At 49.7% G+C, this 70,324-nt stretch overlaps 1 protein-coding gene across 2 annotated transcripts; it reads left to right on the forward strand.

Moving 5' to 3' along the window:
* The first annotated feature begins 4,938 nt into the window (after positions 1-4,938).
* Positions 4,939-50,518, forward strand: Sec14l1 (SEC14 like lipid binding 1). 2 transcript variants are annotated; one of them, XM_036195556.1, is made up of 17 exons: positions 4,939-5,151; positions 7,179-7,271; positions 29,925-30,074; positions 30,189-30,320; positions 32,111-32,239; positions 32,608-32,842; positions 33,954-34,063; positions 36,899-37,088; positions 39,323-39,411; positions 40,130-40,200; positions 41,431-41,602; positions 41,877-42,011; positions 44,575-44,709; positions 46,473-46,724; positions 47,605-47,783; positions 48,053-48,154; positions 49,998-50,518. In XM_036195556.1, the coding sequence occupies exons 2-17, from the start codon at positions 7,209-7,211 to the stop codon at positions 50,011-50,013; spliced, it is 2,160 nt and encodes a 719-aa protein (XP_036051449.1). In that variant the 5' UTR covers positions 4,939-5,151; positions 7,179-7,208; the 3' UTR covers positions 50,014-50,518. The 2 variants fall into 2 exon arrangements, with proteins under 2 accessions (XP_036051449.1, XP_036051450.1); XM_036195557.1 differs by lacking the exon at positions 4,939-5,151 and adding an exon at positions 5,351-5,539.
* Positions 50,519-70,324: the final 19,806 nt, after the last annotated feature.

The raw sequence follows: 70,324 nt of genomic DNA on the forward strand, positions 1-70,324 counted from the left end.
GGTGGGGCTGGCAGGCAGAGAGTATAAATAGGAGGAGAAATCTGGAAAGAAGAGATCAAGAAGCAAGAGAAGGAGAGGAGGATGTCAGTGGCCAGCCACCCAGCTACACAGCAAGCCATGGAGTAAGAAGTAAAGAAAGGTATAGAGAATAAAGAAAGATAAAAATCCAGAAGCAAAAGGTAGATGGACAATTAGTTAAGAAAAGTAGGCTACAAATAAGCCAAGCTAAGGCCGGGCATTCATAAGGAAGAATAAGCCTCCGTGTGATTTATTTGGGAGCTGGGTGGCAGGCCCCCAAAGAACAAAGAGTAAAACACTAAACTACACTCATGTGTGCGCGTATATGCTCTTAGGGATTAAATAATCCTATCACTGACTTCATCTTGTCCTTGGATAATCCTGCTTCATCATGTCCCCTCTGTGAGACCTCTCTCAGCTCCCAAGCATGTTTCCACCGTCTAGTTCTCCTATGACATATTTCTCTCTCTTCCTCTCTTTCTTTCTCTTTCTGAAAATGTCTTAGGTAGACCAAGTTGGCCCCGAACTTGGTATGTAGCTAAGGATATCCTTGAACTTCCGATCTTCCTGTCTCCACCTCCCACACAGACATGTGCCACCACATCCAGCTTATGCAATGCTAGGGATGGAACCTAAGGCTGGGCAGGTGCTCTACACCTGAGCTACAGCCTAGCCCTTCCTTCCTTTTGTAGCAAACATTTTCAAGCACACATTCAAACTCAACCAGACTAGTTGCTTTCATCGTTAACCAGAGACTACTGGTTGCCTTCAGCATCCATCCTCTGCTCTTTCTAGATAACAGAACTATTAAGTTTTATCCTGATATATAGCAAAATGGAATGTAGGTTATGTATCCTTCCTTCCAGTTAAGTGTGTTCATGTGAATAAACTCTGGCCGTGGATATAAGGGAAGCCTCCCACCAAGAAAGTACATTTCAAGACAGGATGTTTGATTTTAGCTCTTCCTCCTGTTGGCTACTTGGACATGGAAGATTCCTTGTCATGATGGCATGCAGCAAGACAGTGGGGACTGATGTCCCTAATCCATTTCCAACGAGACACTTGCATTCACATGGCATAATCCTCAGGACTGAGACCTAAGTCTTCTTGTGCCAACATGACTTACCATTTTTTATTGTGGGAATTCTTGTTGCTTAATGTTATGAGAGTCAGTGTTGACCTCACAAGATTCATGTAGAATTCATTCTAGCATGGGATTCTTATTTTGGCAAAAATGGTGTGCTATGGGATGGTCTTTCTGTATGCTGTGAATATGCATTGCTATGATTGGTTAATAAAGAAGCTGCTCTGGCCTATAGCAAGTCAGGTTATAGCCAGGCAGGAAATCCAAGAGAGAGACAGGAAGAAGAAAGGCAGAGGCGGGAAGAGACACCAGCTTACCACCCAAGGAGCAACATGCCAATAGACTGGTAACCCCACAGCCATGTGGCAAAACACAGATTAATAGAAATGAGTTAATTAGATGATAGAGCTAGCTAGCAAGAAACTTAAGCCACTGGCCATACAGTTTATGAAACCTTAGACTCACAAATATAGGATAGAGAGAATATCTTCATTAATTTTGCCAAATACAAATAGACTAGATATTATAACAATAATTCTTGCTTGATAATTGTTTTGTTATATGTAATTTTACTATGTTAAAGTTAAAACCTTCCTTTAAAAAAAGGGGTTGGAGAAGTGCTGTGGATATCTCTCTGTATAAATAGAATGCTGATTGGCCAGTAGCAAGGCAGGACAAACAGAGAAGAGAATTGTGGGAACAGTAAGGCGGAGGAAGAGATGCCAGGCTGCTGTCCAGGGAGCAGCATGTAATGGCAACAGGTAAAGCCACGGAAAACGTGGCGACATAGAGATTAACAGAAATGGGCTGAGTTTAAGTATAAGAACTAGTCAGTGGTAGGCCTGAGCTAATGGCCAAGCAGTTTAATTAATATAAGTCTCTGTGTGTTTACTTGGGTCTGAGTGGCTGCGGGACTGGCTGGTGAGGCAGGCTTAGGCACAGGAAAACTTCAGCTACAATGGGTTAATCTAAGGTGATAGAGCTAGCTAGCAAGAAACTTAAGCCATTGGCCATACAGTTGGCAATTAATATAAGCCTCTGAGTGATTATTTTATAAGCGGCTGTGGGACCCCAGGGCTCAGTAGGACTGGAGAAACTTCTGGCTACAATGGTGGGTTGTCCCCCACCCCCACCCCCAGGACATCAGTCTGCTGTCCTGGGCAGTTAACTCGCTAAACAACTGTTTTCACTGTCATTCAGCAAGACTCAAGATCTGATTGTGTCCGTGGCTTAAGCACTGTATCACAAACTCAGCCCAGTCCATTCAATCCCAGCCATGAGCTATGCCTTGAGTGAGTTGAGAGCCTCAAACCTGAAACCCTCCCTCCCACCCAGGCACCTGGATGGTGTGACTGGCTACAGGTGCTCAGGAGGTTTAACTGCCTTTGCTTTGGTTCATCAGGTTACTCAGGCAGTCATCTGAGGTGTTGACTGGTCACAGTGTCAGATGCCTTGCCGGCTCTGGGCCTCATTCATCCAAGCGGAGACATCAGTGTCTCTGATCACAACACTTTTGCTGTTGGCTTTTGGTCATGGGCAGCCAAATGGGGTCACAGCAGGCTTCCCTCCTTCCTAGAGCCAGTCACCTTTGTCCTTCTCACTGTGGACAGGGAGTGAGAACTCTGTGCTCACATGCAGAAAATCACAAGCCCCAGAGCCATTTATCAGGTCCTGGTAGAGTTTTGGCACCTGATCAATAACATGGATTTCAAAATACTCAAATGGGCTGGGTGTGTCAGGTAAATGGCAAACTGTTTGCTTGGTGTATGTGAAACTTAGGTTAAACATCAGTGCCACAAAGCAAACAAACACAAACTGAGCCACACCTTCTCTCAAATATACCATGTTATACATCTAAACAAATGTTTTCATTTTAAATTGTTACTTTAGTAGAGTCTGGTGAGATGGCTCAGCAGTTTTTGTTGTTGTTTGGTGTTTTGTTTTGTTTTTGAGACAGGGTCTCACTATGTAGCCTTGGCTGGCCTGGAACTTGCTATGTAGACAAGGGACCCACCTGCTTCTGCCTGATAATGGGATTAAAAGCATGCACCACCACGCCTGTTGCCTGTTGAGCACCAATCCCCCTACTCCCCACCCCCCACAGGGTTTCTCTGTAGCTTTGGAGCCTGTCCTGGAACTCACTCTGTAGCCCAGGCTGGCCTCGAACTCACAGAAATCCGCCTGGCTCTGCCTCCTGAGTGCTGGGATTAAAGGCGTGGGCCACGGCCCAGTTGAGGACCACTCTTATTTTAATCATGTTCTTATCCTTCCCTTTCTTCCTCTGGATTATTTTGTACATACTCCTAGGTATTATATAATTTCAGATCAAAATATTTCAGCGTGTACCCCTGGAGGCGTCTTTTTCTCTTATTTTTAAAAAATTTTTTTCATTTCTTTTTATGTACATGGATGTTTTTGCCTGTGTTATGCTTGTGCACCACAGGCATGCAGTACCGGAGGAGGACAGAAAGGGGCATTAGATCTCTTGGGACTGGAGTTACAGACGGTTATGAGCAGCCATATAGGTACTGGGAATCAAATCCATGTCCTCTGGAAGAGGAGTCAGTGCAGTTAAGAGCATAATTGTCTGGCTTAGTGAGTTTTCCAATTCCTCTTAATCTGTCAATTAGATTCCCTTCCTCTTTCTTTAGAAATTATTCGATAAAGAATGTTTGTTTTGTAGCCCTAAGGTCTGCACTTTTCAGACTGGTCTTCATGGTGTCATTTAGCACCACCCTTTAGTCTCTATTTCCTGTAAATCTGTGTTTGCATCTGTAGGTTAGTCCAACGGTGGACTCTGGACAAAGCCATCTCTATAGGCGCCACATTCGCTCCTACCAAGGGGCTCATCTTACCGATCTGTCTCTTGCAAAAGGACCTTTTAAAGGTGAATGTGATCTCTACACGAGTACGTGTCACCATCCAGTCTGAGCAACGTGGGTAGCAAAGCTGGAAAATGATGGTTTGAGCTGGAAAATAGTGTGGTCGAGCAATGAATGATATGCTTGTGTGGTGGGTAAACAGTCCCTGAAGGAAACTCCCGAACTCTTCTGTGCAAAGACAACCGCCGGGGGTGACTAATGTGAACGGAACAACAGGGACATTGATGGAGAAATTGTGTGTTGCTTCTAAAACCAGCTTTGTAGTGTGGGTGGACGCGCCAGGCGTCTGCTTATAGTCACAGGTGTCTCTTCAGGACCCCTAAATGTCCCTGTGTGTCGCTCTTAAGTTTTAAAGTTGGAGACGCTGAAAAGCAAGGCACACCTAGCATCCCACCGAGGCCCCTCGCCTTAGCTCCATCCCACAGCCCCGCACTTCTGGACGTGCTGACAAGGGTGCTTGGGTTCCACCCTGCTCCTCCCCGCCCGGTCTGCTCCATCTAGGCCAGAGTGCGTTCAGAGCACGAACGGGGTAAAGGATGCTTTCAGAACGGACAAGAAAAAAAAGGAAGCACTTGGGGAAGCTCTGGACGGCGCAGGCGCAAAGTATCCAAGCTGGAGGGCCGGCTTCGGGGGACGACCCTCAGAAGTCCCAGTGCCGGCTCCGCGGAGGGACCCCAGCCGGTGTTCGCATTCGAATTTTCCATGTGGTCGGTGGCGGACAATTGCGAAGTCCCGCCCACCGCTATCGCCCCTCCCCTCCCCATGACGCAAAGAGGAGGAGCCTCTGAGTCTTCGCGACAGGGCAGGCTACTTTCTTGAGCTCCTCCTACGCACGCGCAGATCGGGAACTCGCGCCGGCGCAGTTCGGCCCCAGCCGGGCGGTCGCCCCTCCCCCTCCCTAGCAACCGCCTCCCGCTCCCTCCTCCGCCCCTCGGCCTGGTGTGCGCACGCGCACCCCTTCCGGGGCTCGCCCCTCCCTCCCCGTCACCCGTAACAACCACTCGAGCCCTCGCCGCGCCCCTCGGCGCTCCCTCCCCGTCCCCCGTCCCCGGAACCGGCGGTCGAGCGGCGGCAGCCGAGCCTGTGGCACGGCTCTCTCCCCGCGGAGCCGCCGGCATGAACGCATCCCGCCTCCCCGCGTCCCCAACCCGGTCCTTTTGACAAGAGGTAAGCGCGCGTCGTCGTGGAGGACTAGGAGCGTGCCCGGGTCCCCGCCCCCGGCAGGGTCCCACTGCCGCGGCGGCCGCGGGCGCTCGTCCTCTCGGAGACGGCAGAGCCGCCTCGGGCCCCGCCGCCGCCGCCGCCCCCATCCGGCCCGCCCCCTCCGTCCAGCCCCGGCCTGCAAGGAGGCGCTCCCCCGGGGCCGACCCTGGGCTGATTTTCAAACACCAATTATCATGCAATAGAGGCAGCCCCGGCCTCTGGTGCCATTTGGCGGTGGTCACTCCGGATGCCCGCGCAGGGAGTGGATCTGGATCAGGCCCCCAAAGCCGAGAACCAGCCCGAGTTCAGGGAGCTGGCGAGCAAGCTGGTCCTTCCGTGTAGTCACTTTGGGGTAAGAGTTTCTTAATCCAGGCATCACGTAGTGCTTGCATCCTCTCCTATCCGTCAGAACCTGGTAATCTTTCTCCTTTTATTTGGGAGATACCTGAGAACTAATTTCTCAGTTGAAAAAACGTAAACGATTATTGGATTCCCCACCGAGCACCAGCATTGTAAGGTTTACGAGAGTGAATGGAACGCGGTCTCCGCGCTCCAGGACGCGTCAGCGCTGGAATCAAGATTAATGAAGGCTTGAGTTTGGAGGAGAACTGAGGAGTTAGGTTCACGGCCTCATGGTTTGAAAGCTGGGAGTGTAAGATCATCTCACAGAGATGGAATCTGGAACGGCGAATGGCATGCTTGAGGTCACCCAGAGTTACTAGCCTTTGTAGTTTTCCAACTGTTGGAGGGTGGCTTTTCAGCATAGCCTGCTCCTTCTGAGTGCTACGCCACGCCAACATAACAGAGAAAGTTCCAGCGCTGTTTAAAGCATGTAAACATGGTAGAAGTGCAGCGATATAGATTGCAATTCTCTGAAATATATCGGTATAGAGTTGTTGTTTGTTTGTTGGTTTGGTTTGGTTTTTTCGAGTCAGGGTTTCTCTGTGTAGTTTTGGTGCCTGCCCTGGATCTCTCTGTAGATCAGGCTGGCCTCGAACTCACAGAGATCGGCCTGCCTCTGCCTCCGGAGTGCTGGGATTAAAGGCGTGCGCCTCGACCGCTCGGCTTGTTGTTTGTTTTTTAACAGCTGGAATTTGGGGTGGTTAGATACTCGATATTTGAACTTTTGAATGTCTTTTCACCATATTCAGATAATATAACATCCTTACTGTTTGAACCTCAGCAGGACTGGTGGGCTCATTGGGTTCTTTTTTTCCTTTGTTTTTTTTCCCTCTCTTTTAAGTAGGTGGCCAAAACGTACCAGATGACTCTGTACACAAGGGTGTTTGCAGAGAAAGCCACCCTTGGGGGCACTAGAGTGATTATGTATGCAAAGGAGGGTTCCTTGACCTCAGGCTTAAGCATGTAATTGATTACTTTGCAGGATCACAGCTGCAGGAGACTGGAGGTTTTTGGAGCCCCTTCAGAAGAAGCTGGGCTGCTCCCCTGCCATTTGTAGCCAGCCAGTCTTTGAAATTGGAGCATTCAGTTAGAAAACAGGGGGCAACAAAGTTCCCTTTGACGCCAGCTCTTGAGTGTCCAGCTCTTGAGTGTTCGATAATTTGAGAAACAGCAGCCCCATCAGTGTCCGGTTCCCCATCTCCATGTCGTCCCCAGAGTTTATGTCTTAACATGTTACTATTTTTGCTTGACTCCTTATGGAAGTTGTTCAAGAGAAAATAGAGTAATTGAATCCTAGGACTTCATTGCTGTGGAGGACTAGAATTCCTGACCCAGGGATGCTGATGTAGGGGCAGAGGGCCCCCTTAGGGCCAGCGTGGCTCCATCCATGTGGGCCTCCTTTGTGTTTTCTTAATGCCTACTTACTTTCCCCGTCAGAATATTTTGGCATATCATCTTCCTTTTGTGTGTGTGTGTGTGCTTGGGATTATGACCTGTGGTGGTCTCTTTAGGATATGGCATGATACGTGAATTCAGACTCACTTTTTTCTGTAATGTGGTTATTTATTATACATATTTTTGTTTTTCAGGAGTAAGAAGATTGCTATTAAATTACAACCATGGTGCAAAAATACCAGTCCCCAGTGAGGGTGTATAAACACCCCTTTGAGTTAATTATGGCTGTAAGTACTCCACATTTCAGTTCGCTCCGGCTTCTTTTTGAGATTAAACTTGGATGATCTGCAAACAATGCTCACTGTTTCATTGCTTCTCTTGCTCTGCTGGTTTGTGATTGTGATTGTGTCCAGACTCTGAGGTTTGTTAAAATACAAGCCTCTGAAACTGCAAATCTGTATGTTTGTGTTTTTGCAATGTTTCTGGGGTGATGTGTGCGCTTGCATCATTCTCCGCTGGAGAACACAGAAGTGGGACCCTGACCCAGCACTTCCTGTGGATTTTCTGGTTTTCTTTGTTCAAGTAGCTGCGGACAGGGAGTGCAGTGCGGTTTCTCCCTTGAGATGCTTGTTTCGGTGAGAATTTGGTCCTGAGGGAAGTCACCTCCATTGGTCTCAGGACTGAGTATTGTACGTTGGAGTCTTCCCTGCGTTAATGAGCAGCACTGTTCAGTAAGTTTTTCCACCAAATAGTAAATCCATGATTCAAACCCAGATTCCACAAATGGCGTGGTTAAAGTGTTTATTTTGTTATCTGTCAGAATTGGGCTGACAAGCATTTTACTGGAGTACAAAAAAGCCAAGCACCCTTTTCAGTCCCTTGTAGATTACTGCAGAGTGGTGCTTGTCATTTCTTTTGCCTTACTGTTAAGGTGTGAGGCCCCTATGGAAATCTATGACATACTCAGGCGAGTGCGTCTGTCATGAGAATTATACATTACGAGATGCACCTGTGGCCCTGGAACCAAGCTCAGAACATGCACAGCCCAGCAGCGAGATGAGCGCTGCTGCATTTGGGGCCCCGTGCCCATCCTGTCCGAATGAGTACCCCAGGCTGGTCTGGAACTGGAGATCTTTCTGCCTTGGGCTCCCAAGTGCTGGGGACTATAGCTGTGCACCGTTAACTCTGGCTGCTGCCTTCCTCCTACCCCCGGGCGCTGTTACCTGTGTCTGCAAGAGCTCAGGCGTTCCTGTCCTTGGAGCATCTACTCAGCATATGCTTTGATATTAGTTAGAGCTATGGTCTTGAAAAGCAAAATACAAACTCAAATCTTCTCAAGGGAACATGGCTTGCTTCTTTTCCCTGATTGAAGTATTATTTGTGTACCCTGAAAAAGGCCTCATGCAGCTGTGCAGTTTAGTCAGTTTTAACAACAGGACAGGACGTTTGCATCCTTTACCACAGACAGCTCCTTGTACAGCTTCTTTGTCAGGTGTGAGCCTTGGTTGTTATTATGGGTAGGGAGCTTTGTATCCTAAAAATAGTTTTGTATTTCCCCTAAATATTTTATGTGAATGATTTGTGAGAAAGATGCTTTTCTGTTTGCATGCTGGCTTGGCTTTTGATTGTATGGGGCAAGCCTCACCTCCCCATCCCCTCACCTCCCGTCCCCACCCCACCCCTCCAGCCGTCTTGAAAGGAGTTTTGTTAAAGGACATACTTTATGTGATAGGAATCACACAGATGTTCAGGAATTCCTACTGGGACAGGCTGGAGTCTGGTGGTGGAGGGTGGCTCTTGGCAGCAGTTAGCTGCCCCTGGAGCTTCTCTACATGGGACCCTGTGTCCCACCACCCACTACTTTACTTCCTCCCTCTTCCTCCCTTGGGGCCTGCTGAGCTGGCCACAGCCTTGGGGTCCAGTTCATCTCTGGCATTTCTTGTTGCAGCTTCAGTTTGGTGGAGCCAGTTCCTGTCCCATTTCCTACTTCACATTTGAGAGAGAGAGAGAGAGAGAGAGAGAGAGAGAGAGAGAGAGAGAGAGAGAGAGAGAGAGAGAGAGAGAGAGAGACAGAGAGAGAGAGAGAGAGAGAGAGAGAGAGAGAGAGAGAGAGAGAGAGAGAGAGAGAGAGAGAGAGAGAGACAGAGAGAGAGAGGCAGAGAGAGAGAGACAGAAACAGAGAGACAGAGAGACAGAAGACAGGACCCATCCTCCTCTTGGGCTGAGGCTGGGGTGTCCAGGTTCAGTCTGCAAGGCGGCTGAAGTCAGGGAGGAGGCATGGGGCAGTCCCTGTGTGGAGAGGCACCAGGATGGGGCTGGCAGGTTATGTTTGCCAAAACTTGGTGTTTTAAAAAGCTTTGTGTGGGCTGGTGAAGTGGCTGGGCTGTGAGGCTGACCCACATGGCGGGAAGGGAGAACTCATGAGCTGTCTGCTGACCACCACACCTGCACTCTGGCACGAATACTACCCCTTCCCTAGGAAATGTAAAAAAATAGTTTTTTTTTCTTGTTTTTGTTTTTTTCAAAAATCTTGCATTGAGTCTGTGATCAGAAGCAGAGGTTAGCTAGCCTCTTCCTACCCTGGATTTCCTAAAATGGTGTATGGATTGCTTAGTGTTCAGACTTCCTGATTTCCTTTACTGTCTTCAAAATTAGGAAGTTTGCTTTGCAAATTTTATGCATGACTTTTGCATAAATTCAAATTCAAAGCCTCCCCCAGTTTTTAAAAACAAGCCACTTGTAAACTACTTTTGTTTTTGGCAATGGGTAACTTCCTCTTGGATTGTTAGTTTTTTTCGTAGATCTGAAAATAAAATACATTTCCTTCCTCCTCCCAGAACTGGGATTGTCTGTTGTCCAGTTTGGTACAGCATCACCCGCCCTTTCCTGACTGTGCTTTTGAGGCATAAGAGCCTCAGCATTTACTTTGTTTTATTTATTTATTTATTGTTGTTGTTGTTGTTATTATTATTATTATTATTATTATTATTATTATTATTATTATTGGCTTTTCCCCAGCAGGGTTTCTCCGTGTAACAGCTCTGGCTGTCTTGGAACTCACTCTGTAGACCAGGTTGGCCTGGAACTCAAATATCCGCCTGCCTCTGCCTTCCAAGTGCTAGAATTAAAAGTGTGTGCCACCATGTCCGGCTATTTATTTATTTTTATTAAGGCAGACAGTAGTGTATTATATGTAGCCCAGTGGCCCTGAGCATCCCACTGTGGCTCATCCGTGGAGGGGGAGGAGAAGGAACCATTCCAGTTACACTTTGTTCTATGAAGCCAGGGTTTGTGATTTCGGAGTGCAGAAAATCTTCAGGTGAACATTGCTGAGTACAGACAGGAATCACTTTTTTTTTTTTTTTTTTAGCTGAGGATCGAACCCAGGGCCTTGTGCTTGCTAGGCAAGCGCTCTACCACTGAGCTAAATAACCAACCCAGGAATCACATATTTTAATTGCATTTCTGTTAAATTAATGAAAGTTCATTATTGGCTTGAGTGTCAGCAACATTTAAAAAAAAATCTTGTTAAGCTTTCATTAGCTCATTTGAATTAAAATATGGCATTTAAGCAAACAATTGAAGTGACGGTTTTGAGCAATCATTTGTGACATTCTGAGGTGTGTGAGGGGACTTAGTGGGGGATGAGATTCTCAGGCCAATGTTCCTTTCATCACCCGAGTTCCTACTAATGCACATTCCAACATACTTTGTGAAGGTTCTGGGCCATGATGGTGTCCACGTCTTCAGGTTTCAGCCAGACACATTTCCTGGTGTGGCTTGTCCTTCTTGCTTCAGCTCCTTGGCCTACACAAAGGATTTATGGTCTCCCGGGGGTACCTGGTGCATGCCACAGATCAGGGGTCAGGACCAGGCAAAAGTTGAAATACTAGGGTAGCAGTGTTTCATTTTGAAAATTCTAGGACAAAACACAAGTTTTACAGCTCAGCCAGCCAGGCAGAGCAGTGCCTGTGATAGCTAGAGAATCCCAAGTTCAGCCTGGCTGGGCTGCAGAGGGAGACCCTGACTCAGAAGTGAGACAAAGACTTTGAGGTACACCACTCCCCTCCCCCAGGGTTAAAGACATTCTGGCTGGATATGTGAGAGGGAGCTCTGGAGAGGTCATGGCGTGAGAGCGCTGGTGTTTTTTCTGTCAAGGACAACGGTCCCTTTGGACAGTTGAGATGTGTGGTGGAAGGGTCTGATACTTGTGCCCTCCTAACACTCCCAGCTGACTAGTCCTGCTCCTGCCCTGGCCTCCCTCCCCCTTTTTCCACACGTCTGTTTCTCTGTCCCTGGTGGTACTGCTTGCCACAGAGCCTCCTCCTGGATGCCAAGTTCAGACACCCTGAAGATTGTGCCTGTGGATCGTGCAGTTTGTCCCCACTGTGTCTCAGCCCCAGCACCTGCCCAGCCTGAGCCCTTGTCCCTTAAGTAGTAGTGACCCAGTTAAGTGTTCATTTTCCTCCTCGGTCTTTGGGTTCTGGAGTTGATTTCCTGCTACCTGCTGTTCCTTCACGGCCCTGCCTGCCTGCCTGCCTGTGTCCGGCCCTTTAAGATCATTCTGTTCTGGCATGGTCTGTGAGCCTGGTGTCTCTGCCCCTCCGCGTCTTTTTATATTCCTTCGCCTCACATGTTTGCCTTTCCCATCTGTCTCTTCAGATCTTGTTCAGCGTGTCCTGCCCTGCTTCCTTGATGCCTCTCAAGGCATGCCTCATGCCCCCCCTCCTTTTTTCCCCCTTCACTGCTGGGGGATGAACCCAGGGCCTCACGCATCCTGGGCACGTGCCCCGCTGCTGAGTCTCACCCCACACTTCCGACTTGTTCTTAGTATTACATCAGCAGTAGGTAGTTGGCTTATGATCGCATTTGCTTGTCAATGTGCCGAGTGTTCCTCCGAGTGGAGGTGTCGTCTGTTGCTGCCCTTGGTCTGAAAGCACACAGGCATGTGGGGCCCGAGCAGCAGATTCCTGCTTGGTCCTCTGAACCCCGAGGACGAGGCTCTGTCTGGATCTGGTGGGAACTCAGGATCTAAACAGCAACTGTGACCTATTCTCCCAGGCCTCTGTATTTTCTCCGTGAGAGAAGCAGTGTGCTGGGTCCTTAGGTTGTCACCAGAGAAGACCCCTGATGACAAGTGTATGTAATGCTCCTTTTTCCTGTGAGGTGTGCAGAGCTGTTGGTGCACACAGGGGCAGCAGTGAGGGGGTCACTGCACAGCTGAAGAACAAGTCTCCATTGCCAGTGCGGTTGTTGATTAAATAGCCCACCAAACACAACCCGTTTCTTCTGGTTTCCTGTTGTGTCTCACAGCCTCTCTGGAAAATAGCTGAGAGGAGGAGACAGAGATTTGTACAAGTCTAGATGCCAATTCCACCAGCCCCAACTGGTTTGTACCCTAGTGAACCGCCAGTGGTGGACGGCCACACCCTCCTTGGCCTTTTTCTGGTACCCCTTTGCCCATGTCCAAGTATCAGACAAAATGAGTCCCTTTGTACACACAGATGGTTCTGCTGTGACTTTTAGATCAGATAGACATTTATCTTTAAGCTTTATTATTCCAGCCATATGTAAACAAGAGGAGAGGGGAGCCTACTGTTTCCTAATAAGCCCCTGTGGACTCTGTGGGGTCCTGGGCACAATCTTAAACTAGAGTGTATCCTGAGGAGGTGGCTCTGCTCCCTGAAGGTGGGTGGGGTGGGATCTGCAGATCAGTTTGCAGTGGTGAGTATCTAATGTTGTCATCCAACGATTTATTATTTTTTATATTTATTTTTATGTGTGTGAGTGTTTTGCCTGCATAGATGCAGATGCACCATGTGTGTGCTTGGTACGCTCATATGTTAGAGGAGGGTATCATATCCCCCCCCCTAGATTTGGAGTTCAGATGCTCGTGAGCTGCTATGTGGGTGCTGGGAATTGAACTTGGGCCCTCTGCAAGAATAGCCAGTGCTCTTACCTGTTGAGCTATCTCTCCAGTCCCCTTTTATCTTCTTGAACTGCCTTTTCTTCCCTTCACCTTAGGTTTCATCCTTGGGTCTATTTTTGTTTCTGATTCTAGTTTCCAATGTTGTGGTAATTAGATGTGATATTGCAATTATCTGTTGTTTGACCTCAGACATCCTGGTGTGTGGTGAGTTCCTTTCTCCTTTTTCGTATGGATTTGTGGTTCAGGCTGGATTTAGACTCTCCATCTCCAGAGTAGCTGAGATTCTAGGCCCATGCCTAGCTAGAGTTCATTTCTACTTTCACAAATGAGCAATGCTCCCCAGGAGACTTCCTCAAAGCATCCATGCAGACCGGCACTGATGGTGCCTGGGGTCCCAGTGGCTTGCTTGGGTGGGCGTGCTATGCTCTCTGATGAGGTTCAGCAAGCACAGTGCCCTGCTGCATTCAACAAAAGCTGACTGACTTGCTGTTAAAAGTGGGCTGGCCATTCTAGTTTGCATGTGGGGAGCAGGCCTTCCCAGCCTTCATCCCACTCCTTTGCACGCCAAGTCAAATCATGTTTACTTGCAAGGGGGTTGGAGGGTGGGGGGCATTGTGGGTGCTGTAGCATTTTTTAGAGAAATGACAACAACAACAACAACAACAACAACAACAAAAACTCCAAACATTGCATTATGGGAAATTTCAGGCATACACAAATAAAGAGAACTGTAGACTCCCATGTACCCATCACCCAGTTCCCAAGTGTTATCATCTTGTGGTGATTTTCTGCTGTCCTTTTTGGTACCCCAAGTCAGGTTGTTGGTTATGGGCAGTATTTCTCCGGCTCACAACACAACCATGTCACCACAGTTAATAGTCCTTCCTTGGTATCGCTCACTCCACCGCCTTCTCAGGTCCCTAAAAAGTAAATGGAGCTATGGCTTACTTCAGTGGTCCTCAACCTATGGGTCTCGACCCCCTTGGGTGTCGTATATCTGATCTTTACATTATGATTCATAATAGCAAAAGAACAGTATGAAGGTTGGGGACTTAGCTAAGTGGTAGAGTGCTTGCCTAGCAAGCACAAGGCCCTGGGTTTGATCCTCAGCTCCAAAAAATAAAAAAAATAAAATAAAAAGTACAGTATGAAGTAGCAATGAAATGATTTTATGGTTGAGGCCACCACAACATGAGGAACCATATTGAAATGAAAGAGTCATAGCACTAGGGAGGCTGAGCCTGCTGGCTTACCTGTCTCCTGCTTCCAGCAGAGTGGTTTGCTGGTGGTGCCTATCTCTCGGCCTGGCCCTGTCCCCAGCTCCTGTCCTCCTTGTTTGCATTCCTGCCTCTGGTTTGTTAGGGAAACTGGGTCATTTGTCCTCTGTGCTGCTGCAGCCTTTTGCTGATTTAACTGTTCTCTTAAGCCAGGATGCAGAGAGGGCCCAGCCTGAATACAGTCATTTAAACACATTCTCCATCCTCCAAAATGTGGATTAAAACCACTGTTCCTGGTCATTCCCTGATGAGTGCAGATGCTGTGGATGTGCATGCCAGGTGCCCAGTCTCTTCAAGTTAAACTGGGCTGTCCTATTTATAGTTTCTTTTTAACCCAGTGACTTGGGTCACATGCTTGTACCTAGCACCATGGCTTTATTGGCACAGTTTCTGTGAAGTGTATGCAGGAAGCTCTTGGTGGAAGACTGGTCCATGGGAGGTGTTTTGGCCAGGTGTCCACTTGTGCTGGTCACTTGGGCTTTGCCCTTTCCCACACTTCTTCCTTCCAGCCCTTCATGAAAATGACTATTGTAGAGAGAGACAGGTTAGAGTAGGTGGCAGCTATTACAGTTGGCATGTATTTCTTGTGTGTTTCTATTGGTGCTGAGGTAACTAACATGGCAGGTACTGCCTGTCACCCTTGGAAGGGTAGGATTGGGGGCTGGGGTGGCAGTCTTCATTTAAGGAAGATTGTATGCAGTTCCTGTTCGTTCCAGCTACTGCAGAAGGATCACTGGAGCCTAGAATTTGAGACCAGACTGGTTTAGTGAGAAGTTGCTTGGAGGAGGGGAGGAAAGGAAGGAAAAAAAAGTCTACCTTTCACAGATGTGTGCTACCCTGTTTTGCACCTAGAGGTTTGGACAGTTACTAAAGTCCATTTAGCTCTTTATCCTGAATATATATTAAGCAGTTTATCTTAAGAATGAGTCAGTCTTGGGAAGAATGCTGGTTTGTCTGCCTGACTTCTGGGAACAGTTGATTTTATCTTTTTGTTGGGGATTGAACTACACTAGCTACATCCTAGCCCTTGGTCCTGCAAGTTGTGACAGAGGTCACATTGGAGCATCTTTTGGTCAGATGTGTTTGTGATTTACACTTGGATCATGTCCCAAGAGATTCTGATGCAGATCACCTCATGCTGAGGTTGGTTGTTACTGTAGCTGCCTGAGAAACATGTTCGCCACATAGCACACTGTTTCTATTAGCTTCTTGCTGAGCACATGGTTCGTTTTAAGTAACGTTCTTAACCCTTGAGTGACTAGTAATCTGATAATTTTTATAAAAAGATCTAAGTCTGAGAAGTTATTATTAAGTGAGTCTGTTTTCTTGGTAGCTATTACTCTGTGATATCAGTTTTCCTAATCATGAAACGCTTTTCTCTTCTCTCCTAAGTTTCTTGCCTGTGCACATATTAAAACCAAGGCCAGAACTAAAAGTTTCAGGTACATATATTCAGAAGTAAATTGATTTGTGGATAATGGGATCCTGCAGCACTGGCTCCCAGACACCATCACCTGCATTTTTACTGGCTAATGTCATTGTTTAGAATAACAGTTCTTACCATTCTGCATTCACACTGCTGAACCAGAATTTGTAGTGGTAGGCGCACAGTCTGGGGTCTTGCCATCAGGTACTGATATGCACTACTTCACTTGGCAATTTTATTCTTTTTTTTTTTTTTTTTTTTTTTTTTCGGTGGAGCGGGGCAAGGTTTCTCTGTATAACAGCCATGGCTGTCCTGGAACTTGCTTTGTAGACTAGGCTGACCTCTAACTCAGAGATCTGCCTGTCTCTGATACCTGAGTGCTGGGATTAAAGGCGAGTACCACCATACCCGACTTAATTTCATTAATTTTCAAGACTGGATAATGTAATCCATTGTGTATGTACATATCCATCCATTCATTCATTGATTAACATTTTGGTAGCTTCTGCCTTTTGACTTTGAGGTGTAATGTACATTTTAAATATTTTTAAGCATGTATTCTGTGTGTCTATAATGTGTATGGAGTGAGAAGACAGGCAGCAGGAGTCGATTCCTTCTGTACACCATGAGGGTCCCAGGAACCATGCCTATGTTCAAATGGCTTTCCCTTCTGAGTTATCTGGCCAGCCCTGCACTATACTTTTTGATTTTGTTAAGATTTATTGTTCTGTGTATGAGTGTTCATCTGTATGTATGTATGTGTGACATATGTGTGCCTGGTGCCTGCAAAGTCCAAGAGTATCAGATTCCTTGGAATGAGCTACAGGTTGCTGTAAGCCACTGTGTGGGTGCTGGGAACCAAACCTGGTTCCTCTACAAGTGCTCTTAACCGCCGAACCATCTCTCCAGCCCATACTGTACATTCTTACTCTAATATTAACAAAAAAAAATAATAATTCCATTCCTCTCTACGTGTGTTGTTTTGTTTTGAACTTGTTTGTTTGAGGACATGGTCTTGCTCTGTAGCCCAATCTGACCTCAAATTCATGATCCTCCTATGGTTTCTTGAGCACTAAGGCATGTGCAAGCAAGCCCAGTTCCAGCCCATCCTTTACCTTGGGTAGACTCAGACCAGTTCAGTCATTCCAAGGAGAGGATGATTTACATCTCCTCTTTTCTGTAGTGTTGGGACTCAAACCCAGGGCCTTGTCCATGTGGCACTGGCTTTCCCATTCAGCTAGCGCCCAGCCTGCTGTGGAAGTGGGATGATGAAGCAATAGCTTTCCACAGGTGGCTCTGTCCCTCGAGGTCTGGCGTCAGTCTGGACTGCTCTTGACTTCCTGTCTTCTGTGACTGAAGCCTGACGCCGCCGCAGAGCTGATAGCAGTGGGAACTTGGCCTGTCTCGGCCAGCTCCTCCACTGGCCTGCTGACTCCACACGGCTTTGCTTGCGGTTCATGGCACCAGATAGTATTTCCATAGCTCATTGCATTCTTTTCTGTGGGCAAACACATGGCGTTTTTAAAGCTGACCGCTGCAGTTCCCTGAAACACCAAATGCTTTCTCAGAAGGCCATGGATTATCTTTTACGCTGTGAAAAGTCAAACAGCTGTCTGTGCTTGACTTGAAGGACTGCAGAACTGACTGACTGGAGGTGCATTTATATTTGGTTTGTTCCCTTCTGTTTTATCCTTTTCTTTTTTTCTGGACACAGGCTGTCTCACCTATGCTGGCCTCCATCTCCATCTCCCTGGGGGAGGACCCTCAGCTCCCCATTGGGCCTTCTGCCTCCACATCTCAAGTACTGAAGTTATAGGCTTGTGCCACACACCTGGTCTGGGAGGTTCTGGTGATTTGAGTCCAGGGCTTCCTACATGCTAGGATGCTAGGAGAGTATTCCCCAAACTGAGCTGCCTCCAGCCCTAATGTCCTTTTATTCTCTAGTGGGGGCCGGCTAATGTTGGGATTTTTATTTTGATAACTGAAAAATTGTGCGTCCGCATTTAGAGTTCTTCTGCTTTTCCACGTGTTTGTGGCCAGGCGCTGTCAGGCAGCAGTGGTTGGCTTTGTTTATTTTTCTGTGAGCAGCAGATGATGCTGTTTTAATAGTTGAACCTTAACACAAAAGAGTGGGATTAACATGCCGCCGCCGCCAATGTGTTAGAGCCAAGTATAGCACAAGCTACTTGGTGGGCAGGAATGAGGATTTCAGTGGAGGGAAGTGGTGGGTGGAGCAGTCTCTGGGCTGCTTAGTAGAGAGACCAGCAGCTGGACTTGCATGGGTCTGTGTCCCAGTTGTCAGGACCAGCTGGATGTGTGCTGTTGTTGTGGAGTTTGCCCTTGAATAAGGTACCCCTGCCCTCTAGTTTCCTGGCATGATTGTTTTTGATGGAGGGTCTGGCCATGCTTGGCTCAAACTCCTGGCTGAATCCTCCCATCCCAGTCTCCGTGAGGGGCTGGGAGTGCAGGTGCTGGTACACTGGGCTTCCTTTACTCTGTTGGTACCCATTTAAATAACATTATAAATAAAACGGCTGCTCAGCACTTGGGGTATTTTAAAGGGCTGTCAGCTGGGAGTAAGGGTGGTGCGCACCTCTAATCTCAACACCCAGCGTGTAGACATACAGATGGAATGTTTGAGGCCAATCTGGGTGCATGATAAGACTCCCATTGGCCAGGAACGTGTCCTGGGCACAGAGGTGTTGCTTTACTCTTAGGAATCCACATCGGCCAGATCCTTAAACTGAGTTTTGTTTGAAATCCAGCCAGTGGTTGGTAGTTGCAGGGGGAGGGGACATGTCCTTGTATTAACCAGTCTGTGTCCAGGTGGGTGGTCTGTTGACTGAGGAGTCTTGAACATGTACAGGAGACCCTTCTGTCCCTTTGGTGCAGTACTTGGGTGCTGTGGTCCTCCAAGGTTGCTGGACTGGGGAAGTTGTCCTCTCCTAGTGTATAATCCAGGCTGGCTTTGATCTTGTGGTCTTCCTGCCTTAGCTTCCAGAGTGCTGGGATTTCAGGCGTGAGACACCATGCATGGCTTTAAAGAAACTTTAAAGAACTTTAAAGAAACTTAGAGAGTATTAATTGTGTAGCAGTAAGGCAGAGGAGGACCATGTGTCATTGGGGGTGGAAAATGATTCTAAGCCCAATATCTACCTTCTGGAATCTGGTGATTCTCTGGAGAGTTGACGCAGCTCGTTCCCTTGTGTGGGTTCTCAGGTGTGTAGTGGGCAGCAGAGCAGTCTCCACAGGCTGTCTGATGAGGCCATCTGGCTTGGTCTAGAGACCAGCCTGGCCTCCTATGTAGCTGACAGGGAGCCTGCTGCTGAACCAGCTTTTGCAAAGCAAAGAGCACAAGTCCAGGAACAGTAGCTAACATGGGAACATGCTGCAGAGCCACATTATTGATCAGACTGTACAAATGAATGAGCTTTAAAACTGCCGGCCAAGGAACTGCCTGTAAGCAGAAGTTTCTGTCCCACCAGCAGCTCCCAACTACCTGGCAGCTGCTTCCCAAATAATTGACTCAGAGGCTTAATATTACTTACAATTGCTTGGCCAGTAGCTCAGGCTTATTACTGACTAGCTCTTACATGTAAATTAACCCATAATTCTTATCTGTGGTTAGCCACATGGCTTGGTACCTTTTCTCGGTATGACATTCTCATCTTGCTTCCTCTATACCTGCTGGCAACTCTGACAACCCCCTTCCTCTTCCCACAGTTCTCCTAGTCTGGCTCTTGCGCTCAATCTCTTCCTGCCTGGCTTCTGGACAATCAACGTTTTATTAAATCAATTTGAGTGACAAATCTTTTGTTTGTTTGGTTTCGGTTTTTGGTTTTTCAAGACAGGGTTTCTCTGTAGTTTTGGTGCCTGTCCTGGATCTCACTCTGTAGACCAGGCTGGCCTTGAACTCACAGAGATGCGCCTGCCTCTTGTCTTCTGAGTGCTGGGATTAAAGGTGTGCGCCACCACCACAGCTGGGCTCGAATGACAAATCTTTACACCATACAAGAGAATTATTCCACAGCAACTGCCCCAGTGGGCTGACTTTGTGTTGCAAACTAGAGCAAGCCCAAGCTCTCCTCCAGCCCTTTAGACATTGAGCAACACTCAGTTGCCCAGGGGCCAGTTTACAGTCTTGCTTGAAGAGACTTCCCCTTGAGCCCAGCAGTGGTGGTGCACACCTTTAATCCCAGCACTTGGGAGGCAGAGGCAGGCGGATCTCTGAGTTCAAGGCTAGCCTGGTCTACAGAGTGAGTTCCAAGACAGCCAGGGCTACACAGAGGAACCTTGTCTCAACCCCCTCCTCAAGAGAGAGAGAGAGAGAGAGAGAGAGAGAGAGAGAGAGAGAGAGAGAGAGATCCATTCTCCTTTTTCTTCCCTTGGTTTTTCCCCCGCCTCAGATCCCTCCAGGCTTACCTATGCCCTGCTGAGCCTGTCAGAGTGCCCCTCCCTGGTGTTCATGGCCCTCTGGGTTTCTGTCTTTTGGGTGGATGGCATATGCCAGTCAAGGGCCATCTGGGAGTTTCAGGCTCTCATTTGCCCTGTCATACTGCCTTCCAGTTTGTTTTCAAATGACAGGCCTCAGAGGGGACCACTGAGCGGCATACATGATGGTAGAGGGGAGGGACGGAAGCAAAAATCCAGAAGTCAGTGGGAGCATCATGCTGCTGGGGTCAGTCTCTAGTACCAAACTGTGAGAGTGCCCAGAAGGCTTTTGTCTTGAGAACAGTAGTGGACTTTCTGGGGCTCTGGGAACCCAGGCTAATGTTGACACTTATTCAGGCCACCACAGAACCCCGTTCCTGACATGAGTCCAGATTGTGTTTCCTCATTGTGTAGGGAATGTTAATACTGCTAGCAGCAGGCTGGCTGATTCAGGACGGCCTGTATTAGAGGCACATTCTAGAGGACCTGTCATCATTCAGAGCCCCAGTCTGTGTCTTAGAAACCTTCTCTTTCTGTGCTCTACACCTTCGGGGCTGTATTTTGTGCTTCAGCAACAGTGTACTAGCTCACCATTGAGTCCGATCCTTGCCTGTGTGACCAAGGGAGAGAGACCAAGATGCCGACAGTTACATCTGGTTTCTTTTTTTTATGATTGGCAAATTACACATTAAAGTAACTGGTTTCCAACAAAGCCTCATGAATTTTACATCTTACATTTAGGGTCCTGGAGAGATCATTGCCATGTGAATTAGATGAACATAGGTTTTTATATGGTGCATTTTCAGAGAACCGCTGAATGAAATCCTTACTTTGGCCAGGCCCAGTGGTTTTTTTGTTTTTGTTTTTGTTTTTTTTTTTTTTTGAGCTGAGGACTGAACCCAGGGCCTTGTGCTTGCTAGGCAAGCGCTCTACCACTGAGCTAAATCCCCAACCCCCAGGCCCTGTGTTTTTAGCCTGAAATCTCAGTTACTCTGGAGGCTGAGACAGGCAGTTTGCAAATTCCAGGCCATCCTAGGAAACTTAAGGAGACCTGCTTTCAACATAAACAATAGAAAAAGAGTTGGGTTCTAGTGCCATAATGAAGTGCTTGCCCGGCGTGTGGGAGGCACGTCCAACATGCAGTACTTCAGGGGAGGAACCCCCAGAGCTGAGCCTTAGTTTCTGAGCTGTGGGCAGACTTGGCAAGCTCTCCTTGGTCTGCAGAGCTCGACTGGCCCTGGCAGTGTGCCCGAGGCTGTACTTCCCACTGCTTCCTTCCCTGAGGAAGTTAGTGTGCAGCCTTAGCTAGCAAACTGTGCTGGGAGCCTGTCATGGGACAGGCTCAGAAACACTAGGCACTTCTTAATCGTTCAACCGTGTTTTAAGTTGAGGAAGATGAACCGGCAGCTCAGTGAGCACTGGGGGTGTGCCCGCCCTCTGTGTGTGTGTGTTTGTGTGTGCATTCCAAATCCTGATGCCAAGTCTTCTCTTGTGGTTTGAAATGGTGTCTCCCTGTCCTGGAGAGAACAGAGCAGGGTCCAAATCCCAGAACACTCACTGTACTTCCTCACTTTAACATGCAGAGATGGTAGGAGCCTGCCTTTAATCCCAGCACTGGGAAGGCAGAGATAGGCAGATTTCTGAGTTCGAGGCCAGCTTGGTCTACTGTTCATAACAGCAAAATTAAATTATGAAGTAGCAAAGAAATAATTGTATGGTTGGGGTCACCACAACATGAGGAACTGTATTAGAGGGTCACAGCTTTAGAAAGGTTGAGAACACGGCTCTGGAGCCTCCCTCCTCGTCCTAGACTTTCCTCACTAGTGTCCTGTGTGGTGTGATTCTTGCTGATGAAGTCTGGTGACTTATAGTCTGCTCAGAGCCACACTCCCCTCCCCCAGGGACTCTGCTGTGTGCCTGTGGTGTCATAAGTCTGCCATTGCAAACTGTCCTGCTTTTTTAGTAATGACATAGAAACCTTTCTCCAACTTCGGTATATTACTTTTTGGAATGTTGTTCAAATAACTTAGGAAATGGTGTGTATCCCACCCTGACTCAAACATTTTGTCTGATGGTGACAACAGTGCTGGCAACCCTGCTGCAGAACTCTGTGTGCAGTAGGTAGGGACCATAACCCAGAGAAGCCACCCAGAAAGGTCAAGAACGGTTATCTGCAGGACTTAAGCATGTACAAGGTGTGGCATCCCCAGGCTGCTTTCTGCGATGCCAGTCTTGAACTGTTCAGACAGCAACAGGCTCATGAATGAGGACAGGTTGAGTTTTTTAATGAACTGGAAGATGCAGTTAGCCAGGCGTGCTCCATCAGACTTTGAACTTTATTTGAAGACTCAGTTGCTCCCTTCAGTCGGTTACTGTTATGAACATTTCTTCGTGGTCTTACCTGGGAATTCTTTTTTTTTATAAGATTAAAAAAATTATGTCTGGAGAGATGGCTCAGAGGTTAAGACCATTGACTGCTCTTTTAGAGGTCCTGAATCCAGTTCCCAGCAACCACATGATGGCTCACAACCATCTTTAATATGATCTAATGCCCTTTTGTGGTGTGCAGGCAAAAACATGCAGAAAGACCACTGTATACATAATAAATAAATATTTTTTAAAAATTTTGTCTATGTGTGATTGCCTACATGAATGCATGCATACCATGTATGTGCCTGGTGCCAGCGGTCAGAAGAGACTGTCAGATCCCCTGAAACTGAAGTTAGAGATGGTTGTGAGCTGCCATGTTGTGACTGGGAACTGAACTCAGGTCCTCTGCAAGAGCAGCAAATGCTTTTCATCACAGAGCCATCTCTCTGGCCTTTTGCAAGGGAATTCTTAAAAGAATAATATAAGTATTTCTGGATGTGAAGTTGACCTGGCTGCAACACCTGTCACCCATTGATAGCTAGGGTTGGTTGATTTGGCTGATCTGGTTGGCTAGTCCAGTGTCCCCTTCCTCCAGCACTGCTCCATAATGAAGAGGACGATGTTCTCCAAATAGAGGAGGGCTGGTCTTCAGTCAAGGGTGTACAAGTAGCTGCAGTCTCCTGCTAGAACCACCTAACACGCTCTCAGAAATACAAGTATTTCAAGATAGACTATCTAGATGCCCTTGTTAAATCAAGGCTTTAGCTGTCAAGTTAATTGGTCCTTATTAGGTTCAGCTAGAAGCCACAGAGGCAGTGTGGAGCAGTCTCCTCCACATAACCATATAAAGTAGATTTGAGTGGTCCTTGTCACCCTGGGCTCAGGATGGGCAGGAGGCCAGTGTTGGTTGCATTGAAATTCTGACACCTCCCCCCCCCCAAAAAAAAGCCAGTCATAGTGGCTTTGTAGTCCCATCACTTGGGAGGCTGAAGCAGGAGGATTGCCACAAATTTGAGGTTAGACAGGGGTTCTCTGTGTTAACAGTCCTGGCTGTCCTGGAACTCACAGAGATCTGCCTGTCTCTGTTCCTGTCCTCCCATCCTGTCCCCAGGCCTCCCCCCTCCCTCTGCCCCATTAGAGGCATTGAGCCACCACACCCCCACCTCAGCACATTCACATTTTAATAGAAGCTTTTAGCTGAGAGCTGGCTTGGTGGGTGCACTGGAGTCCTTTCTTTACCCATGCAGCCTTGTGGGTTGAGCATCGGGCTTTTCTGAACTAGAGCACCTGAACTATGATCAGCACCATAGACTTTGCCGTTTCTCTAAGGTGAAGTTCATATTTAAACTTCAAATAGGTTTAATTTTAGAGAAGATGGTTTGGGGGAATAGCTTGGTGTCTATCAAGTTTTTATATGCATGTCTTAGTTTTAGACTGGGACTGAGGATGGAGAGAGGGGACTCTATAGTCACCTAGCTGACTCCCCTGTGCATTTTATAGTTGTAAGGCCAGTGGTGTAGACTTGAGCGTGGAAATGGCTGCTTGGATTGGGTGTGTAGTGAGGTGTGTCGAAACTAATTAGGTCATAACTTTCAAAGGGGCTCAAGTTTTTAGAATTTTAGTTTTCTTTAAATGTATTATTAAGTATGAACACAATGTCGAGCATGGGCTCAGCAGTCTACCACAAGAGGCTCAAGAGTTTGAGGCAAGCCTGGGCTGCCTGGTGAGACACCATCTTAAAACCAAAAACTGAGTGTGAGCACCCAGAAGCCTGTAACTTAGAACCTTAGTTTGTTATTACTGAGCAGAATTTCAGACAGGGTCTGTGTAGTCATGGCTGGCCCAGAACTCTCTATGTAAACTAGACAGCCTGGTCTTAAACACAAAGAACCTCCTGCCTCTGTCTCCCAAGTACTGGGATTAAAGGTGTGTGCCATCAAGCCTAGAAAGAGGTAGGTTTTACTAGTGGCATTCTGTCAGGAATACACAAGCCCACAAAAGAATGACCTGTGATCTAAAGCAGTTTTCCCTGGGGAGCCGGCCTGTCATTATCTAGACTTAGGTGTCCGTAGGCCTTCAACCCTCCTGAGTGGTACTGGGGTTAAACCCAGGCCCTGCACTTGTAAGCACATGCTGTACCTCTGAGCTGCCCCTGCAGCCCGTGCTTTTGACTTGCAGCAATAGGGCCAGGGCACCGGAAGCATCTGTGGCTCCTCCTAGGAAACTGTACTTGGTGCAGGAATCTCAAAGGCTTCTCTGGAGTTGACCAGCAGCTTGCCACTGTTGTTATCTCGATAGGCAAGGCCGGGACTTCAGTCAGTCTGCCTCTCAAATGTGTCCAATGTTTGTTTCTTTGTTGGTAGCATTGGATAGGTTATGGTGTAAATTATTTACTCACTGATTTTCCCTCCAGGGTAAACCTGTGTCTGATAATCAATTTTTTGGTCATATCTAGTACCCCAGAACATCTCAGCTGTCTAGAAAACAGCTAGCTTGGTTTGTTAGCCAAATTGGGTGTGAACTCAGTTCATTTGGGGTGGGGTGGAGTTGTTCGTTAAACAGAATTTCTTTGAAATAAGTTTTCCTGGCACCGTGCAGTACTCAGCTCATTAATTCAAAGTCGATCCGCCTTCACTAAATACGGTTTTCTTTAGCACAGTGCTAGCTTTTAGTATGTCAACATGGAGTCCAGAAGTTGGTTAAGAGCTCAGAGCTCTGTTGCCACCTCCTAAGCTGCAGGCTCAGAACCCTGTGAAAGGGGAAGAGTGGGTGTGGAGGTGGGAGGAAGGGGTTAGTTACCCAGGAGGCAGCTTCCTTCTGGGGCAGGCAAGTTGATAAGGCCCTAGGGTTTTTATTTTTCAGACAGTTGCTGCCTTAAACACGAAGTGTGCAAATGGCCACCATAGCTTTCTCCTTCCAAAGCCAGTCTTCCTTTCAAGAGGCCTCAGAGCACTCCTGCCCTCTGAAGAAGTGACTTGGGCCAGCATCAGTTGGTTCTGTTCAGCCTTCCTTGACTTTTTGTGTGCTGAATGCTGGGTGTGCTTAGGATGTGCCCTGGGGAGACAGGACAGCTCTGGGCTTGCCACTGCCCCCTGGCTCTTGTGTGGCTCTTGGGGTAGAATGGAGCTTTGAAAGTAAGAGGCTTCCTGTCCAGCCTCCATGCCCATCCAGCCTGTGCGCTGGAGTGGGGAAGGAGACGTTGAGAGGGGTTTTGCCCTGCTGTCCTGCGTGGGGCTTGGACAAGTGCAGGTGTGTTTTCTGATGATTTCCTCATGGGTAGTGGTGGTTTAACCATTGTTTTGAGGACTGCCTGCCTGGGTCCTGCACACTACAGCTGTGTCCTGTCTTTGCTTCTTGGCCCTCCCATAGGATAGAGCTAGGGAAGTAAGTTTTCCATGAGACCAGCTTGCTTCTGTCTTCAGGGGCTACTTTTCCACTGGCTGGGAGCCTCGTAGGTTGTAGCTGCTGTTGAACTGAACACTAGGTGTTGGTGTCTGTGAACTCTGGAGACTGAATTCACACCAGCCTTCCCAGTCTTCTTTCCCGTATCCCTCAGTTTCCAGTGCTCACAGTGTTCAGGACTCGTGGGCCATGCTGAGTGAGAAGCAAAGACTAGAGTTGCTGGATTGTGTGGGAAAACTCTTATTCCATAATGTAAAATACTTTATTAACAAGACCTTGTTTCAGGCATTGAGGTTCTTATTTCCATGGGAACGAAGAGAGGCAGGGTTTGGTCCCTGCCCTGTGGTTGATACTGTCAGGATGAAGGAGCATGGAGGGAGGGGAGAGCTCGAGAGCACTCTGAAGAGAAAAGCTCTCTCCCCTTTAGCCTCTCCTGAGCCTGAGAGCCAAGGTGCTACCTGGTTGGTCACCTCAAGGTACAAGGGAGGGGCTTGGCCACGTGAGACTGCTCAGGTGTGGGACTACCTAGGCAGTGAAGGGCTTCAGTGCGGCTTCTGTTCCAGACTCCACCTGGGGCCACTCAGCTTCAAGAAGGCAGTGGTAGTACTAGCTGTGGTCTCGCCTGCCTTGGAGCCGAGCGCTCAGGAGGAAGAGGCAGGTGGGTCTCTGTGAGTCTGGCCATGGAGAAAGACAGACCCTGTCTCAAAATATAAAAAGAAAGACCCTGTCTCTATTGCCACCTACTCAAAAAAAGAAAAGAAAAAGAATGTAACGGTGTGTTTTAAAAGTGGCTACTGTAGGTATTGACAAAGAGCCTCCTTCCTCCCTTTGCTGTTTCTTGGTAGGTTCTTAGTCTGCTCTTTAAGAAGAGTTGTAGTTTGGAACCCTGTGTCCTTAACTTCTTGGTATGTCAGTGACAGAATGTGCAAGGCCAGCTCCCAGTCCCTTCCCCCCTCCCTCCCTCCCTCCTTTGTTTTTTGTTTTTTGAGACAGGGTTTCTCTGTGTAGCTCTGGTTGTCCTGGAACTTGCTCTGTAGACCAGGCTGGCCTCTAACTCACAGAGATCCTCCTGCCTGTGCCTCTCAAGTGCTGGAATTAAAGGCGTGCACCACCACCGCCTGGCCCCAGCCCCATTTCTAATGCAATGCTTTCTGCATTGCTGGGCAGAGAGTGGCACTCTTCCCTGGAATCACTCAGTTGGGGCCCCCTGAGCTCCTCTGTGGAGTGATCTGAGCAGGTGAATGAACTTCCCAGAGGCTGTTTGTGGTGAAGTGCACAGAGAGGTGGTCACTGTGTGACTTGTGAGATTCTGGCTGTCGTGGAGCTCAGGATCTGTTTGAGTGGAGAGAGAAAGAGGCCTGTGTGAAGCTAGACCTGTAAGCACCATCAGTGCCACGTGCAGGCTGCCTTCCTGCCAAGCTGTCCTCACATGACTCACTGGGTTTCTGAAAACGGGACTCATTGCTATTGGCGCTTCCCCCTCCTGCTGAGGATGAGGAGGAGGAGGGCGGGCTGCCTTGTCCCTAAGGAAGATAAGGACCCATGCATGTGTCATTGTGTTCCTGCTGGGCTGCCCGCTTCCCTCCTCCATTCCCGACCCTTGGGATACCTTTGCAGTTCCTTGTTCTTTTGGAACATGCTGTCCCTCACTGCTAACTGTAAACAGAGCTCAATGGGTCCAAGGCCCAGTGAAAACCCAAGGCCTGTCCTGTGTGTCTGCACACTACCGCCTAGTCAGGCTGGAGTTTTCTCGGGTTCCTTCAGTAGGCAGTACTGTGTGTGTGTTCCTGGGCCCTCTGCAGTGTGGTGGTCACTTGCTGCCTGCTCTTCCCACCCCGTGGCTGCCTAGCACAGTGCCTTCGAACTGTATGTTCAGATGGATATGACCTACAGTTTCACAATGAGCAGATGTGATGATCCAGGAGACCCAGGAGTGAATTGAGCCCTAGCCACAGCCCAGGCAGAGGGGTTCTGCTATACTCATGGCTGAGCCTACCAACATGCAGATGGGCGGGCCTGCGGGCTGAGTGGCAGCCTTGTCCACTAGGGGCTGTGCTTTCCAGCATGCCGGTGCTTTGGGGCTACACCTGGTTGCAGGAGAGTCTAAGCAGCTAATGTGTTTTCTAACCATTGTCACACATTTCCTCCTTAAATCTGCTTTTGGTTGTGGTTCATTAGAGACATTGCCATAAACCCTCTCCCCATTTTTAGTTAAATCTTCCAGAGGAGTGTGGCACCTGCCAGTCTTCCGTGTGCCTTCTTCATAGAGGGTGCAGGCAGCAGAGGAAGTACGGGGTTTCCCGTGCCTGGGCACTGCCTCCAGCAGTGCCTGTACTTCTCTAGTCTCTGGGTTGCTGCAGAGCCAACTAAACCTGGTGCTTAGGTACACTATAGATTCACAAATTACATCACGTCTTTCCTTCCCTCCATTTTTATTTTGAGATCATGTTGATTCATAATATTTTAAAATAACACAAAATGCTACTATGGTGAGCTGTGAGCTCTTCAGCCTGTTCCACTGTGGAGCTGCGTTGCAGAAATATGGTCCATGCACACTGTCAAGTACCGTTTCGTGTGCTCCAGTGACCCACTCTGCAGCCATTCCTTCTGCGCTTCCTCACACCCCTCACAACTTCTGGCTTCCTGTTTCTGTAAGTTTGTCTTTTCCTGAATGGTATATAGAGTCCAAGGTCATCTTAGTTACATAGTTAGTGTGAAGCCAACCTGGGATATATGAGACCCCCATCTCAGGGCAAAGCAAACAGTACAAGTGGATTCCTGTGGGTGTGGCTCCCTAGGCTGTGGACAGTGTGTGTGCAGATGTAGGGTCATTCCTTTTCAGGTGTGTGCACTTCCTGAAGGACATGTGGCAGTTACTGCTTTGAGCTTGCATGTCTGGCACCCCCTAGGTCTGGTGGCTTCATATTGAGGGTTCAGTCTTTAGAAACATAACTGCTTTCCAGATTGGTTGCAATGGTTCACATTTCTGCCAGCAGTATCTGAAGGGTTTTCCTCTCCACGTCTTCCTCAGCTTTTAGTGTATGTTGTTTCTATCATCTAGTGGTGCACAGTGATGGTGGCCTGTGTGGTTCTGTTTGTGTCTTCCAGTGGCTGGTGTCTCTGCTCCTCATTTCTTTTCTTTTTTTAAAAAATTTATTTAACTTTATTTTATGTGAAATGATGTAAAGGTATCAGATCCCCTGGAACTGGAGTTACAATTGTAAGCTGCCATGTGGGTGCTGGGAATTGAACCCATGTCCTCTGGAAGAACAGCCAGTGCTCTTAACTGCTGAGCCATCTCTCCGGGCCTCTGATCCTCATTTCTGTGTGGAGCTGTTTGCGTGTGTCTAAGCTCTTTAGGAGCTCCTGTTTCCCCCATTTTTGAGATGATGATTTCACTCCTTAACCCAGTCTGGACTGGGACTCATAATCCTCCTTCCTCCACCTTCCAGCTGCTAGGGTTGCTAACATGCACCGTAATGCCTAGCTTTTGTTCATGTTCTGGTTGTATTTTAATTACTAAGAGGATTTTTGTTTTTAGATCATGGTAAATATTTAACAAAAAAAAGACCATCCTAATTTTTTCCTTCCGTCAAATTCCTACATTTGTCAAAATCAACTTAGGCAGACCCTGAGGTGTGGTGGGGTTCAGCTGTGGGGGTGCTGATTGTGCACACAGCCCTGGGGTCATCCTCTCAGCCAGGAGGAGGAGGGAGCGACGCACCGCTGTTTTCTGTTTCTGTTTGGCCCACTGGGGTTCTGTCTCTCCCAGTACAGAGCAGTTGGTCTTTAACTGCATAACTCTGATGCTGGCCAGGGTGAGGGATCCTCCCCTTGGATTGCTTTTCAAAGTCATGTTAGCTAGGTTGGTTCTTTTGCCTTCTGCATTTAACTACAAGAAGAGCCTGCTGGGGCTTGCACTGTGTTGAACTTGCCCATGTGGGCAGAATTGCCATCCTCACTAGGCCAAAGCTTCTAGTCCATGAACTTGGGTCTCCCCTCTTCTGGAAGATCTGCTGTGCTGCAGCCTGGGGATAAGATGCTTTTTGTCTAAGGGCACAGCAGTGATGGCTGTCATTAACTTCTATCCTGCCATTTGTCACAGGCCTATGAAAGGAGGTTCCCTACATGTCCTTTGATTCCAATGTTCGTGGACAGTGACACCGTAAGCGAATTTAAGAGTGAAGATGGGGCTGTTCATGTCATCGAGAGGCGCTGCAAGCTGGATATAGACGCTCCCAGGCTGTTGAAGAAGGTAGCTGGAGGAGGAGGACGCTTCAGGAGGCTGTGAGCCGCCAACAGATGGTGGACTCATGTTCAGCGCAGAGCACCATTAATAAACGCTTTCCCTCTTTGTCTCTTCTTTAAGATCGCAGGAGTCGATTATGTTTATTTTGTCCAGAAAAACTCCCTGAATTCTCGAGAACGCACTCTGCACATCGAGGCCCACAATGAGACGTTTTCTAACCGGGTCATCATCCATGAGCATTGCTGCTACACGGTGAGTCGTGGCACCAGCCCCTGGGGCCCCAGGCCATGTGCAGCCACTGTTAACAGGACGGTTCTTCGTCCTTTGCTGGCTGCTGTTGCTCCTTTGAGATGAACGGCACATCAGGGAGTTGGTGTAGCACGCTGGGGGAGGGCTATGTTACTGTGACAGTCAAGGCTGCCAACTGTTCTTGTTTCTAAGACAGGGACTTGCTCTGTACCCCTAACTGTCTTGGAATTTACCACGTAGACCAGACTAGCCTTAACTTATCGCTGTCTTCTTGCCTTGTCTCCTGAGTGCTGGATTATAAATGTACCCTTGCACTCAGCTCCTGATTAGTTTGTTTTGTTTTTTTTGAAACAGGGTTTTACTGTGTAGCCCTGGCTGGCCTGAGTTCATTGTGTAGAGCAAGCTGGGCTGGAATACACAAAGGCCTACCTGCCTCTGCCTCCAAGTGCTCAGACTAAAGGCATGTAGTACCAAGGCCTGTAGTGATATATTGTGTACCCTAATAAAATTTACCTGAAGATCAGAGAGCAGAACAAGTCACTAGATTAAACATAGAGACCAGGCAGTGGTAGCACACACTTTTAATCCTAGCACTCGCACACAGAGATCCCAACCTCTGTGAGTTCAAAGCCACCCTAGATTACATGAAATTGACTCAGTCTAGGAGAGAAACAGCCCAACACTGGTGGCACACACCTTTAATCTCAGTACTTAGGAAGCACACATTCCTTTAATGGCTGGGTAGAGAAAGGTATATAAGGCGTGAGGAGACAGGAACTAGAAGACTTTTCAGCAGAAGCATCCCTTTCAGCCAGAGGCTCTTTCAGGCTGAGGAGTTGGTGAGGTGAGAGGTGGTGGCTGTGGCCTGCTCTGCTTCTTTGATCTTTCAGCTTTCACCCCAATATCTGGCTCTGTTTTTTTTATTAAAAAAACAAAACAAAACAAAAACCTTTTAACATTTGGACAATAAAGGTCAGCTTTCTGGTTGTTGTTGTTGGTGTTTTTTTTTTTTTTTGCTTGTTTGTTTTTTTTTTTTTTTCAGAGCTGAGGACCGAACCCAGGGCCTTGCGCTTGCTTCAGATATGAAGTTTTGTTTGTTTTTTTTTCCTGGCCCAGCTTCTGACACTTTGGATGGATGTTTTGAAGCCAAGCTCAGCAGAGCTCTGAGCATTTGTGCAGCTTGGTCTTCACTGCATCCTCTTATTTCAGGAGCTTCTTCACCAGAGCATGAGAGTAACCCCCTCCTGGTCTCTGCTTCAGCTGTTAGCCTCCTACACCACCCTCCACACAGAATCCAAACGAACCATTGAATGCACGGCACACTTGTCATCCCTTGCTTCAGGCCCACAGCACTGCCGTCCCTGTAGAGGAGCCTATTGTCCTCACAGCCCCTCCCCATGCACCAGCCATCCCACCACTTGGTGTACCCTGCAGCCAGCCAGGTCATCTCTGGCTCTTCAACCCTGCTGGGGCTTTCTCGACTGTCTATGGCATATCTATCCTCTGGGAGCTGGAGCAGCAGAGTGTGGCTCTTTCTCTGTCCACGTACAGCACCACAGGTGCTGGGTGAGCAGATGAAGGGGCCAGAGGTGAAAGGTCACATAGAAAGTCAGGAGTTTATGATTAGAACCTTCAAGTGTCGATTCCATCTGGGTAATGTTTTGTCCTGCCTTTCTCCTTCCTCCTGACAGTGATGCCATTAAACATGTTTCTTCTGGGCACTGGTCAGCTAGCTGGGAGCAGATGTGATGTCTCTGTTGCGAGTGTGGTAGTAGGAATGGTCTTGTTTGCAGGTTCACCCTGAGAACGAAGACTGGACCTGTTTCGAACAGTCTGCAAGTTTAGATATCAAATCCTTCTTTGGGTTTGAAAGTACAGTGGAAAAAATTGCCATGAAACAGTATACCAGCAACATTAAAAAAGTGAGTGTCTTTCTTGGGATTTTATGGAGAAGGGGGTGGTAGTCTCTGAGAGAATGACCACAGCCTGGTTGTCTTTTAGTTTATTGTTTTCTTGTTGAGACACCATTCCACAGTTCACTCAAACTCGTAATCCTCTTGCTTCAGCCTCCCAAGTACTAGGGTCACAGGTGTGCACCACTGCTTTCAATGAATATTATTTTGGAGGTGGGTAGGTGGGGGGGTAAGGGGTTGAACTTAGGGTCCTACATGTGCTAAGCTAGCATTCCACCACAGAGCTGTGTCCACAGCCCCCAGATGCCGGTTCCGGTAATGTTTTATAAACTGGTGAGGGTGGGTTCATGTCACATCCTAGCTGTCTTATCTCGAAGGGGAAAGAAATCATCGAGTACTATCTGCGGCAGCTGGAGGAGGAAGGCATCACCTTCGTGCCCCGCTGGACCCCACCCTCTCTGGGGCCCTCATCAGAACCATTGTCAGCAAGCAAGAGTCAAACCACATCTGCAGCTGTCCTGGTCCCAGACGCTGCTGCCCTCGAAGGGCTGAGCGGGGAGGGCCTCAGTAGCCCGGGCACAGCATCTGAGGCTGTGGTGGGGACCCCTGACGGTGAGTCTGGCACAGCCTGGGGACCCATGGGCCTACCCCACTCCGTGACTCTGTCCAGCTGTGTCTCCTAGAACTGTTGATCTTGCACAGAAGAGAAAGGCCATCTGTCTGTGTCTTACCTTGTTTCCCAAGACTCCCCCTTACAGAACACATTCATTTGTTCTTTTTCATTAAATAGAAGTTATTTCTAGTTGTTCACTGATTGGGACCAGAAAATGTTTGCTGTGTGTTTTGATTGATGGCAGCTTTTCATCACACGGGTCCTCTGCCTTCTCTGGACAGCCCCCACTCTGAGCACTCAGTGATGAGTTTTACCCCTTTAATGATGGCTGCCTTCAGGTTGAATGTGCCCCAGTTCATATTTGGGTTTGCTGAGGCATAGCACAGCTGGGTGACTTGTCAATAGTCACACAGCTAGTGAGCATCAGGGCTGGGCCCACGGTTTGTGTGCAGTTTCTATGTGCTAAGCACATACACAGAGCACAAGTGGTTTTTTTTTGGGGGGGGGAGTTGGTCCCCCCCCCCCCCAGACAGGGTTTCTCTGTAGCTTTGGAGCCTGTCCTGGACTAGCTCTGCAGACCAGGCTGGCCTTGAACGCACAGAGATCCATCTGCCTCTGCCTCCCAAGTGCTGGGATTACAGGCATGTGCCACCACCACCCAGCTAACTTTTTAATTTTTAGTTACAAAAGGTTTAGAAAATAGGGGAGAAAATCAGAAAACATAGGAAGAGTCTAATACTGAGAAACATTGTTAAGATATTGGTATTTATCTTTTCTTCATTCTGTTTGTCTCTGGACAGTCAGCTAGGGAAGGGAGTTGGTGTAGTGCTCTTGAACTCAGGCCCTGTGTTGAAGATGAGTGTATCTATTAAGCGATCAGCCTATCCTGAGTAGTACTGAAATTACAGGCGGAGGACTGTAAGTAAGGAGGCTGAGAACCTCCCTGTGTTTATCGGGGATCTGATCTTAAAGACCGATTACTTACCTGTGGTTATCAGCGATGTCTCCCTAAAGACTGCCTTCCTGCCCACACTCCAGCACACCATTCTCTCTGAGGCGACTCAGGGCTCTTTCTCCGTGGTCAATAACACTACACACCTTCAATTCCAGACAAACTAGATGCCGACTACATCAAGAGATACTTGGGCGACCTGACCCCCCTCCAGGAGAGCTGTCTCATCAGACTACGCCAGTGGCTCCAGGAGACACACAAAGGCAAAGTGAGTGTCCTTGGTGAGGCCTGCTGCCTGTGGTCCTGCAGTCTCGTGTGGGGCTACTGAGAGTAGAGCTCCTCCTGATCCCGTCCGCTATGCCCAGGAGTGTGTCTGCTGTGGCACCAACTCCTCACGACAGGCTTAAAGTGTTGGCCTTAGCAGACAGAGAAATCGGCTTCACTGTGACATTTAATAAACATATATCATTATACTTGGTTATTCAGGAGAATGTCATTCTCCCCCTCCTCCATCACAATGGAGCTTTGATTCTGAGATTGGGGGAGATCCTAGCCCTACAGAAGTGAGGTTTATGGAAAACAGGCATTTACTATGTCTAGCCAGTGTGGACATTATCAGATAAAGGGAGCTGAGCATCATGTGTGGCTGGCCTGGTCCCTTGGGCCTGGTGTCTGGGCTTACAGCTGCCAATCACCAATCGTTAGGGCAGCAGCCACAGAAGAGTGCCTTTCCTGGACAACTGTGTAGTGGATGCTGCAGCCCCTTCAGTCCTCACAGCTCTGTGGGTGAGTAGAGTGTGAGGAGTAAGGCAGCAGAGGGCTTAGGCAACTAGCTGAGCTGGAGCTGGTGCATGATCAAGCCAGATCATAACTCGGACCACTTGATTCTGGCACCCACAGTCCTGTTCTGCCTCCTCCCCTCACCTCCCTTTTCTTTTCTTGGTTTGTTTGTTGCTTGTTTGTTTGTTTGTTTTTTTGTTTGTTTTTCGAGACAGGATTTCTCTGTGTAGCTTTGTGCCTTTCCTGGAACTCACTTGGTAGCCCAGGTGGGCCTCGAATTCACAGAGATCTGCCTGACTCTGCCTCCCGAGTGCTGGGATTAAAGGTGTGTGCCACCACCGCCCGGCTCCCTTTTCTTTTCAAAAGAAATGTAGGTAACTAGTTTATTTAGGGTGAGAATGTATTTCTGTGTATGTATTTAAATTTTTTATTTTATTGATGTGAGTGTTTTCCCTGTGTGTATATCTGTGTGCCATGTGTGTGCAGTGTCTGTAAAGACTCTCTGGGAGTTAGAGATGGTTGTGAGTCACTCTGTGAGAGCTGGGAATTGAACCTGGGTCCTCTGGAGGAGCAGCTGGTGCCCGACCTGCAGTCCTGCCTCCTCCACTTTCTTTTTGGGAGAGTCTTACTGTAGCTTCAGACTTGGAAAAAGATTTTTTTATGTTTGTTATTTTATGTTTATGGGTGTTTTGCTTACATGTATGTCTACACAGCATATTTAACCACTGATCTGTCTCTTCAGCCCCAAATAGTAGAAAACTCTTGATCCTCTGGTGTCAGCCAACTGAGTGCTGAGGTTAGGTGTGTGCACCCTCCTCCATGCCCGACTCCAACACCTACATTCCCCACCACCCCTGCTCTGAGATAGGGTTTCTCTGTGTAGTTTTGGTGCCTGTCCTGGATCTCGCTCTACAGACCAGGCTGGCCTCGAACTCACAGAGATCCGCTTCGCTCTGCCTCCCAAGTGCTGGGATTAAAAGGTGTGTACCACTGCTGCCCAGCTACCTACATTCTTAATCACTTCTGTATGACTAATTCTTTTCAGATGATTGATGCCACATCCTCAGCACTGGCTTTGCCTCACATGGCCAGGAAGGATCATGAGAGGCCACTGTCCCCACTCACTTCCTGGCCCATGATGCTCCCACTGCCCTCATTCATGAATATCTAGCCTTGGGGGAGATAACCTGGCCCAGAGTAGGCTGGGAATACAGCCTCAATCTTGTTCTTTATTCAAGCAAGCATCCTAGGGATGAGAACATTCCGGTATGATAACACCACCATCTTGTCCACACACACCAGCACCTGAAGTGTACTGTGTACAGAAAAGCTATCTTGTTACAATTCACACAGTGGCCAGATGTTTAAGAAGTCTGTTTACAGCAGGTTGTGGTGGTATATGCCTTTAGTCAGGCAGAGGCAAAGGGGTCAATGTCTACATAATGAGTTCCAGGCAGAGCTTAGCTTCATAGTGAGACCCTACCTCAAACAAACAGAGATCAGTTTGCCTCCACTTTACTTTGCTGAGTTGAAAACGGTACAGTCAGGATGGTTTATCCCAGGACTGCTTTTTTATGACACTGGGGGGGGGGGGGGACTTTTCTGGCAGCATTTTTTGGTGGTGCAAGGGATAGACCCTGGCCTTGTACTTGCTAGAAAAGCACTTTACTGTGATCAACCTAGAAATGCTGCTCCTTGGCACTGTGAACAGTGTGGCTCACTGTTGGCAGTAGGTAGGTGTCTATTGCTGTAAGAGACACCATGACCATGGCAACTCTTATAAAGGAAAAACATTTCATTGGGGTGGCTTACAGTTTTGAGGTTTGATCCATTATCACGTGGTGCAGCATGGAGTGCAGGCAGACATAGTGCTGGAAAAGGCACTGAGCTGAGAGCCCTACAGCTTTCTTGTTTTGTTTCGTTTTTGTTTTTGAGACAGGGTTTCTCTGTGTAGCTTTGGAGCCTATCCTGGAACTCACTCTGTAGCCCAGGCTGGCCTTGAACTCTCAGAAATCCACCTGCCTCTGCCTCCCAAGTGCTGGGAGTAAAGGTGTGCACCACCACTGCCTGGTGAGTATTACATCTTTGATCCACAGGCAACAGGATATGAACTGTCTCACTCTGAGCATATATGAGACCTCGAAGCCCACCTCCACTTTGATACACTTCCTCCAACAAAGCCACACCTACTCCAACAAGGCCAAATCTCCCAGTAGTGCCACTCTCTATGAGCTTAGGGGGCCACTTACATTCAAACTACAATAGTAGGTTTGACTTTCTCTCCAGCAACTCCTCCTTGGTTTAGAGACCTCTCTTCTCCTAGATTCCGAAGGATGAGCATATTCTCCGGTTTCTGCGTGCCCGGGATTTTAATATTGACAAAGCCAGAGAGATCATGTGCCAGTCTCTAACTTGGCGGAAACAGCACCAGGTGGATTACATCTTGGACACCTGGACACCACCACAGGTCCTTCAGGATTACTACGCTGGAGGCTGGCATCATCATGACAAAGGTAGGGTGAGCCTGATGTGGCCACAGCTCTGTGCTTCAGTGTCACCCTCCATGGCATCCTGTAGCCCTTCTCCCCACATGCCTGACAGTCATGTGGGGACAGCTAGGCATTGGGAAATGGTACAAGTGCCTTGCCTTCTGTTCTCAGGGAGTCTGGTTGGTCCAGGAAAACACTGCAGTATGTGGTACAGTTCAGTAGCACAGCACTGACAGACAGCTTGACCATCACCTTTAGAGTAGCCAGAAGCTGCCTGGCCTGGTCTGCTGCCACAGACAGTGCAGAAGGGCTCACTGAAGCCCAAGGCACAGTACAGGTGCATGACAGCCACCCGTAGAAAAGGCAGCCTCAAGAAACTCTCCCAGTCGCTCACCTGCCTCAGCCTTGTGGGAAGATGCACCTTGTCAACAGCCCTTGCTGCTGACCTAGAACCTTCCAGCTGTGTAGGGTGGCACTGTGGTCACAGATACCACAGAGATTCTAGAAAATGTGTCCTCCTCCCTTGAATATGTCCTTTCAGATCAACAGCTCCTGGAATCTTAGTTTTAACTTTGTGAATGTAATTCTCCAGATTAACTATAGCTTTATTAATTTTTGCTTTTGTTTTTATTTTTTTGAAATAAGATCTCATGTAGTCCAGACTAGCCTTGAACTCTCTTAAATAGCTAACAGGAGCTTTTAACTCATCTGTTTTTGTTTTTAATATTGTATATTATTGAGGGTGACAGTAACTTTTGGGTTTCTGCTTGACACAGAGTCTCTTTATGTAGCATAGGCTAACCCTGAACCCAAGATCCTCCTGTATTAGGATCCTGGATTCTGAGACATAATACTGTACACTCTGATGCTCATGACTTTATTAATTTTACTGACAATGTAATACTTATTTTTATTCCACTTTGTGGCTCAACTCTTTTTTTTTTTTTTTTTTTCAAGACAAGGTTTTTCTGTGTAGCAGCTCTGGCTGTCCTAGAACTCAATTTGTAGACCAGGCTGACCTCGAACTCATTGAGATCCGCCTGCCTTTGCCTCCCCAGTGCTGTGATCAAAGGTGTGTGCTATCATGCCCAGCCGTGGCTCAACTCTGAAAGGTTAAAAGTTTTGGTAGTAAAATATTGACAGGCCAGCTGTGGTGGCTCATGCCTCTAATCCAGCATTTAGGAGACAGGCAGGCAAATATTGAAGCCAGTCTGGAAAACACAGTGAGTTCCAGAACAGCCAGAGTTATAGCCGAGACCTGTCTCAAACGAAAGATTAAAAAATGTGTTTTACTAAATATCAGGAGATCCAGGTGTGGTGGTGAATGTTTGTAATCCCATCCCTTGAGAGGCAGAGGCAGGGTGATCTCTGTAAGTTCAAGTTCAGCCTCATCTATGGAGCAAGTTCCAAACCAGCCATACAGTGAGACCCTGTGCTGCAGGTGAAGTTCTCTACTCCAGGGGACAGGTGGGACAGTTGTTAGTCCCAGGAAGGATGACAGCAGACCTGGTGTGCTGAGGATGCTGACCTCAGTGCTGCTCCTCCAGCACGGCCTGGGCCCAGGGCCATGACTACAGGGTATGCTCCGCCAAAGTCTTTCTGTTCTGCTGGGTGGTGAAGGTTCTGGAGTGAGTTAGGTGGCCTGTTCATTGGGCCTTCAGGCTAGGGAGCCACAGACCCAGCATGTGCTAGCTGTGGGACTCATGGGTTTCCAGATGTGTGTCCTTCGGGAGGAAGGCTGGCTTTTTAAAAATCTTGACAATAACTTTTTAGTAATTTATGGAAAAATTGTTTTTATAATAAAAAAAACCCTCTATATGCATATAAAATATGTGGCTATGCTGATGTCCCTGTAATGAACACTGAGCTTCGTAGTACCTGTGGTCGGTCACACAGGTTGGGGAGCCAGGCAGGCTGCACCCCAGCTCAGTCCCACTTGACCTGGTCCAGCTCAGCAGTGTGAGCCCTACATCCTATCATTTGCTTTCAGCTGATGTGGTTGCCCCTCCCCATGCCATTCTTACACAGAAGCCAGTCTCCCTCTGCTCCTTAGAGTAGGCCGAGCTGCATGCTGCCTTCATATCTCAAGCATGAGCACAGAAGAGCCTGCTTCCCTGGGGAGCCTTTCTGTGCTGTGTGGGGACGAACACAAGGTCTCACAGGAGGGGCCTCTGGCATGGACTGCTCTTTAGCTCTTGTGAAGACTCTTCGAGGTAAGTCCTGCCACCTGTCATAGCTTCCTCCTTGCCTCCCTGCAGATGGGCGGCCACTGTACGTGCTCAGGCTGGGGCAGATGGACACCAAGGGCTTGGTGCGAGCCCTTGGAGAGGAAGCCCTGCTACGATATGTAAGTGCTCTGGGGAATGCTGGGACAAGTATGCATGCTCTGCACTTGGGGACATGTGCTCTTCAGGAAGGGTTCTGAGGGGGACACGTAACACAAGCTTCAGAGCAGTCACGTCACACCTCTTGCCAGATCTCTTTTTGTTGACCCTTCCCTATTACAGGCTGATGGCTCCTTTCATAGACTGGTTCCAGGCCACCCCTGTATCTCCCCAAATCTACCGCACCCCTGGCACATCCCATCTCCCCAGTATTCACAGCTCTTGTTTTGCTGTGTATTCTTTTTAGGTGCCTATACCCCAGCCATGTGTGTTTATGGGTACACGTACGCACGCACGCACACACGCACTTATTACTCCACCCAAGAGCTTTCCTGATCCTCCCTGGCAGCTGTTCTGCCTGCCTCTGTCTTGGCTGATATGGTGAGACCAGGGTGTGCCCACACTCCTCACCCCTCTCCTACTGTCCTGAATGAGCCTGTCTGCAAACACCCCACACCAGTGCTCCTGCTCAGGTGATTCCCTGAACTGGGGTTTTCTTTAGCCAGCCTGCTTTCTCTCCATTTATTCTCTGCAAGTGAGATACTCATTGTTGCCTTGTGGGATGTGAGGGGGTGCCTGTGGTCATACGTGGCTGTGTCATACTGCCTTAGCACCCTCTGTGAAGTCTGATGTTACTTGTACCTTCTGGGACTGACCCTGGCCACTGTCATTTGCTCACAGGTTCTTTCCATAAATGAAGAAGGCCTGAGACGATGTGAAGAAAATACCAAAGTCTTCGGCCGGCCCATCAGGTTGGTGCAGCCTTATCTCCTTTCATATAGAGAACAGGAACTAATACTTTTAATTGATCTTCGGTTCCAGCATGTTCTAGAAGGTTGAAAAGCAAGTGGTAAGGCCGGTTCCAGGGCCGGTGCCAAGGTTCCACACCTGTCGCCCGAGTTACCAGTCTGCCGGGCCCGAGCCAAGACCACAGGTGGTTTCCTGCTGGCGTTTGTGCCCGTCAGCCCACAGTTCTTTTTCATGAACCTGCTTCTAATTGTGGAATACTGTTCTGAAAATGGGCAGAGGAGGGGGCTGGAGAGAAGGCTCAGCAGTTAAGATCATTGGCTGCTCTTCCAGAGTGCCTGGGTTCAATTCCCAGCACCCACATGGCAGCTCACAACTGTCTCTAACTCCAGTTCCAGGGGATCCTACTCCCTCACAAAGACATGCAGGTCAAACACCAATGCACATAAAAATGAAAAATTTTTTTTAAAAAAATGGGCAGGGAAAACTTTAAAAGAAAAAAACTTAGAAAAGAAAAGCCGAGCATGCTGGCTGAGAAACGAGGCAGGTAGATCAAGAGTTCAAGGTCATCTTCAGCTATCTGCAGTTCAGCACCAGCCTTTGCTACGTGAGACCCAGTCTGGGGTTGAGCAGTTTCTGTTCTGCCAGGCCAGGGTGCGCAGGGTCCCTGCTCACAGCTGCTTGTCGGTTCTGGAGGCGGTACCAGACCTGTGAATATTGTAGTTGTTGTCCTTCACATTCGTGTGTCAAAGGCCAAGTGTCTGCCTTGATGACAGCAGCAGGATGCTCAGCCTGGAGCAGGTCTGAGGGGCCTTTTCAGAGCCGGAGCTGCATTAGCCAGGCTGGCCTTGAACTCCTGACCCTCCTGATTTTGCTTCAGCAGTTCATAGACTCGCTGTGGTCTGTCAGGACTCGGTCTTGTAGTTCAGGCTTTGTTCCTGTCACATTTCTGGTCCTGTGTTTCATACATGCGGCTACAAGTAAGAGTTCACAGCACCTTTTTGTTGTTTTGTTTTCAAGACAGGGTTTCTCTGTGTTACAGCTCTGGCTGGCCTCCAACTCACAGAGATCCACCTGCCTCTGCCTCCCCTCCCTAGTGCTGGGATTAAAAGTGTGTGCCACCACCACCCAGCTAACAACACTTTAATTTTTAAAGACTATAGAAAATGAAACAGGACAGCATTTGCCAGGTACCATCTGTTAAATCAAATAAACCATCCTCCTGTCATTCATAGCTCCTGGACCTGCCTGGTGGACCTTGAAGGACTGAACATGCGGCATCTGTGGAGACCTGGGGTCAAAGCCTTGCTGCGCATCATCGAGGTGGTGGAGGCCAACTACCCGGAGACGCTGGGCCGCCTCCTCATCCTCCGAGCCCCCAGGGTCTTCCCTGTCCTCTGGACATTGGTGGGTTTCGATGCTGCTCTGTAGCCAGCCGGGCCTGCTCAGTGCATGCCTCCCACTGAAGCCTCAGCTAGGCGGGAGAAAGTAAATAAACCCAGATATGAAGTGCTGCTGAGTCTTTGAGAGGGGAAACAAGCGGGATTTTCCTGAGGAGCCTAGTGCTTTGCCAGTAGACGTCACAGAGTACATGAAAGCTGTGACCCGCCACCTTGCTCACGCATGGTCTTCAGAGACCACGGCAGCAGATGGAGTTACTGTCCTGTCTGCTTGCTTTCAGGTTAGTCCATTTATTGACGACAACACCAGAAGAAAATTCCTCATTTATGCAGGAAATGACTACCAGGGCCCTGGAGGCCTGCTGGACTACATCGATAAAGAGATAATTCCAGATTTCCTGAGTGGGGAGTGCATGGTATGTATTGGCAAGACCCGTGCCAGGGCCAAGCACTGGTCTGCACTGAAGGTTTCCTGAACTTCTGGTTGGTTGCTGGCTTTACTTTGTTGAGCTGGACTGAGCCACTGAGAAGTCTTACATTAACCCTTAGGAGGGTTGTTACTGGATCCATCTCTGTGTGATGTGAGCCTTAGTGTATAGGCCCAAGGTTGGCTCAGTTGGTCTCCACTTTGTTTTTGAACTCAGGACTCACTAATCATTAAGCTAAGCTAGGGATCTGAGACCAGACTAGCTGCTCCCTTTTTCAGGAATGGAACCGTGCAGGCGTTCCCTGGTTAAATGGAACTTTGCAGGCGGGTTTAGGTACCTGCCAGCTAGGGAGGAGGCTGAGGGTGGGAGTTGCCCAGGCCTTTGGAATTTGCCCCACGTTGGGCGCTAGATATTGGTGAAATTATGAAGGCCACTCCACATAGTTAAAAGGGAGGTTTATTTTGTGGGGTAACTTACAAATGAAGGGATAGGTAGGTTGTAGGGTCTGGCAAAGGTATGGTGCGGTCCGGCGGTGTTCTCTGGAGAACTCTGCTCGGTCTACCTCCAGCGTCCAGGCACCAAAAAGATCCCTCACATCTCGATCCTGTGTCTTCAGCATCCTCCCTCAGCCCCGCCTTGTGGGTGTGACCATTACCAAAGCCTCAATGGGGATTGGAACTTCCAGACCGAGGCTGGAATGGCTACCCACTCCATCATCTGTTTAGCCAGCTTGCTCCAGGATCTCTTCCTTCTACCTCTCCTGAAGTGGAGTTACAGGCAGGCTGCTCAGCCCACTAAGCATTTACAGAGAGGTGCTGGAGATCCAAACTCTGGCCCTCACAGTTGCATGACAAATACCTCATCTGTTGACCATCTCTTCAGCCTTTAAAAACACTTGTAAGATGTTAAATCGACTCCAAAGACTATTTCTCCTTGACTAAAGTAAACCAACAGAATATTCAAAGTTGAAACATAGAAGAATCGCTTCTTTGTTTAGTAGGTTTGGGATTTTAAAAAATGAGGTGATGGATAATCCGCCAGAGGCCCCTGCTGGCAGACCGTCTAGTGCTGGAACATGGACACTCATGCCCAGAAGCCTGACGTGAAGGTTCAGGGAGAGAAGCCCACAGAGATGTGTGACTGGCTCCGTGGCACATAATGGGAATGGAAGTAGCAGGGAGTCAAAGTTCTTAGCAGGCTCTCTGGTCACACATGACACTGACGTTGGTCTTCTGAGGTGTGTGTCCGGGGACTGTCTGGTTGTTTAGCTGGAGTTGAGCTTTCAGTGGTTTTTCCAAATGGCTGGAGGAGTTTAGAAAACAGGAGAGTTGCGCTTCGCTTAATGAAGGAGGGAGATTGAAGGTGTCGCTGCAGTTCAAAGGGCCTGTGAGTTGTGACCACAGTGATGACGAGCAAGGTTGAAGCATGGGCTGTGGTACCCATGACTGCTGTGAGGGAAAAGCTAACCATCCCAGGCAGTTATGACAAGAGCTGAGCTGGAGCAGAGGGCTCTCCTAACTGCCATCAGTCACACCTCTGGCAGTAGTTGGTGGTGATGCTGTGTGTTGTGCCCAGAGTCAAGCTGAGGCCTCCTGAGGCCTGTTCTCAACTCTCCCCAGTGGCTCCTCAGGCTGGCTGTCAAGAGGTCATTCGTGAACTCTGTTGACTTCTCCGTGGACAGAGGTATTGAACTTTGGGCCAGGCTAGTGTTTGTTTGTTTGTTTATTTTCCTTGAGGCACAGTCTCATTATGTAGCCGTGCTGGCCCTGAACCCACAACCCTCAGTGCCAGAGTGCAGGCTTCACTAGTAAGCCTGTCCACACGGCGTTGGTGACCTGGTGACTGTGGGGACAGTTTCCTCTGGTGCTGTGCTACAAGCTGAGGCCTGCAATCTTGCTTTGTGCGGAGTTGCTTTCAGGATATAATCTCAGGTGTGCTTAGATTTTATGTACCGGAATGTGAGTTTGCTTTATGAAGGTCAGTTAGAAAATTGACAATGAGAACAAATTCTAATTCAACTTAGCTTTTTCAAATAAATTCAGAAAAAGTAGTAGTCCTTTGTTAATTTTTAGCTGACTCATTGTTTGACCAAGGTTACCTAGGGTGCTTGCTTTATTTTGCTTAGAGTTTTTGTGTATGTATGGTGCTGAGGATAGTGCTCATTAGGCAGGCACTGTGTTGCTGAGCTGCACCCTAGAGTGGCTGTAATTTCTGTGGCTGTTGGGAATGAAACTCTGCCTAACCGAATGCTTTTCTTTTACAGTGTGATATAAATTCCTTCAATTCTCATGTAAATCATCTTAGTAATTGAGTTGGTACCTCATGCATATTAGTGTGAATCCTGTGGTAAACCAGCTTCAGCTTGTTCTCATTTATTCAGAGTAAAAACACTTGTATTTAAGTGGGCTGCACGAATATTTTGTTGGTATTACAGAATATTTGATAACATTGCCAATGTTCTCCGTTTTCCCAGCTGCCCCAGGAGGTGGGCGTGTGGGATGATGGGCTGCCTGGCCTCTACACGACTCTTACTGCCATGTTTACTTTCTAGTGTGATGTGCCAGAGGGTGGACTAGTCCCCAAATCTCTGTATAGGACTGCAGAGGAGCTGGAAAATGAGGACCTGAAGCTCTGGACGGAGACCATCTACCAGTCTGCCAGCGTGTTCAAAGGAGCCCCACATGAGGTGCCTGCCCTCGGCCTCTCCCACCTACACCTGGCAGGCAGGGCTTCCCTTAGGGTCCTTGGCTCCTTTTTCTGGTCTTGGTTTTAGGTTTTGTTGGCACTGATGTTGGTAAATGGCAACAGTGAAGGACAGAGCTGTCTCAGGACACACTGCCCTGTGGTCAAAGTGTACCTTGAAAGCAGATTGGCCCATCCACTGCTGTTTCACTGCAAGCCCCCCCCCCCCCCCCACACACACGGTGGGTCTTGCCTAGGGAGGGCTGTTTCCTGCTCCTGGATTGGGTTGGATGGTTTTATGGACCACGTTGTGCTTGGTAGTTTTTCTTGGCTGGGTTCCGGTCGTTTGTTCTTCTTGCAGTCTTTCCCGCTTTTGTCAGTCTGAGGGGACTACCAAGAATGAGAACTGAGCACACCTTCTTTCCCTTCTTGCCAACATGGGCGTGGTGACCAAGGTAGAAGCCAGCAGTGCTGCTCCCTTTTGACGTGTCCCTCTCCCTGGCCCTGTAGCGTGAGCTTGAGTGGCTCGCCCTTGCTTAGCTGGGAGGCAGCACTTTACACGGAACAGGCCCATCCGTCAGTGGGGTGCTGGCCCCCTGATGGCTCTGCTGTGGCAACCCCGTTCAGCTGCCAGTTGTCACCGCTGGTGTGCCTTCCAGACAGCTGCCCAGTAGATAGAGAGGCACACTGAGAGTGAGCCTGGGGCTGTGCTACCAACAGGCAGGCGCAGATCTGGTGTGCCTCCCTCTCTCATGGTCCTGTGCGGGGCCTTGGTTCTTTGACTGACCCAAGAATCATTTGCCTTCGTTTCTGATGGGGTAGGCAGGCTGGGGTGGAGGAGCCCTTCCTTGCTGTTTACTAGGTGGCTGTCAGTCTTGTCTTTGTTGCAAAGCTCAGTGGCTCACTGTGATTCCTAAGTCACAAAGCACCTGTCAGTGCTGACAGTGAAAGCGTCATTCTGCCTTGGGGTGTAAGGAAAGCACACATCAGAAAGAACTGCCTGGAGTGAAGGCTGACTTCAGAGTTCCCATCGGGTCAGCACAGGGCCCAAGGTCTCTGGATAGATCTGCCCCGGGGGAGCTCCTTTGATGGAGAGAATCTGCTGCACCCTTTAGTGGTGCCTGCTGCTTGGAGAGGGACTGTATACCTTCAGAGGGTCATAGAGGGGTTAGAGGAGGTGAGGCAGCAGACTGCATGGCCGCTTCTCCTGCTTTGCAGCCTTTCACCCTCCTCACAGACCTGCTTCTTTCCTCTGGAACACCAGACTGATGCAGAATAAATTCCAGGCTTGGATTGGCACTCTGAATCAGTGGCAGTCTCCCCCAGGGCACATCTGATCTCTCCACCCACTTGTGTGCCTTCACAGGCATGAGGCTCTGCCAGCCTGTCCTTCTGTTTATACACCTCCCTTCTTCATGGCCTGCCACTGTTCCCTAGCTTGAGGCCGTCCGCTGAACCCCATATCCACGCTCATGAGCATTCCTGACCTTTGTCAGGAAGATGAGGAGTAGGACTCTGCAGAGTCCTCATGGAGCTAGCGGTTTGGCTCATGCCTAGTGGAAACACTGAGAGAATGGTGGGGAGGTTGGAGGATGGGTATCTGGATGGTTGAGTGACCTGTGGCAAAGACAACTGCCCATTTGATCTGTCCTGCCCCTTTACCAGCTCACTCATCTGAGCCATAGAGCCCCGAGAGAGGCCGTCCTGCCCCAGCTGTGGCCAGGCCTTGTGCTGTGAATCGGTGGCTGATGGAGTCTCTTTCTCCAGATTCTCATTCAGATTGTGGATGCTGCCTCAGTGATCACCTGGGATTTTGACGTGTGCAAAGGGGACATCGTCTTTAACATTTACCACTCCAAGAGGTCTCCCCAGCCACCCAAAAAGGACTCGCTGGGGGCACACAGCATCACTTCTCCTGGTGGGAACAATGTGCAGCTCATAGACAAAGTCTGGCAGCTAGGCCGGGACTACAGCATGGTGGAGTCACCTCTGATCTGCAAAGAAGGAGAGAGTGTGCAGGTAAGCTGGCGATCTGACACTGTTGTTAACTCTCCTGACAAGGAGGCTTTCAGCTATGTGGCTTCTGCCACCAGGGAAGGGCACAGATGGGCCTGCTCAGTCAGACCCCTTACAGCCAGAGAGACTCAGGATGCCCAGGGGCGCAGTGGAAGGAGCAATGGCCTGAGACCGCGTGATGAACTTAGTAAATGGGAAAATGTGTTTTCCCGTTTCCCCAGAAATGTCTGCACCCAAGTGCCATGAGACAGGGAAGAAATACTTTGTAGCACACATCTGGGTTTCAGGGACTTCGCTGAGCTATGACTGAGCGTGGCTTTGCCTCCAGAGGACAAGAACAGACAGAAAAAGAGGGGCCAGTGCAGAGGGCACTGCCAGCTTGCTAGGAAACATGGCAGCTCTGTAGTGTGCTGGTGGTTCGTGGTGGCCCCTGGGTGGGCCTCTCCCTTGGTGCTGGCTCCCACAGCAGCTCTGGCAGTAAGTGCCTACTCTCACTCCCACGCTCCAACAATCCTCTGTCCCACATGGTGGTCACCTGCTCTCCGTCCCTCTGTGGCTTGTGCAGGGGAGGTGACGGGAGTGTGGCGGAAGTGTTCCCTGGCCTTGAAATCTCTGTCCAAGAGACAGGCCCACCTGACAGCCACCACCCTGCCAAGCACTCACTGCCTGGTGGTCTCCAGAGGCTGCAGGCTGCTGAGGGCAGCAGACACAGTACAATCTGCTTCCCAGCCCCTGGCAGAGGCCTCAGCGCAGGCCACGTCCAGCAGGTGGAAGGACATCGTCAGGCTGTTGGCGAGCCCTCAGGACAAGCCTCTCCTGGGAGCTTGTCAGACCTGTTTGAAGGTTGGCAGAGTGTCCTGAGTCCCACTACTCACTGTTGCAGGGCTCCCATGTGACCAGGTGGCCAGGCTTCTACATCCTGCAGTGGAAGTTCCACAGCATGCCGGCATGCGCCGCCACCAACCTACCCCGAGTGGACGACGTCCTGGCTTCCCTGCAGGTCTCCTCTCACAAGTGCAAAGTGATGTACTACACAGAAGTGATTGGGTCCGAGGATTTCAGGTACATGCCCGAGAGGGCGGGGTAGGGGGTGGAGAGGTGGGGGTGCCCGTTCACTATCTGGGGCTCTGTGGGGCTGAGTGCAGTATCACCTGTGGGCAAACCACAAGAAGTGGGTTCCTCCAGTGGGACATCCGTGTCCCATCCCTACTTTGCAAGTACTAGTACGAGAGGAGCAGGTGGAGCTGAGCTGGGGTCCAGCAGGCACTGTGGGCATGTGGGTGGCTCAGGGAAGTTCCTCACTCCTTGTTCTTTCTTGGTTCCCTTTGCAGAGGCTCCATGACCAGCCTGGAGTCCAGCCACAGTGGGTTCTCACAGCTGAGTGCCGCCACCACCTCTTCCAGCCAATCACACTCCAGCTCCATGATTTCCAGGTAGTGCTGCGAAGCCTGTGCCTAGTGCAGAGGGACGCCTCCTCGACTGCTGTGCTCCACCCACCCCTGGATGTGCAGACTCCTCACCCTCTAGATAGCAGCTAGCTCTCCAGACGGTATACTAGCCACTTGGTCCCAGACTATCATGACAGGTAGTTTTAACTCTACCCCTAACTTTAACTCAATAGCCATAGATTTTGTATGCAGCGTGCACAAAATCACACCAGAGCACAAGGGCTCTCGAAAGAAAAGTAGTTTATCTACAGTAAGAGACTGACTGGTCTCAAATGTCAATGCAAAAAAAATTTCCAACAAACTTCACCTTGTCCACTAGCGAATGACTTGTATGACATCCTGCAGAGACGAGCCGCCGCCTCCACGGGACTGAGGCTGCAGCAGGCAGCCGTTAAGCTGCACCGGAGTCCTCGAGGCTCCCTGTTCGTGGAGGTGGCCTGTGGATTCAGGACAGCCCTTGAGGTCCCTTTCCTCTGAGGACTTGGCAGCCTACAAGAGCACCCGGTCCTGGAGCTGAGCCAGCCCACTCCTGAGCAGGCACTCTGCCCAGGAGGGGCTGTCAGGCTCCTCGTGACTCCCGACAACACCGCCATCATTAAACATCGCTTTCTCTTTCTTCCTCTTTAAATCTTTTGATATTTTTCAGAGCAAAATTTTTCTGTCCATGAACTTGGGGAAGGGAAGGGTTCTATCCTCTGCTGAAGGCTGTTTTTCCTCCTGCAGATGGGCAGCTCTGTGCCAGCCAGCACCCAGGGTCCTCAGTCCTCAGCAACCAGGGTCCCCAGCCCTCAGCACCCAGGGTCCTCAGTCCTCCTAGCACCCAGGGTCCCCAGCCCTCAGCACCCAGGGTCCTCAGTCCTCCTAGCACCCAGGGTCCTCGGTCCTCAGCACCCAGGGTCCTCGGTCCTCAGCACCCAGGGTCCTCGGTCCTCAGCACCCAGGGTCCTCGGTCCTCAGCACCCAGGGTCCTCGGTCCTCAGCACCCAGAGTCCTAGGCCCTCAGCACCTGGGATCTTCAGCTCTCAGTGGGGTGTTTGGAAGCAGTAGGTCACACTTGCTTTTGGACTCCAGCAATGCTCTCCAGGGTGATGCATGGCTTATAGTGGCCTTGGGTGTGTGGTGGATGTTGTAGGGCGTGTGCAGGTGCTGTTTGTGTGCATGAGAGAGCAGGGTGCTAATGGGACGGTAGGACTTCATTTGTTCAATCAGCATTTTATAGAAGCAGACCAGAGGTTGGCTTGCTTTATCTTTTTCTTTCTGATCCCAACTTCCCAAAGCCTGCTGTTTGAGCAGGCCCTCACTTCACAGCTTTTATGGGGAAAGTGTGTGCTTACAAAGCTGTCCGGAAGTTGCAGGTGGCTGGTCTCCATGAGAAGGGCATGGGATCTGTTTGAGTGTGTGGTAAAAGTGTCTAAAGATGGGTGCCAAACCCATATGGCTGTGAGTGTGTTCGACAGGTGTGGAATCATGTGTTGATGCTGCTCTGAGGCACTGGGTGATGTCTTTGGGACTTGAGAGCTTTGTGGAGGCTGTGGCATGTCAGCAAGCATGAGGAGACACCACACGGCAGCCTGGCTTGGCCAGTGAACCCGCTGGCTCCCGGTGCCCTGTGTCATGCTTAGGCCTCTGGTTGCTGGCCTCTCTGGCCCTTCGCCATGCGTTTCCTGTGCTTGGGAGCCGTTTCTAGTCAGCACAGCAGGGCTGCAGTTACTGTGTTCATGCTGCTTCCGGTCAGGGCTTCCCAGCTCCAAGTGACAGGACCTGAAGATGCCCCTGCTCTTTCTCTCTCTTCTCTTTCCCTCTCCCTTTCCCTCTCTCTGTGTCTCAGATGGCGATTTTGCTGACAGCCTCCAAGAAAATGCTTCACTCAACAGTCCACATGTGCCCAGATGTTTGTAGAGCTATTTGAGTCGCAGCCTTGTCTCAGGCTGAAGATCTGTCCCCTTAAGTCCATTCAGAAGTGGTACTGCTCAGCCCTTAGAGCTGAGCGCATCTTTAAGAGCTCAGAGCACGTGACTGCACACTCACGGGCCTTCAGTGACTTCACAGGGCACTGGCTGCCTTGGGAGGGTGACTAGGTGTGACGTGAGTGTGTGGCTTGCAGAGTCTCTTCTCACAGTGCCCGGCACTTGTCCTAAAATGCTGCTGTCTCGCCTTCCCACTCCCTGGGACCTACTCTCTGGGTTCTCCTTCTGTTACCAGTGTCTTAATTCACCCTCCCTCCTGAATCCATTTGCATATCAAATTCTGTAAATGTTTTGTAAACATATTACCTCACTCTTGGTAATACAATACTGATAGTCTTTAAAAGATTTTTTATTGTTACAGTAATAAATGTGAACTGTTTAAGGAGAGTGTCCTTTTCTTCTCGAGAAGTCTTTGAAGAGTAGAGAGATTGTGAGGAGAAGGCTGCTGACGGCCACAGGTGGGGAGGCCTGGCTGCTGAGTGGATGGCCCGTAGTCACCCTGTACCTCCCGACGGCCTGCAATTCAGCGAATCACACATGACTGGCACAGCCTGGCTCCCAGTGTCTTCACATTCATTAGTGTAAAATGGGTTTCTCTAAGCAGGTGTGGACCCGGGGAGGGCTGAGTGACCTCATCCTGGCTGTCCGGTTTCAGAGGTCTGCAGAGGCAGCAGAGCCCAGGACAGCAGGGCATGTACAAGGTATGGGGGAGCTCATCACAGGTGTGCCAGGGTGCAAAACCAGAACCTCCCCAAAGGGAGTGTGAGTTCTGTCCTAGTTGGGTCCTTGATCTGTCCCCAGTGGGACCCTGGGGGATCTGATCATTCATGGGGTAGAAGGCAGGAGGTTCCCAGTGTTGTTCTTAGCCTGGCATGTGCGTTCTGCCGGGGAGTGCTTTCCTGAACAGTCAAGTTGGGTTCCCTGACATCCTAGCCCAAGGTTGGTCAAGGCAAACCTGTCTTTCCTAGTCTTGGCTCCAGGCTCACATTCTTGTGGAAATGAGAGATAGCCCAAGGATAAGGAGAACTTTCAGGCGTCTAGCCCAGGTCTCACCTGTGCAGATAGGACCACCCTGAAGTGGCATGCCCTAAACTAGGCCAGATTGCTAGCCTGAGTTCACCCTGAATGACACCATGTATTTAGCCCAGGGTAACCTGAAACTCACTGAGCAGCCTGAGCTGGCTTAAATCGTCCCAAGTGCTAGCGTTACAGGTGTGTACCAACATACCCAGCCCCATGTTTTCTTTGATGCCAGATCCCTGGAGAACTCTGACCAAGCCTGAACCTTGGGGTGCCTACAGTTCTCAAGGGCCGGGGGAGGCATTCTTAGTAATGTTGTCATGAAACAAATCAGCTGGGCTCAGTTCTGTTTGGAAAGTAAGGGCTTTGGCAAGATGGTTAGATGGATGTAGTTCTCACTGCCAAGCCTGAGTTCCATTGCGGGACTCATGTGTAAGAAGTGAACAGACTCCCTCAGGTGGTCCCTGGTTCCCTTTGATGCAGTTCAGGACCTCAGTCTGTGGGAAGATACCATGTAGGTTCAGGGTGGGTTGTCTCACCTCAGTTAGCCTAGTCTAGAAAGTTCCTTCGAAAACATACCTGGAGATGTGTCCCCTAGGTGATTCTGGATTCTGTCAGGTTGGCAATATTCACCACCATGGTGACCAAGTTTGAACTGTCCCTGCCTGCCTGCCATCTATCCATCTATCCCCTCAGCTCTGGGCAAGGACAGGGTAGAAGGAGACACTTCCACAAAAGAGGCATCCCCTCTTCCCATCCCAGAGGGTGTTGTCCACATGTAGCCACCTGGGTGGGTACAGAGTTTGGCACCAATGGAGCAGGGTGGCTAGCCAGCAACTTCTTGGGCCTAGGTATCCTTGCACTTCTGGCCATAGGCTTATTACTCTCTTGAGCAGTGGTTCTCAATCTGTGGGTTGTGACCACTTTAGGGGGTGTCAAACAAACCTTTCACAGGGGTCACCTAAGACCATCAGAAAACACAGGTATTTACATTAAAATTCATAACAGTAGCAAAATTAGTTATGAAGTAGCAACAAAAATAATTTTATGCTGGGGGTCAGCACAACATGAGGAACTGAATTAAAGGTTCACAGCGTTAGGAAAGTTGAGGACCACTGTCCTAGAGGGAAACACAGACCCCAGCCTAGTGCAAGCATCAGAGGAGCCCAGAACGGACTGCTTCTAGAAGGTTTTAGGGACTTAACCTTTAGGGATCAGACTTCACACTTCAAATGGCTGGGTAGAGCTGGGAGCTGGGGATATTGGGTGGTGGGCCTGTCCTGGTGGTCCATAGTCTCTTCAGTGGGGTTGGGGCTGGTGAAGCCTCCCTGTGAAGTGTCGAGTAAAGACCTGAGGCACTCCCTTCCTAGCCCATGTTCATCTGGTTTCTCTGTACCTCCCTTTAAATAACGTTCCACTTCTGTGTACATGAGACACTAACACATCGGGGCTTCCAGTCAGGACGCAGGGACCAGATGGGAGGGGAGGCTGGTCAGGGAAGCCAAGGTTGCCAAGGAGAGGGGTGGGGTCAGCGCTCATGGCTTGCCTCTCACAGCCTTCCCTGCCAGACTGGCTCAAGTTGGCAAGGATAGACTGAAGTGCCTCCCAGGGCCAATGCTTCCCACTGTGCAGGATGCATCGAGGACTACCACAGCATTGTCTGTATAAAATGCACACTGGCTCCTCAGCCACTCCATTCATCCCTTGTCTCAAGGGTGCGGCGCTCTCTCTGAAGGAGCAATGGATAGGTTCATTTCTGTTGACTGAAGGGATGGAGTCCCAGAGGACCTCCACTAATCTCTGCTTTCTCGGGGCTTCACAGTATTTGTAAAAGGATTTGAGCTGTATTAGCGCTGGCTCCAGGTCAGACAGTCCAGTACGCTCACTCCTTCTCTGCAGGACCAGTGCTGTGTGCCTAGGGAGTCCCCTGGAAGCTCCTCCACCATGACACTGTAAGCCAGTGTCTCTTCGTGTCCCCCCGCCCCCGTGCCTTGCACAGACTTACATGCAACCCAAAGATACTTGTAAAATCAGCTTGTCAAAGTGTTACTTGTAAAGCCACTGTTGTCCAGCCTAGCTGTCCCTGGGCCCCTGTCAGGACATGGCCTATTAGACAATCAATCTAACCTACCAACTCATTGGAGTCCTGCTCCAGGCCTGCCCTGAACTCACTGCTGCAACTCCAGTCTTATTGGGGAAACTGAGGCTCTGAGGGACTGTGCCCACTGTCTCAGCTAATAAGAGAGAAAGCAAGAGCTGGCCATGCAGCGCCTTGAGACTGCTGGCCATGGCGTCCTGCCTGCCAAGGCCAGAGGGATAAGATTCCCCTGAAGGCCAGCATAGATCCTGGCAGCGGTCAGGCCTGTGGGAGGTGGGAACCCAGACCTGTCCCAGCTAGCATGGTTGTTAGGCAAATGAAGGGCTGATTTCCTAATCCTTCAAATTCTAAACACAACCCCCTCCACCCCTTCTCTTGTTCTTTCTGCTCATCAACTGTTTGCAGTGAATGCAGTTCTCACCCTGGAAGGAGAGGTGGAGGGGCCGAGTCGTCCCACAGTGCTGACTGGAGGAGGAAGCATGGCCAGGAAAGACAGGAAGTGCCTGTGGGAGGGTTTGACAGTAGCCTCACCCCTGCACCCCCTCAGCCAGTCCCCAAGCTTTGCTTCAGACTTGCCTTTGCCTTTCTTTCTTCCCTAGGACACAGGGCGCAAGCCTTTGCCTGGGATCCAGAACAGGAGCCCACAGTGGCAGTGTAGGCCAGCTGGGAGTGACGGTGTCCTGTCTGTCCCTGTCTGGGGCCACAGAGACATCAGGTATGGACCAGGCCTGCATAAAGAAAAGCAGGTTTCTGTGTGGTCTGGCCCTGCTGGAGGCAGAGGTGGGGACAGCTGGCTTCAGGTTGGAGGAGAAGGCTTGTCTATAGTGATAGGCCCCAATTAGAGCCAGGCTGGCCTTGAACTTGTGATCCTATGACCCACGGTAATGGGACACCTTTTGTCTTTGCACTAAAGTTGCTGGGTACCCTGTGGGTCCCATGTCAGCGTTTCGTCAGCAAGAGACACTGTACCATCTCTGGGAAGCAGTGATTTCTTTCCTCTTTTAAACACTTGGGCATGGCTCCCGAGAATTGTGTAGTTGGAAATTCTTCTGGAGAAAACCTGGAGGGAGGGCATGCTATGAGAGCGGCTTTTGTGGAGCCCCAGCTGACTTGCTGCACTTCCTCTGGAGTTGGAGCACACACATGTCCTGCGTGGTGTTCTGCCCTACGGACTTGAAAGAGGCTCCTGAGCTTTTCTTTTTTCTTATTTTCAATCCAGAGCCTGCAGAGATGGCGCTGTGGTTAAAAGCGTTTGCTGCTCTTTGAAAGACTGTAGTTTGGCTCCTGCATTTCCATCATTCTGCTCACAGCTGCCTAGTACTCTAGCTCCAGGGGATCAAACACCCTCTTCTGGCCTCTGCAAGTACCAGGCATGCACGCGGTGTAGAGACATACATGCAGGCAAGACATGCACACACACAAAGTGTGAAGTGAAAGAAGGGCATAGGTGATTTATAGTGTTGGCAGCCACAGCACCTGACAGCCACCACACCCAACTGTCCCAAGTCTTGTGGCTGGCCAGCTTTACCAAGGAAAAAGAACAGAGGGAAAGAGAGGAGGTAGGCTCAGGATGTGGTCACCTAGACATTTGGGGGAGTCCCTGTTGCCCCCTCATTGGTACACTGAGTTCCCAGTATCCACCTTCTGAGCTCCAGGTTGGCCAGCACCTCCTTCCTTCCTCTCTAATGTCCCTCAAGGAGGACTGAGTTCCTCACTGGAATGTCACTACATACCCCTCCACCCCACCACCCGGGGCAGGAACACCACTTGGCTCCCCACTTGGTGGGTGGGATTTGTTTCTTATTTTCCCAGCTTGGAGCTGCTGGCACACTGGGCACCATCACCTGGGGTACCGGGCTGCCCTGGGCCCTGTGGGCTGCTTAGCAGTAGCCCTGTCCTCCTAAGTAGACAGAATTGCCCCCTAATTGAGACTCACTTATTTAATCCAACACCCTTGTCTCTGGAAGCAAGTACAGCCTCATGAGGTTAAGACATTTGCCCGGAGGAACACAGTGAGTCCAGGACTGTGGAGTCGGCTCTGGGCTCCTGGTTCTGGGCTTCCAGACTGGTGCTTTGTCCTTAGCAAATGCTGTGGCAGATGTGATGTGCCTGATATTAATGACAGGTGCAGCACAAACCCTCACAAGGCAAGTTCTCACCCAGCAAGCCCTGCAACTGCAGGTGCTCAGAGCCACGAATCTCCTTTGCTCTAGAAGAGACACAATTCAATCCCAGCCCCCTCCACCCCTGCAGAAGCCAAAAGTTGAAAGCTGGGTGTGGTGGCATAAGCCTGTAGTTCTGGCACTAGGGATCCTGAAACAAGAGAATCACAATAGGTTCAATGCTAGCTTGAGCTACACAGCTTGGGGATAGCCTAGGCTACAGAGCGAGTGTCGCTGTGGTCAAATACCCCGAGTGAACGCAACTGAAGGGTAAAGGTTTTATTTCAGCCACAGTTCAATGTACAGTAGTCCATCATGGCGGGAGTCGAGCTGCTGGCCACATCCCATTCACAATCAGAAAACAGATCAATGCACACTGTTCTCATGGCCCTTTCTCCAGCTATACAGCCCAGGATCCTAGCCAGGGAGTGGCCCTAGCCACAATCATGATAGGGCTCCCCACAGCAGTGAAGGTAATCAAGATAATCCCCATAGACACGTGTAGAGGCATCGCAGCTCGGGTGAGTCTAGAGTCTGTAAAGTTGACAATTAACATTACCTACTGTGTCTCAGAAAAGCCAGACACTCCAGGTCCTGGAAGCTGTTAGTGCTTTCCTGTCGACACAGACTCTGTCCCACCCGGTGCACCTCAGGGGCTGCTCCTGAGACAATAGCCCAAGCAAACGAGGACAGAAACAAAGGTCTCCCCTCAAATCATGCAGAGTCAGTGCCAGTTCTGACCGGCTGTTATGTCCAGCACCTGTATTATCAGTGTTAACAGTAAATACTTCAACCTGGAAGCCCGGACACGTGGCCAGCTCCCCTGGGCCAAACCAGGTGTGGTCTATTCCAGGTCCCCACCAGGGGGTGCCACATTGGTTTTTTATTCTTTTTTCTTGTCTCCTGGGGGAAAACTGTTGAAACCCTGCAGAGAGAATCCTTCCCTGATGGCAGATTTCACTCATGATTACTTCTTACTCTCGGTTTAATGATACAAGTGATGCATGCTGGGCATTTCCTTTTTAAAAATTTCTTATGTGTGTGTGAGAGAGCGTACACGTGTGTGGCCAGAGATCAGCCTCCTCAGGTGCCTTTCTTCAGGAACATCTGCCTTGTTCTTTGAGTCAGGGTCTCTTACGGGGACCTGGAGCTTGCTGATTTAACTAGGCTGGCTGCCAGGGAGCCCCAGGGATGCTCCTGTCTCTGGGGTTACAGGTATGTGCTGCCTTTTATGTGGGTTCTGGGATCCAACTCAGGTGCACTTTACCCAACGAACCATCTTTCCATCCCTGGGGAGTTTTATTTAAAGCAAAAACACATTTAGTTGAGAGTTCTGGAGGAAAGGGAGAGAGAGAGAGAGAGAGAGAGCAAGCCCGAGCCTGAGCCCAAAGGATGCAGTATGTCTATTCTAGGAAGGGCACAGGAATTCATTCACGCATTTGATTTTATAATTGTATGCTTAGTGGCTCTGGTGCAAAATATGCAAATCAGAGAGAAATTACATGCTAATGGACAGCACATTGGTTCTATTTTCAGCCCCCTTCTCCTGCCTCCTTGGGGGTACATCCAGCCAAGCAGATGGGTATTCTCTTCCCATCTATGCCAATAGCCCTCAGGTCAGACTGTGACCTGCCTTTTGACTGCAGATTATGGCAAGCCCATCATCTGTGGACCAAGTCATGGGAGCCTCAATGTGGTCACTTACCCTGCCAGGAGCCCCCGTCCTCAGCTCTGTCTATGACTACCGAGTGACCTTGAAGATGCACTTGACATTCTTTGGATCCCTAGTGTGTTATCTCAGGATGGTGTGTTCTCACACAGTGAACCCTCAGCACCCAGCCTGGCATACACAGAGTGGCACTTTGTAGCTAATAGCTGCAGCTGGAACCCATGAGTCATTGCTGACACCAGCATTAGCTCAGGGGGTGTTGTCACAGGCTGTCACAATCAGCAGACGCCTGCCATGTCCTGAAGGGAAAGGACAGGGGGAGAAGACCAGAGCTGAGGGCTCAGCCTCCATAGTTGTTCAGGTTGGCAAACTCCTGGTCCCAGGACATGGGACAGGCATAGTGGCAGGAAAGGAAAGCAGCCTTGGCCTGGCCACATGTTGCTTAATAGACCTGGAGGCCCAGAGAGGATGCCCCTCCAGGGACAACAGAGACCAAGGTTTACATGGCTCCCACAGAGAAGCCCCAGGGCTTGCCATCCCCACAGCCAGGCAGACTCCCACCCATCTAACTGTACCTAAATCTCTCATGGAACAACTTGGCCCACTGTGAGAGGTTTGTGGCTCCAGCCTGGAGCCTCTTCTCTCTACTGTGCCATGTTCCCAGGAATCCAGCTTATCACCCCAAACAGATCCCATGCCCTCCTTTATAGATTGATTTTACTTTTAATTGCATGTAGATACGTGCATATTGAGTGTAGGTACTCTTAAGAGGCCAGAAGAGAGCACCAGATTCCCTGCAGTTCAAGTTACAAAGGATTGTGAGCCACTATAGGTGCTGGGAATCAAACTTGAATCCTCTAGAAGAGCATCCAACGATCTCTCCAGCCATCTCTCCAGACCTTCACCTCAATCCCCATGTCCCTCTTTACATGAGCTATGCTGGTTAACTGTAGCTCTTCGCTGTGGAAACAGGGCTGTCAGTACATGGAAGAAGAAGAAGATGCTGTTTCTGAGGTAGGCTGGGCCAAGGAGGCTGCTGAACGGCTCTGAGACAGTTGATAGAGTACCGTGACAGAGAAATGGACTGAGCCAATATCAGCTGTGCATCGTGGGTCCTGTTCATGGGCTCTGTGTTTTAGATTGAGGTGGTCATGTTGATGCCACAGGACTACTGGTGCTGGGAACAGCAGTGAAAAGGCATCCACTCAGACAAGCTGTCCAGACACGCTGAGTTGTACTTCTAGCCTTTGGAGGCATAAGAGAGTGACTGTGTATCATCCAGCCTCTGCAGGCTGGCCATGTGCCATTCCCTGCTCAATTCAGCCCCGAAGAGAAGCGACCTATGATGCATGAGACTTTACTATCTTTAAAAGTGTGGTGGTGGGGTGGGGGCTGACAAGATGGCTCTGTGAGTAAAGGTGCTTGCTGCCAAGACTTACAGAATGAGTTTGATGGGTCCCAGTATGATTCCTGGGACCCACATGGTCGAGGGAGGGAACTGACTCCTTTCAGCCAGTGTCCTTGGACCTCCATAAGCCAGCCCTGGCATGGGCACACGAAATACACAAATGAAATGTACACTAAAAAATAGTGGGCCAGGCAGTGGTGGTGCACACCTGTAATCCCAGCACTGGGGAGACAGAGGCAGGTGGATCTCTGTGAGTTCGAGGCCAGCCTGGTCTCCAAAGCAAGTTCCAGGACAGGCAGCAAAGCTACAGAGAAAGCCTGTCTTGAAAACAAAACAAAACAAAACAAAAAACCAAAAGTATATCTCCCCTCCTTGAAAGAGGAAGACATGCTGTGTGGTGGTGCACACACTTTAATCCCAGTGCTTAGGAGGCAGAGGCAGGTGGATCTCAGAGAGAGAGAGAGAGGAGAGGAGAGGAGAGGAGAGGAGAGGAGAGGAGAAGGGAAGACATTAGTAGTTAAACAATTCCTCCATTACAAAAACTTTAAACAAACAGAATTACAGAGAATGACAGTCTGAATGCCTGTCAGCCTGGAGTCTCAGCTACACTTACCAGTTGCTAACATTTTTGCTGTTTGTTTTTTTTTTTTAATTAAAAATAAGGTATCATTTTCTTGACATTTTCCCCTAAATATTTTTAAAAAATGACATTTTAAGCCATGTGTGGTGGTGGCACATGACAGAGGGATCAGGTGTTGGGGATCATTCTCAATTACCTTGTGAGTTCAAGGGCATACTGGGCTCCATGAGAAGACCCTGTCTCAAAAAAAAAAAAAAAAATCAAATTTAATTTTCTTAAAATTAAAAAATACTGGCCAAGATTATAAAAACTGAAAAATGACATTTTCTCACTTAGCTGTCATGCTGCATCCAAACTCACGCATGCTCTTTCGACACTGTCTGTATTCAGATCTACCTCCTCCTGGTACTGTCTGCTCCTCCCACAGGACCCAGCTGAGGACCATGCATGGCCTGTAGTCCCTGCATCTCCATGTCACCTTTAATCTAGAATGAAATCCGCGCTGTGGTTTGGATCTGTTTGCAGTGTGTCCCCCAATGAGCGGTGTGCTGGAGGCCTGGTCCTCAGAGGTGCTGGGTGACAAGGGGGTGCCTATGAGGGCTGGCTCACTGAGAGACATTGCTATTGGTCTTGTGGAGTCAGGTGGCTCCTGTGTCTCTGCTGGGCCTGGGGGCGGGTCAAGGGCTCATGCCAGGGTAACACCTTCACCGTTTGGATCAGCAGCCCATAAGCCTCTTTAGACAAGAGAGGGACCCGAGTGTCAGCGCACCGCTTGGAGGGCAGAGGGCAGCTTTCAGGCATTGGCTCTCTCCTTCCACCTTGTTGAGGCAGGATCACTTACTTCTGCAGTGGCTAGCCGGCCCTCCAGCTTTGGTGCAGTTCTCATCGCAGGATGCTGGGGTTCCAGATGTGCACCATCACATCTGGCTTTTATTTACATGGGTTCCATGCATGGAATTCCAGTCATGGGGCTGGAGCGGTAAGTGGTGTGTTGACCTGCTGAGCCATCTCCCCGGGCTGCTGGCTGGCCTCTTTGTGAGCTGCCCAGCCTTCAGTGTTTGGCAGCAACACAGTCCGGACTAAGACAAGCACCCCACCCCACCCCCACTTTGTGGTTATGGCCTTGACTGTGCAAGAGCCTGGGCCAGGTGACCGCCGAGTGCCAACCTCCTGGTGTCGGTTTTCCTCCACTGGTGACTTCTGTGTTCCACGAGGCCTGCATGGCGCACCTCAGTGCTGAGCCACCTCTGCTTAGGCTCCCTTTGGGTCCAGCCTAGCTAACTGACATCAGAAGCTGGGGTGAGAGCTGGTCTCCCACTGTTAAAGGTCAGCGGTGACCATCTGGCAGTCTGAGTGACGCTCGGGCACTGGAAACATCCGTCCTCCTGCCAGCCTGCCAGGAGCTATTGCTGGAATCAATTACTTCATCTGGGGACTGTAGGGTGCCTGATTCCTCCCTCACCTTCCACCTCCTTTTCTCGCCCTCCTCCCCCTTTTCACCCCCGCCTCCTCCTCCTCTTTTTTTTTTTTTTTAAATAACAAGATCTCATGAAGCCCAGGCTGGCTTGGATCTCACTGGGTAACTGATCCTGCTGCCATCAGCTCCCGTGCTGGGATTCTAGGCATGTGCCACCATGCTCGGTTTATATAATGCTGGGCATAGAAACCAGGGCCTCATGCATGCCAGCCAAGGAAACGTTCAACTCAGCCACAGCCAGCCCTCATTTAAAAAAATAAAAAATGAAACAAAGTTAGAATTCACTAAAAAAGTTTTCTTTTCCTTCCTTCCTTCCTTCCTTCCTTCCTTCCTTCCTTTCTTTCTTTTTTTTTTTGGGGGGGGGGGGGACAGGGTTTCCCTATGTAGCTGTGGCTGTCCTGGAACTCACTTTGTAGACAAGGCTAGCCTTGAACTCACAGAGATCCGCCTGCCTCTGCTTCCCTGAGTGCTGGGATTAAAGGCGAGCACACCACACCTGGCTAAGAAAAGCTTTTAATACAAACTGGAGCACAGGCATGGAGAGTGAGGATTGTAATGCTTTTCTCACTCCTGTGACAGAAGCTGCTGGAACCTGCAGAGGGTAGCAGGGTTCACGGTTGCGGGGGAATTTCCATTTCTCAAGGTTCGGGTAGGCATTGCCGGCTAAGCGGCTCAGTCTGTGGCAGTGGGAGCTCACAGCTCTGCTCAGACATCTCTGTAAGCAGGAAGCAGAGTTTGGATGGGAAACAGGACCGAGCTTTGCCCCTGGGGCCTGTGTCTACTACCTGGACTCCAGGTCTCAAAGGTTCCACAGTCTACCGGAACAGCACCTCCTGCTGGGGGGGGCCACGTGTTCAAACATTGAGCTGGTCGGGGGCACTTTGCATTCAATCCATTCATTGCAAGGCTTAGGGAAAGGGCAGAATACCATAGCCTAGAGTGGGCAGGGCTGCTCAGGAGAGAGTCCTTCTTGTTGTTAGGGCTTTTATTATTGGTTATTTTTGTGAGACAGGGTTTCTCTGGGTAGCTCTGGCTGTCCTGGAACTAGCTCTATAGACCAGAATGGCCTCGAACTCAGAGATCTACCTGCCTCTGCCTCCCGAGTGCTGGGATTAAAGGCTTAAAAAATACTTTAATTATTTGAAGATTGGTCTCCCTATGTGGCCATGGCTGGCCTCAGACTCACAGAGATCCTCCTGTCTCTGCCTCCCGTTGCTAGGATTAGAAGTGTGCATGTCACTGTTATTGTTTATTTTTAAAGCTTTATCTTGTTATTTATTTATGTGTGTGTGCCTGTGTGTGTTCACATGTGTGTGCAGTGTCCTCAGAGTCCAGGAGGGGGCAGCAGATCACCAGAGATGAAGTAACGAGTGATCAGTCACAGGATGCTGCTGTGGGTTCTGGGAAAGAAGCCTCCACCTTCTGTTCTTACTGGCTGAGCTATCTCTCCAACCTCTGCCTTTCCTATTACTCAGTCTGCCTTAAATGTATGGCCCTCCTCCCTTAGCTTCCCAAGCACTGGAATGGCAGGATCCAACTTTCTTTTTTTTCTTTTTTGTTTTTTTTTTTCGAGACAGGGTTTCTCTGTGTTGTTTTGGTGCCTGTCCTGGAACTCACTCTGTAGACCAGGCTGGCCTCAAACTCACAGAGATCTGCCTGGCTCTGCCTCCTGAGTGCTGGGATTAAAGGTGTGCACCACCACCGCCCAGCTGGATCCAACTTTCTAACACCATTTATGTCTGGTATTGCCTGGCGCTCTTCCAGAAGGAAAGTGCCCCCCCACCCCCCCAACCCCCCCACCCCCGCGCCGCCTCAGCTGGGCATTCTGTCTTGGAACGGCAGGGTGGCCTCTAAAATTTGTCCCCTGGCCTTCTATTTTCACAGTAAGTAGCAAATGTAGTCATCACTACAGGACACAAATGAGCTTCCTTCATTTCTCACCCCTTTTCCTTTCATTACAAAAAAAAATATGCCAGGCCCTGCCCCAGAGTCTTTGCACGCGCGCACACAGACACACAAACACACAGACACACACATGCACACACATGTGTGCACACACTCTGCCTGCAGTACTCTTTCCCTGCTCCTTCAGAGACACCCTTTCCCGACAACCTGATTTGGGTTTCCTGGAACTTCCTAGAACGGCCTAAGTATCTTTCCCGCCTGGACTCACGTGTCATGAGAGCAGGGACCTTACAGGCCGAGATGTCAGCTGTCCTTTGCTACGCTGTGACCCTGAGCCAGACTGTGCCAGGCAGGGGACGGTGGGTGGTCAAGGACATGAAAGGTCCCCACTGTCCACAGAGGCATGTGTGAAGGTGCTGGCTCCTGAGATAGTGCACTGGGTGGAAGGGAAGGGGACTAAGGCTTAGTGTGGCACAAACCTGGTCCTCCCCCCCAACCCCCCGCAGCTGAGGACTGAACCCAGGGCCTTGTGCTTGTTAGGCAAGTGCTCTACCACTGAGCTAAACCCACAACCCCGGACCTTGGTTTTTTTATCACACTTTGCCTCCTGGGCAGGGATGGGGGTAAGGTCACCTCAGCACGGTCAGCGGGCAGCTGGGAGCCTGGCATTGGCCGGTGCCTGTGACTGAGCTGGGTTTGGCCAGAGCTGGTGTTATCTGCTGCTCCTGCCAGCTGGGGTCCAGATCAGACCAGAGGAAACCTGGGGAGTGTTTGTACACTCATGTATGCTGTGTATGCCCAACTAGGCATGGGTGCATGTGTGTTTATGTATGTATATGCATGTATGGGTATGTATATATGTACATGACTGTGTTTGTCCACATGTAGCTCTGTGTGGGGTTTTTATGTACATCAGTGCATGTGTTTGTGTACCTCTGTGTGTGTGTGTGTGTGTGTGTATGAATATGAGTGCCTATGAGTTTGTGTGAATGTATGTGTATGTGTGTGTAAGTCTGTATACATGCGTGCATATGCATGGTTATGAGTGAGTGTGTATATGTGTGAGTGTGCGTGCATGTGAATGCATGTGTGTAACAGGAGCCTCTGGGGATAGGTTCAATGCAGGGTCATGGATGGTCTCTCTCTTTTTTTTTTTTTTTGAGCTGAGGATCGAACCCAGGGCCTTGCGCTTGCTAGGCGAGCGCTCTACCACTGAGCTAAATCCCCAGCCTCAATAACTGTTGTTCATCTCATCTTCCTAGCTGGGGCTCAGGTTCCTCTCATCTGTGGGGAACACAGTCACACTCAGCGTGTCAGAGTGAGCCACAGGCCCTGCCTGGCCGCAGAGTAAGTGGCTTCCCAGACTGGGGTGGCCCTTCCTGACAGCCCAGGTGCTGGTGTGTCAATATGGGGAGGGGCTGAGATGTCAGGATGAGCACCTGATCCTACATTAAACATTGCTCACTTTTCTCCTCACCCAGCTTCTCTATGACCCTATGTCTGGTGACCTGCCCCCCTTTCTCCATTAGCACCCCAACCCATAGAACCATGTGACCTGCTCCAGGACCCAGGTACAGTTAGGCGATGTTGGGGATGGCTAGGCTAGAAGGTCACTTAGCACCCAGAGTGAGGGAGACAGGGGAATCTGATCTGCACTGGCAAAGAGCAGCTGAGGGGGGGGGACAGTGGGCGACAGTCCTCCACAGCAAGGGCCCCAGCAAACAGCATCAATGATCTTGAGACAGGCACACGGTAGCACCCACTTTGTCCACTGTCCCTGCCAGCAAGCAAAACAAGCCCGTTTGGAATCAGCTTCATTCCAGAGACAACAGCGCCACCTGCTGGATATTGTGAGGCTGTGCGCTCAAGGCCTTCCTAAAGCTCCGGGCTTTGGACAGCCCCACAACCTCTCCAGGATGTCTTCCTACCAACCTACTTCACCTGCACTGTTTGTTACCTCCGAGGCTTAAAGTCCAGGGAACTGAGGCATGGGGGAGCACATGGGATCAGAGTTCAAGAAGGATTGGCTACAGAGGCTCTTGAGGCCCTCAGCCTGAAGGACTGCCCGTTTGCCCGGGTCTCACCTCCTCCAGGAAGTCCTTCTGCCCTATCCCCATGAGGGTGGCACTCCTGCCCTGTGCCATTTGCTTACCGAGACCTGACCAGTAACTAGCTTGTCACCAACCCCTAGACCTATCAACCTGAAGGTCATTTGGAATCCACTTCAGTCAGTCACCGTTCCAAATCATGACCAAGCCTTGTTTGTGAGCCAGGGCCTCCTGCAGCCCAGGATAGCCCACACTCACTGTATGTATATGCTGGCTAATTTTTTGTTTTTGTTTTTGTTTTTCGAGACAGGGTTTCTCTGTGTAGCTTTGTGCCTTTTCCTGGAACTCACTTGGTAGCCCAGGCTGGCCTCGAACTCACAGAGATCCACCTGCCTCTGCCTCCCAAGTGCTGATATTAAAGGCGTGCGCCACTACCGCCCGGCCTGCTGGCTAATTTTCTGTCAACTTAACATAAGCTACTGTCACCTGAAAGGAAGAAACCTCAATTGAGAAAATGCCTCCATAAAATCAACCTGTAAGGCATTTTCTTAATTAGTGACTGATGGGGGAGGGCCCAGCCCATGGTGGGTGGTGCCATCCCTGGGCTGGTGGTCCTGAGTTCTAAGAAAGCAGGCTGAGCAAGCCATGGGGAGTAAACCAGTAAGCAGCACTCTTCCATGGCCTCTGCATCAGCTCCTGCCTCCAGGTTCCTGCCCTGCTTGAGTTCCTGTCCTGACTTCCCTACAATGGTGGACTGAAGTGTAAGTCAAATAAACCCTTCCTCCCCGGGTTGCTTCTGGTCATGGTGTTTCATCACATCTGTGGTAACCTTAACTAAGACGGGCGCTGAGAGAAGGTACCTTTACCCTGATGGGTTGTTGCCAGGGCTGCTAGTGGATTCTCTCACTGATCCTGCTGCCTGACTTGCTTGGTGCTTGCGGGTGGGGTGTGATCTTACACTCAGAAGAGAAGGGAGTCTGCTTCTGCCGTCCTTTGCAGCTGGCTTGTGAGTTGGGCTCATTATCTCTTCCTGTTGAGTGACTGGGGGCGTATCATAAAATGTCCACTGCTAATTGTCTCTGAATCAGTCTCAAGGTGCCTGGCTAGCCCCACCCCGCTTCTCTGTAGGTTGCTATTTCCATGGTGGAGGGCTGTGCCCAGTGGGGAGGACAGGGAAAGCGGAGAAGACAGGAAGAGGGGAGTCTGTGCCATCTTGTCTTGACTGAGGGAATCTTTTTGATTGTGTGGTCAAGTGTAGCTGAAGTTTTCCTGTGTCCCACCTGGCCCATGGTCAAGCTTGGGTTTGACTGCATGAAAGAGACCAGCACAGGGTCCTGGTGTTATTTCCAGGGCAAAGTGGAGGGAGCTTCCCATACTGAACCCACAAGACACAGTCTGGCCTCCAGGGCCAGTGAGCCCTCTGAGTTTGGACAAATCTTTGCAGCCCTGAGTGGGCCACAGAGTCTGGATTCACCCAGAGCTGGGCAGCATTGGTTCTTTCATGGCTTGGCCAGCAAGAATCAACTGGATTATGAGAGGGACTGGCTAAGAGAAGGGGTACAAACGCTCCATCTAAGGAGTGGGGAACAGAGGGCACTGGAGAAATTCTAGCAGAGACCCCTAGAAAACAGACCGCATGGGAGGGGGTGCTGGTTTCCAGGGGTGGTGGAAGTTGCCAATCTCCTGGATCCCCGAGATACCATTTCCTTTATCTGTACTCTGGCCAGCCAGCCCCCACTGCCCGGTTGCTAGGCCTCAGGGACTCAGGAGATGGAGAGGCATTCGACCTGAGGATCTTCTTCAGAGGGTCTGCTAGACACCTGTCAGGGCTCAGCTGAGGACCTGCTCAGCCCTGTGAAAACGCTTTGTTTGGTTTTCCAAGACAGGGTCTCTCTGTGTAGCTCTGGCTGTCCTGGAACTCATTCTGTCTTGGTACAGTATTTGCCTAACATGCACTAAGTCCATTGTTCAGTCCACTAATACCTTACAATTTAGGTGCAGTGGAGCATGCCTGTAATCCTAGTACTCATGGATGTAGTGTGAATTCTAATTGGTCTTAATAGTAAAAACCCAGAGCCAGATGTCAGGGTGAAAGATGAAGGATCAGAGAAGCCGAGCAGCCAGTCATAGAAAGACTTTTTACCTCTAGGAATCTTCAGACTGAATGCAATGAGCTCCTGTCCCCTCCTGCCTTACAGTCCTCTCTCCATCCAGTCATATCACTTCCTGTCTCCACCTCCCAAGTGCTGGGATCAAAGGTGTGAGCCATCAGGGTGGCCTTGAACTCACAGAGACCCGCCTGCCTTTGCCTCCTGAGTGCTGTGATCAAAGGTGTGTGCCACCACCACCTGGCCTCTGTGGTTAACTAGTGGCTTAGCTCCACACTCTGATCTCCAGGCAAACTTTATTTGTTAGAACACAAACAAAATATTACCACACATGGAGGCAGGAGGATCAGAAGTTCCAGATCATCCTCAGCTACATAGTGAGTTTGAGACCAGCCCTGGTTGTATAAGATCCTGTCTCAAAAAAGCAAAACAAGCTGGGTGGTGGTGGTGGCGGCGGCGGCCTTTAATCCCAGCACTCGGGAGGCAGAGGCAGGAGGATCTCTGTGAGTTCAAGGCCAGCCTGGGCTACCAAGTGAGTTCCAGGAAAGGCGCAAAGCTACACAGGGAAACCCTGTCTCGAAAAAACAAAACAAAACAAAAGCAAAACAAATCAAACCTTAAAGTTCAGGTCTGCTTTGGAAGTGCAGGAAGTGTCTATTTGTTATTTTTATGTGTATGGGTGTTTCACCTGCATGTATGTCTGTGCACCTTGGGTGTGCAGTGCCTATGAAGTCCAGTTGGGGGTATCAGATCTCTTGGAACTGGAGTTACAGACAGTTGTGAGCCATTATGTGGGTGCTGAGAATCAAACCAGGTCCTCTGTACAAGCAAGTGTTTATAACTGCTGAGCCGTATCTCCAGCCCCATGGATTTTCTATGTCCCTGTGCAAGCTGGAAGGTGAGTTAGGGGCAGGCGGTTTAGTCAGCCCCTGCTTTGACCTGTTATGAATCTAAGGCTGCTCTGCTCAGCCTTTGGGGACTCAGTGGGTCTGGGGTAGCAGGCTGTAAGAACCCTTCTGGGCCCACTATACTGCAGACCTGGCGTGTTCCCGGTACCAGTGCCTTCAGTGCACCTCTCTGGCACCTGGCCCAGGGAGGGTGCTGCCCCTGTCATGGGAAACAGAGGGACCTGGGACAAAATGGGGAATGGAGCCAAACCCAGCCAGACCCCAGCTATGGCAAGATGAACTCACTCACCTGTGGAGGTACAGTCCTGCCCTGCCCTGCTCTGCCCTGGCCTGTTCTCCCTATCTCTCCTGTTGGGGCCTGTGGTCTGCTTTTCACTTTGCCGGAGCCTGTCTCTTGTCCCCTAGCCCCTCCCGTGGACACGTGTCTGCGGTCATCTGTGGGCAGAGACCCAGGTTTTAGGTCCTTTGCATGCTCCGCAGCTCCACTTCTCAATCCCTAACCTATACTTGGACCCCTGGGCTGCCTCCTCCTCCAGGTGCTCAGTGTCCCTGGAAGCCTGTAATCTGAGGGCTGAGTCACCAGCAGCTAAACCGTGCTGACGACACTGGTGCCATGCTGACAGACATGAGCTGCATCCTGCACCTGTGATCAGGAGCTCACAATGCTCTTTCTAGGAGGTCTGGATCGTAAACACATCCCAAGACACACAGTCCAGGCCAAGAAGTGTCCCCCCTCCATGTCCTCACCCTGCCCAGCCTGAACTCCCAGCCACAGGAGGGACTTTCTCAGCTTCTGGTGATAAAAGCTGACTGGAGTTCAGCCCTGGCCCTGCATGAACTGAGGTGGGAAACCAAGCTGAGGCCTCCATGATGCAGAAAGATTCCCGTCTCTGGCTGGCAGCTGAGTTGCATGCACCATTGAGCTTTGTGGCCTGGGGCAGTGGCCTGCACGCTCCCTTGCTGAGATTTTAAGCATCCAGGGAGACTAAAGAATTGCTTCCCTCCCTCAAGTGCACACATAGAGGTCAGAGGGACCACCTGCAGGGGTCGATTCTCACCTTTTACTATGTGAGTTCCGGGATGGGTTATGTCATCAGGTTTGGAAGCAAACACCTTTACCTGCAGAACCATCTCACCATCCAACAATGACATGGCACCCAAATGCCAGCTCCCGTAAGAGGAGCCGCTGCCAACTGCAACTGTCTCCTTTTCCATCAGAGGGGTCGTCCATTCTCAGGTCACCAATGCAGCAGTCCTCACATACAATTAAAAAATTCATAACGTCCCAAGAGCCTGCAGGATGTGGTCCCAGATGGCGCTTTGCCACCCTCAGCGCTCAGGAGAGCAGAGAAGCAACCACGTTCCTTCCCCTGTGTCTGGCTTCCTGACCCTTCTTCCCGCCTCGTTCACCCTTGGACCAACTGGAGCCACTTCCTAAGTATCTCTATCCTTTCTAGGAAGCTTGACCGTCTCAGAGAACACTATCTTTGCTATTATTTAGAATTTCAGCCCCCCCACCCCCCCACGGAATTTGTTATGTTCATCATCGGTTCAAATAACCAGCATATTCCTGTGTTCACTGTCTTTCCGTGTGGCCTTCTCTTTCTCTAGGAGTTCACTTTCCTCCTGCTGGGGCTCACACTTTAGTCTGTCTGTCTGTCTGTCTCTCTCTCTCTCGTTCGCTTGCTTTGTTTTGTTTTGTTTTTTTCTCATGACAGGGTTTCTCTGTATATCCCTGGCTGTCCTGGAACTCGCTCTGTAGACCAGGCTGGTCTTGAACACACAGAGACCCACCTGCCTCTGCTTCCCGAGTGCTGGGATTAAAGGCGTGCGCCACCACTGCCCGGCTTGGTAACTCTTTTCTTTCACTGTCTTTTCTCATGGCCTTCTCTTTCTCCAGGAGTTCACTTCAATCCTGCTGGGGCTCACACTTTGGTGACTCTTTCAGGGATGGGTCGTAGGTGAGGAACTCTTTCTCAGGATTTTTCTGTCTGAACACATCCACTTATCCACATTTTTAAGTGACAGTTTAGCTGGGTATAGGATCCTAGGCTACTGCCTGTGTTCCCTTAGCCTTTACTGTGCTGTTCTAAGCTCCAGTAAATCTTCTGAATTCTATCCATCATTTCTTGGAGAGCAACTGTCTTAGTTAGGGTGCCTATTGCTGTGATGAAACGGGATAACCAAAAGCAAACTGGTGAGGAAAGGGTTTATTTGGCTTACACTTCACATCATAGTTCATCTCTGAAGGAAGTCAGGACAGGACTCAAATAGGGCAGGAACCTGGAGGCAGGAGCTGCTGCAGAGGCCATGGAGCAGTGCTGTGTAGATGAATTTCTAAATGGTCTTATTAAATAAAAAACACGGAGCCAAATATAGGGGTGAAAGCCTTAGCGAGATCAGGGAAATAGGAAAAGCCACCAGCCAACCTCACCTCACCAACTCTGCAGCTTCCAAATGCGAATTGGAACGTCTACATGCCTTGCTGTTCTGCCATCTGATTTGCTCTCTCTGTTCAGCTACATCACTTCCTCTTCCTGCCCAGCTCTGTCACTTCCTGTCTGTCTGTATATACCTCCAGATCTCCATGGTTAACTAGTTTTGGAATTTAAGGTGTGTGCCACCACACCTGGCTCTGTTTCGAGTGTGGCCTTGAACTCACAGAGATCCTGCCTGGCAAGTGATAGGATTAAGGGCTTGTGCTACCACTGCCTGACTTCTGTGTTTACTTACAATGGCTGTTCCTATTCCTCTGATCTCCAGGCAAGCTTTATTACTAAAGCACAAATAAAACATCACCACAGT

This window comes from Onychomys torridus, chromosome 8 (genome assembly GCF_903995425.1).
Source record: "Onychomys torridus chromosome 8, mOncTor1.1, whole genome shotgun sequence".
NCBI lineage: Eukaryota > Metazoa > Chordata > Mammalia > Rodentia > Cricetidae > Onychomys > Onychomys torridus.

Excerpts from the sequence above, each read along its gene's own strand:
- Sec14l1 (XM_036195556.1), top strand. The coding sequence starts at position 7,209 with ATGGTGCAAAAATACCAGTCCCCAGTGAGGGTGTATAAACACCCCTTT. Across the intron at positions 32,240-32,607 it reads ATACCAGCAACATTAAAAAA|GGGAAAGAAATCATCGAGTA; the intron begins GTGAGTGTCTTT and ends CTTATCTCGAAG. Across the intron at positions 44,710-46,472 it reads TCAAAGGAGCCCCACATGAG|ATTCTCATTCAGATTGTGGA; the intron begins GTGCCTGCCCTC and ends CTCTTTCTCCAG.